We start from the raw sequence: 72,089 nt of genomic DNA on the forward strand, positions 1-72,089 counted from the left end.
TGAAATGTTAAAACTGGCATGTTGGCATTCAAATTGAAAGTGCCATGAAATGTGTATTTCCTAGGATCAGGTTCAGGGGAGGGGAGGAAGGGGTTGCAATAATTGGCGTTCACCAAAATTTCAACAATGATAGAATACAGAAACAAGAATGGTTTAGATTTTTTTTCATTAAAGAAAAAATGATTCTGTATGAATCTTGAACTTGACCATAGTCAAGTCATGTAACCTCCATACATCTCGATTTCCCCATCTCTAACACTTACTTTCCTTTGCTAAGTGCTTGGAGATCTATGATGAAACAGCAACCCATAAGGGTCAAGTAATAATGTTATTTAGTATTTGCTTGCTTTATACTGAATACAGTTTTTGACTGGTTTAATTAGATATAAAAAACATAGGTGCCACCCCATTCATTCAGAAACTGGTATGGCCCCTATATTTTTCCCAATGACCAGAGAGACCTAATGAATTCAACAACATGTGGGCCAACCAAAAGTTAGAGATCTAAATCCTTTTAATAGCAACTTTGTTAGACTTTACTGCGCTGAGGGCCCCTCTATACACGCAGGTAAAGGTGCAATTGGATCTAATATTCAATACACACAATTACACCTACCGCCATAGCACATGTACAGGGCAGGAGGTGTAATTGTGGGATTCTGAATAAGATCCCACAATGTCTTATTCTCAGTGCAGGGGACCCTGGGATTGGACTCCCCCTGCACTAGCAAGAAGCAAGCTCCTGCAGCTGGGAGCCCCCTCAGCTGACGGGGCTCCCAACAATGGGGGTGTCCATGCACCCCAGCTGCTGGGAGATCACAGCAGGTGGTCTCCCAGCTGCAGGGATTTGTGGGATACCCACGTGGCTGGGAGCCCTATCAGTTGGGAGTGTGTATGTGTATGTGATCACGGCATCCTGGGCAGACATCCACAGCATCCATCCCTAAGGATGGCTCTGCTGTCATTCACAATATGAAGGCATGTACAGAATGGATATGGTTTGGAAAGATTTGAAATAACAAGCCATGTCCAAAAAGGGCACATTAAAAGGGCTTTCCCCAGTTGGGAGCTTCTGGGGCTCCCAGTCACAGGGTCCACTGGTCGTACATTCAATTAATAGTGTGATAGGAAGCAGCTACAAAACTATGACACATTTTGTGGAATAACTTTGTTGGGCTTTTTCCCTTTTCTTTTCATGCCAGTAATTGAAAATGTGGCCAGGTGACCACTTAAGGTGTGTTTAAGTATTTAATCACGCCTTAAGTCTAACATGTATATAGGGCCTGAAGAACATATTTGTAGGAATTGCTAAACAACTCTTGTAATACAAATCCTTATCTAAGGGGAGAAGAAAAACAGTATTTCATAAAGTTCACTAACATCTGGTCCAGGAGAGGGTTTTAAGTTTTACTAGAAAACAAGATATGTATTTTAAAAGATGATATTGCAATACTGGAAGAGATTTGCAGGGGGGCTGGGGTGGGCCTCCACTACTGAATGTAGCATCTGAAGACGGAGTTGGAAACAATAGCATATCAAAAAATGTCTGCAAATACCCACAGCCATTTTTGAGCTTTAATATATTTGTCTTATAAGGAATACTTGCTTTCCATTTGCCTTTTTCTTTTAATGAGTCACCATAATTTCCAGCTTTCTCTTGGGAATGGTCATCATCAATTTTCCAACAGAATTCTTCATCTCATCAAAGTGAAGTTGTTTCACTGAAGGAATCATGGAGATTGTCAGGCTTAACAAGAGGTGCTTCTGTGCTGTTTGCAGAGCTACACAACATAATTAGTGCTAACTCTGCCTGTAGCAGAGATGTCACTTTCCGTTCTACTTTATTAGCAATCACAGCTTGGGACTATACAAAAACGGAAAGCGAAGAAGCTGTCAGAAGTCTGACTTCTTACTGCTGTACCCACTGTAGCAAGGTTGTGGTTATAGGAATTAGTCCTGAAGAACTTGTCTTTTGGGTATACAGACAGTGAAGTAGTTTGGGAATGTAAATTTCCCTCTTCATTGTCCAGATTCCCTACCATCTTTGGATAGTTATAAACCTTAAAGTTCAGAACAGGACTTTTCTGAAGTCTGGAGATATGGTTAAATGTGGTTTAACAGTTGAAGACATTAAAAAGGCAGTGAAGGAGCAGTAAAGTCTAACAGAATTGTATTAAAAGGATTTAGATCTCTAACTTTAGGTTGGCCCACATGTTGTTGAATTCATTAGGTCTCTCTGGTCATTGGGCAAAAGATAGGGGCCATACCAGTTTCTGTAGGAAGCACACATGGAGCAGGAGAATATTACTGTTAGTCACAAAACCTCAAAATGGCTCAGTCCTCATGAATTGTGGAAATGAATGTAGGAAGAACACCACATTGAATTTGAGGTGACCAATATGAGGAGAATTCATTCCTTTGTACCATATCTTTCCTTCAGTTCTGTGTTTAGGTCCTTTAAGTTGAAGTGATGTGATCAAAGGAAAGAGAATAAAACTGAAACTGATCCTATACACTGAGACTGAGAATTAAATGGTTATACCATGTAGCGATTAAATCATTTGAAGAAAATTAAGGAATGGATAAATTTCAGATCTGTCCTCTGGCCATAGTGGAAAGGAACACCCTTCTCAAAATGGCAATGCACACCCACAGAGTTTCACTGTTTGCAGAGCTATGGATTATAGCAATAATGCTGTTTTAACTAGCCTTTAGCTTTTACATACACAGGGATGGATTCTGAGCATAGCTCTCCAGGGATAAATACAAAGTAACTCCAGTGACCTTAGTGAATATACTCCAGATTCACATCAGCATGAAATGAGGATCTGGCCTATTGCCTTGAAGAGGTAGGAAGTCCTGTTGGGATTTGTCATTTACTACAGCACTTACTCATCTCCAGCTGGAAACGAGATTTTAGTTTCTAAATGTGAAAAACCCAATAATTTGTTATATTAAAAGGAACATTAGGAAGAACACTACCCTTCCCACCATGAAGCATGTTTAATTAATTGACCTATTTCAACACCATTAAACACCTCTCTTGCAGCAAGCAATGCTTATTTTATGTCTTAAGTGGCCACTAATATGCCTTTCTGGGACATGGTATGTTATTTCAAGTCTTTCCAAATCATATCCATTCTGTACATGCTTTCATATTGTGAATGACAGCAGAGCCATCCTTAGAGGTGGACAATGTGAGCGGCTGCCCAGGGTGCTGTGATCAGGGGGCGCTACACACACATGCATACACACGGGAGCAGTTCACAACCATAATAGCACTCTCCCCCCTCCCTGCCACACCCCATTGATCCCTGCCCTAGGCAGGAAAGGCAGTGTCAAGCCCAGCCTCCCCTCTGTCCCAAGCCACTGCTCAGGAGGAGTTGGACCAGCCAATGTGGATGGCAGCAGCAGAGTCTGCCCACTTGCTTGTTTGGTGCACCATGCCATTCTTTCTCTATCAGATTGCACCCTGTGCCCCCACCTGGCTATGCCTTCAGCAGTTCTACTGACTTGGGGGGGTAGAGGGAGGTGCTAGCAGGGAAGCTGGGGTCAAAGGGTGGGAGCACCAAAATACAAGTTCACCCAGGGCACCATTTTCCATAAATCTGGCTCTGAATGATATAGTACATTGTAGCACCTCTTTTTGGAGTATTTCTTTGCAGCATCTGAAAAACTATAAGCTAAAGGGAGGAAGAACCAGCAGCATACCTACAGGCTGAGGAACTCTCTTCTCATCAGCACAGAGGCAGAAAAGGATCTTGGAGTCACTACTGATTCCAGGATGGACATGGGCCACCAGTGTGGGGGTGTGGCCAGGAAGGGTAACCGCACCTTGTCATGCATACATAGATTCATCACAAGCAGGTCCAAGGAGGTAATCCTCTCCCTCTATGTGACATTGGTCAGGCCACAGTTGGAGTACTGCATTCAGTTCTGGGCACCACACTTCAGGAGGGATGTGGACAACATGGAGAGGGTCCAGAGGAGGGCCACTCACATGATCAGGGGGCAGCAGGGCAGGCCCTATGAGGAGAGGCTACAGGACCTGAACCTTTTCAGCCTCCACAAGCGGAGGCTGAGAGGGGATCTGGTGGCCATCTATAAACTGACCAAGGGGGACCAGCAGGCAATGGGAGAGTCCCTGTTCCCCCCAAGCACTACCAGAAGTAACAAGGAATAATGGCCATAAGTTGACCGAGAGTAGATTCAGGCTAGACATCAGGAGGCACTACTTTACAGTCAGGGCGGCTAGGAGCTGGAACCAAGTTCCAAAGGAAGTGGTGCTTGCCCCTACCCTGGGGGTCTTCAAAAGGAGGCTAGACAGCCACCTAGCCGGGGTCATTTGACCCCAGCATTCTCTCCTGCCCATGGCAGAGGGTCGGACGCGGTGATCTGCTTAGGTTCCTTCCGACCTTACGAACTATGAAACTATAAAGCACCATTTTGAAGGCTTTCGCATTTTTCCTGCTTCTTATCATGCCCTTCTTCCCCTCCCTTCTGCCATACAGTGTTCTTATCTTACCCATCATGTCAATGGGCTCTGAATCAAGTCCCATTTCTGCTTTTCTTTTGTCCTCTTGCACAAATTTTCTTTCCGATTTAATTCTCCTTTCTGTGTTCCACTCATATGTAGACAATGAAAACATAATTTTTACTTTAAATCAGATAATGGAAAAGGGGAAAAGAATAATCATATTCACCTCTGTAAATACTTTTCCTTCTTTCACCCTCCTCTAATTATTCACAAGCAAAGAACTGGCAGATGGATAAGGAGATCCTAAGTTTTAGTCTTGAAATCAGAATGTTCAAAGCAGCAAGGGAGTTATTCACCCATAATTCAACAGAAGTTGGATGCGAGTTTCCCTCTAGGCTCCTTGGTTAGTCAATCTTTAAAAAACAGCCAGGGATGAAAAAAGTCTTAGCAACTCAAATAATGATAATAAAAGAAATACAATGGGGTGTTAAGGTAACAATATGAATTTTGGGAGTACTGAGTGTGCAGCTGAATGAAGGTATTTTCCTGCGTCTCAGCAAAAGCCTCTAGTCACAAGGCTGCTGATATATTAAAAGCAACTAACTTGACTAATACTTAAGTAAGTGGATTCTTAACAAGAGGGCAGGGTGCAAAGTGCATGATGTGTGGAGTAAAAATAGAATAGCCCACCAACTACTGACAGGAGACAAAAGCATAAATATGGCCTTGGAGATGGTGCTGAAGTCAGCACGAAAACCAGCAAGAACCGGCGAGAAACTGTAAGTTACTGAAAGAAGATGGGGGTCAAAGTCTTACGCATGCACTCTTAGCAGAGAGGCATGTAAATGAATGAAATGCACAGGCAATACCATGCTAAGGAAGCAAATAGTAAACAGAGGTGGAGCTTGTGATAGGAGGAGAAATGGGTGGAACCAGAGGAGGGATATAGGCAGGATAAATGTTAGTATGTATGAACATTTATAATATTATATAAATATTGGAAAGAACTGTTGTTCAGGGCAGCTCCCTGGTTTGTTGTTTTTTAGGAGCTAGTCTGAAGCTGTCTCCATTCTGAATAAAGCTGTTGTGAGCAATGTGTGCTAGTGTTTGCTCCCTGCTTGCTCTGGCTAATGAGTAACAGGACTGGCAATTAGCCTGTCATCTCCCTGGTCATTAAGTGCCACATGGAGTCTGGGTCTAACAACTGGGACATATTTTTCTTAGCAATATATGGTTGCCTTTGGATGTGAATTAAATCTAGACTCCAAGTTAGGACACAGCTACATGAACAAGTTAGCATGAGGTAAAGAAAGGGCATGGTTCCACTATGAATCAGCTGCTCCACAGCAGCTGCCTATGTTCATACACCTGCCCCATTATAAAAAAAACCCCACAGACTCGCAACAGGTTAGCAGAGATGGATGCTGTTTTCATGAGATTTCACAAACCTCAAAGTAACTTGTTCCATTTTGCCATCCAACCTGGAGACAGGCCCAGGGGAAAGATTCTCATTCAGGGATAAGCATTCAAAGGCTGCTTAAATTAAAATAAAATAAGAGATTCCAGGTTCCATCCTTCACTAGCTTTTAAGACTCAATGAGTCTATGCCTACACTGCCTCCCTGCTGAGTTCAGGGTTGCCTCAGAAACAAGTCCCACCCATTTGCTCCTATCCTGCTCATGACTGTGGGTAGGACTTGTTTCTCCCTGGGCATGGCAGGAAGATGGCACAAACATTGCTTTAAAGAAGGATCAAAGAAACATCTTTAAACTAAAATACATGTGTAGTGGGTTGTTTCTCCTCCAGTCCAGGACAAAAGCCAGTCTTTCCCCTTGCCTACCTCAAACTGAACAGAAAAAACAAAATAACACTAAAATCCCCACCCTGTCTTTCCTATCCAGGGCAAGGGCTTCACCTTAATGTTACACTATTGCTTTTCTTTTTAGCTTCCCTTCTCCCTAGTGTCATCTCCCTGGGAGTTTTTAACTTCCTTGAGGGCTAAATGATCATCCCCATCAGCTGGCCCAGTGCTCCTAGGCAGGCAGGCTATTACCCTCTAACCCTTTGCAGTTGGGCTCCTATCCCTGAGCCATGCATCTTGTTACATCTTTTTTTATTTTGGACAGCAGTATGAATACTATTAAAATGCTAAAGCAATATGTGACTAAACAACAAAGAATAGATGCAAAGTAAATTAAAATAATGGGGACAGTTAAAGAAAGTTTTCTTTCAAAAAGATATAACCCACACGATGTGAAAAAGATGTGCGTATGGAGCTGCAGTAAGTATTAAGTTTCATAAGCATAAGGATGGAGATTTCTCGAGATAGTAGTACAGCAGTGGTTTTGTTAACTGAACAAGCACATAGTCTATGGCTTCTAGAAATTGATACCTTATGCTCTTCATGTCATTTCATTGCTATTTGAATGCTATTAGCAATGTAATCAATTCAATACATTGAGTTATTATGAAAATATACACTTTTGATTTCTTGCTATCCCATGGGAAGTAAAAAAAAAAAGAGAGAATAGTTTCGCATATGGATGACCCTTTATTACTTTTCTCTTGCATCAATCTTATAGTGGAGCACAGGCTAAATATTCCAGTGCAAACTTTTCCAAGTTTATTAAATGGCTGCCTAGCACAGTTTCCAGCTTACTTTTAGACCTTACAGTGTTTAGCTCAATTAATCACTGTAGCAAAACCCCCAGTTTTTCTTTTTTTTTTAATTTTAAAATGCATTCCCTCCTCTTCCCCAACCATTTCTGACTTTCTCTATCTCTCTATTCCCTATAGATAAGTATAAGTGAGCTCAGCCTTAGGGTAAGTTTAACATTTTTATTTTGGTAGCAAATTTTTGGTTTTGGATATCCACAGCTTTATATTGTATTGTTATTAGGTTTGTATAGATTTTTACTGTTGTATATTGTATTATTATCATTTTCATATTGATTTTTATTGTTTCAAATGGATATTGTATGGTTTAGGCCTGTGTTTGTAAGTGAACCAAAGTCATGTCAAATTTCCATTTTGTATGTCAAGCCTTCATCTTCTGTCCTCTGCCTGGGCATCCTATGTTGCAACTGCATGAGTCACATACCCCTCCAATGTAAATTGGTTCCCCGATGAATGAGAATGATTGGGAATGACTGAAATACAATGTTAGCAGGCCTCTACTGAATGGCCTGTAATGACTGGGCTATCACCTCGCATTGATTCATCCAGGAACCACCGAACACACACAGGAACAGAGACAAGAACCCAGCATTTGAAAGACAAAAGACCCTGCAGAACCAGCAACTCTATCATTGTACCCTGCCATTACAGACACCCGAAACTGCACATTCCTGCATGGAGCACACATGCTCAGTATGCCAGGGGCTGACTCTTGCCTGGGCATGCCTCCTGTCACTAGGGTCACACAAGGTCTGCCCCTATAAAAAGGGGCAGTGAAGACAGACCCAGTGGGATGCCCTCTCCATTGAACCAGCATCATGCCACACCACCTATCCACCCAGAGGCCCTGCCAGCGACCCCACCTCTGGAGAACACCTACTGGACAGGTGGATAGGTATATATTCCAGCCTGGATAGGTGTATATTACCTGCATACCTCCTCCTACAATTTGGACTCTCTCTGTCTCTCTCTCTCTCCTCCTGGACTTCAGTCTCTGCACCAAGCCTCTCTAACCCCTGCTGCCATTGTATGTGTGTGTGTGTGTATGCACCTAATTGATTTGTGTTTGTATATTGTATATTGATTTGTGCAGTTGTACAACACACCCTCCTGTCTAACAGCACAATATTGAGAGCCTGACCCCTCAGGGCAACATCACCAATAGTATAAAAAAAAGAAGTAAACATTCAGTCTGTCAGGCTAGTCTAATAAATTAAGCTTTGTTGTGGAATGCAATAGTCTTTCCTGTTGGCAGAAGAGACTGGTGGCTGAACAAGCATTTTCTTGAATACTAGAGCAGAAAAGGGCATGAAAACATGGGTTTTCATGGCAGAGAGTGACTTAACTCATGGTTATTCAGCAATAACAGAAGCCCTGCAAAAATATGTTATGACAGTGCCAAAACCAGCAACGCCAACAAATAGCTAAGCCTTTCATCTGTTTCAAGAACACTGAAGCTTGTATAGAACAATTCCATACTTCAGCAACATATCAATCTCAGTGATATAGTGTTTGATGATAATTTTCAGCCAACTAATATGTAGTTATAAGGTACCTCCACAGCAATGATCTGGGACTATGACTGTACTATTCTATGCTCCAGTCACACTCCCATAACAAACAAACTACAATGCTCCATATTTTTCACATGATCCTAACACACTGTTATCTTTAAAGAAAGGCTATTAAATAGATCCCCTTTGTACAATTGGGCTCTTTGGCTTTTTTCATCTTCCTGAAAGTTCAAAAACTGTCTTGTTTCTGAAAAGGATACCTGCTTTTCAGGTATTCAGAACTGTACCATCTTAAGTTTTATAGATGAAAAAATTTCCAAATAAATCCAATTGAAATGGTAACACATCAGGCATAGTTTTTGTTAAGATGAAATGTTTATGAATCAGTTTTTATTGTTTTAATTAGAGGTGAGTAAATAATTTTCAATGAATATTTTATTTGGTCCATTTCACTCTTTGTCTTGCTGCAATTATCTGTGAATGTATCAGTTATTCAAAACTATTCATCACATAATTTCAAAGAAAACTTTTATCTACTGCTCATTTGGGGATTTTTAGTTGAGACTATTAAATATTCTAATCTGAACGAGGTTGACTGGACACAGGTTATGTCTCTCTTTCTTCAGTGGATTAGCTTTAGTTGTTCATATCTAGTTGTGATTATGAGTTTGGAACGTTTTCCCATAAATTTTGCTGTCGTAAATGTTTCTACAGTTTGAGTTTCTAAATAGGCAAGCACAAATGTATCACAAGCATGGTTCAGATGCATTAGCTTGTATTTAGGCTAGTACTTAGGTGTTCATCCCTCCCCTCAAATTCGGTAACAGTTATAATTAAAAATTTAAATACAACATCAATATTTATTTTAATTAAAATAATATAAATTAGAAATTTGACTTACAAACGTTCATAGACGTGTACAAAAAGTAATTATACTGGACATTCCTACTGCTCCTAACAGTTGTGGTGCTACAAACTTTAGTAGATCAATTGAATCACCAGTTTTACATTGCTGTAAACCAAACCTTAGAGGGGAAAAATAAAAATATGATAAAGAGGTGCAGCAATCTAAAACTAGCAAAACAAAGCCATAAGGATAATTCCAACAGAATCAGGGTGGGAATTATAAAAGCGCACAGTATTAGCATATCTCAACACACTAATCACTTCCATTTCACAGCTGAGCTAGAACCAATGCACTATGTAGCATAGTTGAAACACTGTTTCAAATAGGTACACTCTGCCCAGTACACACCTAGGCAGGATGCACCTGCTCTGCTAAAGGAGTGAGGCACTTTGAAAAGAAACCACGATTCATTCACAATCGACTTCCTGGTACCAGGGCACTGCAAAATATGCTGTCTCAGACATGTTTCATAGTTTCATAGTTGGTAGGGTCAGAAGGGACCTGAGCAGATCATGTAGTCCAACCCCCTGCCATGGCAGGAAAAAGTACTGGGGTCAAATGATGCCACCAAGGTGTTTGTCTAGCCTCTTCTTAAAGACCCCCGGGGCAGAAGCCACCACCACTTCGCTTGGAAGCTGGATCCAGATCCTAGCCACCCTGACAGTAAAATAGTGCCTTGTGTCTAGTCTGAATCTACCTGTTGCCAGCTTGTGACCATTATTTCTAGTCACTCCTGGTAGTGCTCGAGGGAACACGTGACCCACACTGTTGGCCCATGTTCATTTTTGCATCAATAATGATTCCAAGATCCTTTTCTGCCTCTGCACTGATGAGAAGGGAGTTTCCCAGCCTGTAGGTATGCTGCTGGTTCTTCCCCCCCAGGTGCATCACCTTGCACTTGTCAGTGTTGAAACCCATCCTGTTCTCATCTGCCCACCCCTGTAACCTGTCTAGGTCCAATTGCAGCCTGGCGTGCCCAAATCCCCCTACATCTTAGTGTCATCAGCAAATTTGAACAGGGTGCTTTTTACCCCCTCATCCAAGTCACTGATGAAGATGTTGAACAGTGTGGGCCTGAAGACCGAGCCCTGCAGAACCCCACTTCCCACATCCCTCCATGTCAAAAATGACCTATCCACTACCACTCTCTGGCCAATTAGAGACCCATCTGACTGTGTAGGAGTCAGTGCCACAATCCCCTAGTTTTTTAATGAGAATGGGGTGAGAGACAGTGTTGAAGGCCTTCCTAAAGTCCAGAAAGGCTACATCCACTGCTACCCCTGTGTCTAAGGATTTTGTGACCTGGTCATAGAAGACCACCAGGTTGGTCTGACAGGACTTGCCTCTAATGTACCCATGTTGGTTGCCCCAAGCATAACCTCTGCTGCTCGACCCTCATGGACATGTGCTAAGATAATTCTCTCAAAAAGCATTCCTAGGATTGAGGTAAGACTAACTGGCCTATAGTTCCCCGGGTCCTCCTTCCTCCCTTTTTTGAAGATGGGAACCATGTTGGCCCTCTTCCAGTCCTCTGGCACCACACCAGAGCACCACAAATGCTCATAAAGCTGTGCCAGGGGTCCCACAATGACTTCAGCTAATCCCCTCAGCACTCTGGGGTGGAGATCATCAGGACCTGATGATTTTAATATGTCCAGTCCCTCCAGAAGTTCCCTGACTAGATCCTCACTGACCCTTTTACTGGGTGCACCTCCCCTGGGGCCTGAGAGGGTCCCAGTGCGGGGGCTGATCTGGTCCCTGCTCAGGAACATGGAGGCAAAGAAATTGTTAAATAAGTTAGCTTTGTCAACCCCTGTTGGATTAAGGCAAAAATGTAAAGGTGTAATTCTAAGAACATTAGGCTGCAAGTCACTTGTATAACATAACATGGGGAACGAGCAAGAGGAACTTAAATTCCTGCTTGCAAATAAATAATTTGACCTAGTTGGGCTAACAGAAACTTGGTGGGATCCTACCCACAACTGGGCAGTGGAAATTGAGGGTTACAGGCTGTACAGACAGGTCTTCAGGCTGTGGAAGCAGGGGGCTGCCACCAAGGAGGAATATATTTGCTTGGCTCAAGCTTGCAGGGAAACAGGAGGAGAGCCAAAGTGGAAATGGAGCTTAGGCTGCCAGCAAAAGTTAACGATAACAAAAAGTCATTCTTTAAGAATACAGGAAGCAAAAAGAAGGTGCAGGATAACTTAGGGCCTCTTCAGTATGAACTAGGGCAACTGGTAGCAGATAGGATGACCAAAGCAGAGCTTCTAAATGATTTATTTGTATCCATGTTCCTGGACATGAATACAAATACGTATCGTATTGGGACTTTAGGTAAGCCTGGTAAGGCTCTCTCCCGGAACTGGTACTATTCAATATCCTCATTAGTGACCTGGACGAGGGAGTAGAAAGCACCCTGTCCAAGTTTGCTAATGACACCAAACTATGGGGAGAGGTACACAAACTAGACGGCAGGGAGCAAATCCAGGCTAATTTGGACAGGCTGGGGAAATGGGATGAACAGAATAGGAAGTAGTTTAACCCGGATAAATGTGACGTGTTGCACCTGGGGAGAAACAATCATCAATACTCCTATAGCCTGGGAGATACCACTCTAAGTAGCACAACTGTGGAAAGGGATCTCAGAATAGTATTTGGCTCCAAAATGAACATGAGTCACCAGTATGATGAAGTAATAAGTAAAGCTAACTGCTCTCTTTTTTGCATAAGTAGGTGCATCACAAACAAGTCTAGGCAGGTGATACTTCCCCTCTATGAGGCATTGGTCAGGCCACAGCTAGAATACTGCATCCAGTTTTGGGTACTGCACTTCAGGAGGCATGTGGATGGCTTGGAGACAGCTCAGAGGAGGGCCACTTGTCTGGTTAAAGACCTACAGAAAAACCTTATGTGGACCATTTGGGAGACTTGAACTTCTTCAGCGTCTGTAAGAGGAGGTTGAGAGGTGATCTCATGGCCACCTACAAACTCACTGGGGGGGGGCCAGCAAAAAATAGGGGATACAATTTTTACCAGGGTGCCCATCAGGTTAACAAGAAATAATGGCCACAAACTGGAAGAGAGCACATTCAGATTGGCCATAAGGAAAAAAGTCTTTACAGGGAGGGTTGCCAAAATATGGAATATGCTTCCAAGGGAGGTGGTGCTGTCCACTTCCTTGGAGGTATTTAAAAGGAGACTGGATAGATACCTGGCTGGGGTCATCTGAACCCAGCACTCATTCCTGCCCAAGGTAGGGGGTTGGACTCGATAATCTAATAGGTCCCTTCTGATCCTAACATCTATAAAACTATGAAACTATAACTAGTACCAACAAAAGGACGATAGCCCCATATACACTCTATTTTGAAGGACTGTGTGGTGCACGGGCCTTAAACTGGCCCCCACTAAAATTTCACCTTCAGTTTTGTTGCTTTCTGCAGGTTATTAGGATATCTACACTCCCTTTCCTACCAGTTTGCTCCATGTGCTAATTAGACTGAGTTATTTTGTGAGGCTAACCCTAAACAGTATTTAAGAAGCTAATGTTGTATGAATAAAAGTAATCACAGTGTTTAATACAGTGTAAAATTTCTCCTATGTAAGGTTTAATAATGTAATTTTACACAGTGTTCTTAAATAACTCATTTTTAAACTCAATGATTTTAGGAATGGGGTAGCCTCATCTATCTCGGGTCATTTTACAGCCTATGTTATCTGAAGTGTCAAAATATCAGGTGATTCAACGTTTCTATAAGGTTAAACTCTGACTTCTAAAGCAGGATACTCCCCAAGGTAAATTGTGCAAGTTGCCCTGTTGCAAAAGGATCATGTATACAAAGATGAATAAGTCTACTCAATAGTTCTTCTTAGAATGTGATCTGGAAGTCACTGTTGCTTGGAAATAAGCCTCTTGTTAAGACGTTACGTTATAATTTTTGCCATCATGAGTAAAAGATTGGATGCTACTGAGCTTGACTTTTCAAGCTTCCGTACTCAGGCAGAGGTCATCTGGTATGAATGAGCTGTGAATGCCCCTTGGCTCCTCAGCCACCTACCCAAGAACAAATTACTTCAAATTACCCATTCTGTTGACAAATTTCTTTTAAAGGCCTGATCTAATATCCACTAAAGCCAATAGGAGTCTAATGGGTATGAGTTGAGAACCTGAACTTTAGTGCTCTTATTTATTTTTAAGACATTATGTGTTAAGTGAAATAACTTTGGAGAATGGTTATATGGTAAGGAGCTAATTAAAAACCATTGAACATAAAGGAATCTTGCCATTGACTTACAATGTACTTTAGAGTAGGATTTAACTGAACTGACAGAGTAACATTCTGGATCCTTAACATAAATAACACAAATCCCATTGACTTTATTGTGGTTAAGATTTGACCATTAGTGGTGAACTTGTTCATTATGGTTCAGATGGTGATTTAAAATCTGCTTTTACTTGTAATTCTGTTAAATACATTTTTACTCTCCTTTGTAAGACCATTATTTGTACCTTCGTAGTGCATAGGAACTCCAGTTATGGATCAGAATCCTACTATGTAAGGTACTGTACAAGCATACAAGGCCTGACCCACTGCCAACTGAAGTTGGTAGAAAGCTTCTAAAAAAACACCAGGAGGCACCGGATCACCTGTAATGAAAAGAATGTCCCTGTCCCAAAGACTACAGTCTGTGAATTTGCCACATCTAAAAATACAAACATGTTCTTTACTACTATATTTTTTTCCTTTCCTTACTCTCCTATTAGTGTAATTGCTAGAAAAATCAGATTACCTTTCTATTTAAGAACCAGTTAGAGAGGGAACATTTTCTTTGTTCCATTTCAACAGCTTGGTTTCTAACTTTTCTAATTGCACAAATTAACATATGTAAGCTTCCAGTGTTTAAAAGATTTTAAAATAAATACCTCTTGCTCATTTCTAAATTTTCCTACAGAAAGATTGTTCTTTATGTATAAAATGCAAACTGCTGAGGAGAAAAAGACACTGGTGGATTGGGGGTTTCATTACTTCCATTTATTTTTCAAAGGGTTTTTTTGCTTATTAATATCTGAATTATAGAGCTTACAGGGTGTGTCTACACCTGCATTGGATCCAGGAGCAGTTGAATCATGAGTAAAATACTTGAGAGTAAAAGCTTCTCGGCAGGCATCCATACATGCAGGGAAGTGGAAGCAGATTTGCTGCTAACGGGCGTGTGTAGACGGAACAAAGGATCTAAATTGAAGCAGTGAGTTTTTAAAAAAACTGCTTCAATTTAGGGTGAAGTAAACCCCCGTGTCATGCCCATACCCCACACTTACCTACCTCTCCAGCGTTGGGGGGGGGGGGGTCGAGCTGCCAGTGGGGAGTGTGGTCCCTAGCCTGCGGGGGGGGGGTAAGCTGGTGTTTCCCTCTGTAGCAGTGGCACCCCCCCCAGGTGGCCCCCACCTGCAGGCACCCAGCTTGGGCAGTCCCAAAGGGGTACTGCAACCATGGCGGGAAGCACCAGGCCCCTGCACAGCGCAGGCAGGCAGGCAGGCTCCAGGGGTGAAGAAATACCTACAGCCAAATTTCCTACAGTGGCTAGAATTAATGCACAATATGCTGCCTAGGTGTATAAATACCAACACCATTACAGCGGTGCAAAAGCATTTAGCCCACTTTAAAGTGTCATGCTCACACGCCCCTCATTTAGTCTACACATGGCCAATGGCAGCAAACTGCTTCCACTTCCTAGGGCCCTGCAATGGGCCTTTGCTGCCACCAGGGACAGCTCTAGACTCCCCCCTGGGTGCTAGCTGGATCAGGAGGCAGCTATCTCCTGGCCAGGGCTGAGACATTGCTTCCTGCCCCAGGGGGCTGCCTCCTGCTAGGGTGGGGACAACGTCCCCCTGCCCTGACAGGGAGCTCCTAGCCCTGGCTCCTGAAACAGGAGCAGGGGACTCGGAAAGAGCTGCTGGGGAGAGGAAGTTCCCAGTCCTCTACCCCAATAAGCTAGCAGGGCAGCTAGCAGCTAGCTTGCTGCTAGCTGTCCTACCTGTAGATCGGGGTAGGGGTTGGGATCTATGTGGCCCTGCAGCTCTTTCCAAGCCCTGTGCCTTGATCACCTGACCAGGACAGTTCCCAGCCTCTGCTCTGTTAGAAAGCCTGTTCCCTGCTCAGCTCCATGAGTGCAGACCTGGGTAGGGAGTATACTGGGGAGCCCGTTCCCCATCCAGCTCCATGATCACACTCCTCAGTCCCTGCCAGCAGGGAGCTCCCAGCAGCAGATCCACAATTGTGGGGCCAGCATTAGGTGGTAAGAATTTCCCAGTGCCAGCCCTGGAACCATGGAACTGGCATTGGGAAATAAGAATATCCCATTCTAACCTCTGTGACCATGGAGATGGCACTAGGAGATAAAGATCTCCCAGCCCCGACTCCCTGATCACAATCCTAGAGTGGGGGTCTTGGAGCTCCCTGCTGCCAGGGTAGGGGAACAAGTCCCTGCTTGGGCTCTGGTGACAGAGTCTGCCTTGGCAGCAGGAAGCTCTGGGAGCAAGAAGTAATGTCCCGTCTCCTGGTGGCTGGCTGACCAGGAGTATATTTCCTCCCAGCCGGGCATCTACACAAGCACTACTGTGCAGTTAGTAATCACAAGTAAATTTGTTACTTGTATTTGCAGGTAGAAACTTTACTCATGATTAGTGAGGTTTACTGCACAGTAAGCATAAACATTTGTAAAAGAACATGCTAATTGTCCAGTAAACTATGCTACTGTGCAGTAAAGCATCTTGTGTAGACACACCTACACATACGCAAACAAGTGTTAAGGAGTGGTGTCAACCCTGAAGATTGTGTCCTGGAATAAGGACTTAATCCATAAATCTTAATCATGCTATTTTTAATGGTCCTGAACGGGGTTAGTTGAATTTTTCCAAATTTCATATTTTTCTGAAGGGGCATGAAGGGGAAAAATGTATTTTTCTTTCGTTTTCAGTTAGCTGTAATGTAAACTTAAGCATAGCCCTTGGCTACAATTAAATTATGTTCTACACAATTTCATCTGCACTGAATACTGCTGAAGTTACTTTCAACCATGGATAATTTCTTAAAGGTAGACAAGGGCAAAGTAGGTAGAAAAGGTATAGTTCAATTTGATCCTGAACGCATCTACAGGACACATTTCAGAATTATGCCATTGTTTCATTCTTATATGATCTGAAGTTCTCCAAAATGCCAGTGTTGGTGTTCAGAGACTATTCAAATGCATAAGGCACTTGCTTTTCTCTGTATTCTGTTCCCAGTGCCTGTGTATACCATTACATCCAGAAAAGCTTCACAATAGCCTTTCCTTTGAATCCTTTGATCCTCTGAATACTTGAACATGTATGTAATATTACTCAACAGGATGATAGCCTTGGTTCCTTATGAAATCAAAATCAGGATAACAACTACAATAGCCAATTTGTTTTTTCTTTACCATATCTTAGCCTAGACCTTGGGGTAGATCCTCATTTGATACAGCTTATTGGGATTCCACTAACTCAGATACAAATGCAAGAACGATGATACTTTATACCAGCTGAAACTCTGCCCACTTATTTTTTGGCTGAGGATCAAACATCAGTCAAATAATGCTAAAGAGCATGAATTTAAAACATCATTTTTCTTTCTCCCCCTTTCTTTTCTCTGATTTTTGCCAAAAGTATAGAGAAAAAAGAAATACAAACAAGCAAACAAACAAAAAAGGTGATTTCCCAGAATAATTATTGTTAAACATTTGGACTAACTTTAGTTTACACATGTCAGTTTGTGATAGTCTCAGCAATAGAAAAGTCCTGGACCTGAGAAGCCCATGTACAACTCAGCCCAGCTCAGTTCCTTTTGTTGAACCATCAGGTGTAAGAATCCATCATTAAATGCCCTGGGATTGGCAGTAGCATTAGCAAAACTATGAATGAACTAGAATAAGAAGAAGCCTGACTTAGAGACCCTTGAAACAGCCATACTTGGAAAGGAAAATTAGGCAAAGGTCCACCAGTTATTTATTGTGCATGTATCTTAATTAGGAGTAGGGCAATCTAACTACATACGATGTCCTATCACATATCAACTTCTGATCTTTTAAGACATAAGCACTATTAAAGGGCACAGTGAGATACTCTTTTTTCAGAATTTTGACTAGGACCTCTACTTGCTTTATTGTCAATCCTCACTGTTGCCTCTTGTCCAAGATGTCTTAATACTACTATATTTGATTAATGGAAAAGAAAAAGAACATGTGTAGAGGAAAGTAAAGCAAGAGTGATAGTACAAGTTAAATTCACAGCAGCACAACTCCCTTCCCTCACACTTTGTTAGCCATACAGGTGGTTAAGAATAGATCCATTAAAACAGATGATATATATGAATAATACCGAGGTATAGCTCAGCTACAAACATCTGTAAAGTCCCAGCCTGCGTGTGAATTGTAGCCTTCATTAATCATTTCATGCTAATGATCAAGTTTGTAGTGGCTCATTTACAGTTGGATTAGTATTCATGTCCATGTTTAATCAAAACTCATATGTATTTATTGCTATTCAGAGCAGTGGTAGGGGGTGCCCTTATGTGGCTTAATTCCTCATTCCTAGCTATGGCACATTAAGAGAGGGAGCACGTGTTCCTCAGAAGCTCTCTCATATAATGCTGTGAAAGCAGTATAGATGTACACATTCTTTATAAATACCCCAGAACCTAAGTGACATCCATATATACCTGTGCTGTTGCAACAAGATGAGTTCTACATTTTTCAGCATCTGTCCCATTGAGGATTATTTCTGCTTGCCAGTAAAATATAATGTCCCTTCAGTAATACTACCAGCATCTGTACTCTTACTGGGCTTAAACCATGATGATAGGCTCTAGCCAAGAGCCAGAGCCAAGCTCCTTTCAGTTCACTGCTTTCCACCAAACCTGACTGACAGACTGTATCTGGTTGGAAGCACAGTAATGTTTCACTCTTGTGTTTTAAACAAACACATAATGAAAAGACAATATTCTACTCATTTTAATTAGAATGATTAGCATAGAAAAATTAAAAGAGAATTCACAGGACTGAAGAGAAATGTATAGGGTGCTTTGCAAAATACCTAGGATACACATACAATGGAAATAAGACTGGTTGTATGCACTGCTAACTTTTGGTTAGCATGATGATGACATCTTTCCCTTCCACTGCCTTTTGAGTGTGGGTCATCTTCTCCCTGTAATATCATGGCTGCTAGCCATGTATTGGCCTCTTTCCACATCTTCCCAGATTTAACCTAGAAACTAGGGGCTGGGGTGGTGTGCAAGCTGATGAGTGATAAAGTACTCAGTGAGGAATAATCATAACAATAATCAACAATCAGGTGATTGATATGATTGGAGAGAACTATTCTAGAAAATCTTTGCTAAGGTAAGATCAAAATTCACTATTACCATAAAGATGCTTTAATTCAACTTTGAATTTGAGCATGTAAGGTAAGCAATTAGATTTAAAGAACCCTTCGCAATATTCACTTTTTCTATTAGGGTTTTTCATTATATGAACTATTAACATATTGTACTAAATCATCATAGAGAAACAACAGCAGGGTGCCAGACCACCAAGCATTGGCCCTGAGATAGTGCAGAGTCACTTGGAAGGACTGGATGCATTTAAGTCAGCAGGCCCATATGAGCTCCATCTGAGGGTACTGAAGGCACTGGCTGATGTCATGGCACAGCCACTGGCAAGAATATTTGAGTACTCGTGGTGCACAGGACAGGTCCCAGAGGACTGGAAAAGGGCCAATGTGGTCCCTATTTTCAAGAAGGGGAGGAAAGAGGATCCAAGCAACTACAGGCCAGTCAGTCTCACCTCCATCCTTGATAAAGTCTTTGAAAAGTTTATTAAGGCTCATATATGTGAAAGCCCAGCAGGAAAAGTTATGCTGAGGGGAAACCAGCACAGGTTCCTACACATAGATGATGCCTGACTAATCTAGTCCCTTTTTATGACCAGGTTACAAAACACCTGGACGCAGGAGTAGGGGTAAATATTGTTTACTTAGACTTCAGGAAGGCTTGATACAGTATCCCACCCCATACTGGTGAACAAGTTAAGAGGCTGTGACTTGGATGATTACACAGTCCGGTGGGTGGCAAATAAGCTACAGGGTTGTACCCAGAGAGTGGTGGTGGATGGGTCGGTATCGACCTGGAAGGACGTGGGCAGTGGGGTCCCGCAGGGCTCAGTCCTTGGACCAATACTCTTCAATGTCTTCATCAGTGACTTGGACGAGGGAGTGAAGTGTATTGTGTCCAAGTTTGTGGATGATTCAAAACTGTGGGGAGAAGTGGACACACCAGAGGGCAGGGAATAACTACAGGCAAACCTGGACAAGTTGGAAAAATGGGCAGAGAACAAAGGAATGCAATTTAACAAGGAGAAATGCAAAGTGCTGCACCTAGGGAGAAAAAATGTCCAACACACCTACTGCCTAGGAAATGACCTGCTTAGTAGCACGAAAGCAGAAAGGGATCTTGGAGTCCTAGTGCACTCCAAGATGAACATGAGTCGTCAGTGTGACGAAGTCATCAACAAAACCAACTGCACTTTATCAAGCATCAGCAGATGCATGACAAACAGAACCAAGGAGGTGATACTTCCCCTCTATCAGGCACTGGTCAGACTGCAGTTGGAATGCTGAGGGCAGTTTTGGGCACCACACTTCAAGGGGATGTGGATAACCTGGAGAGGGTCCAGAGAAGGGTTATTCATATGGTTAAGGGCTGGCAAGCCAAGCACTACAAGGAGAGACTATGGCACCTGGACCTCTTCAGCCTCTGCAAGAGAAGGTTGAGAGATGACCTAGTGACTGCCTATAAATTCATCATGGGGCTGCAGAAGGGAATTGGTGAGGCTCTACTCACCAAGGTGCCCCTGGGAGTTACAAGAAGTAATGGCCATAAACTAGCAGAGATTAGATTTAGACTGGACATTAGGAACAACTTCTTCACAGTTAGAGTGGCCAAAATCTGGAATGGGCTCCCAAGGAAGGTGGTGCTCTCCCCTACCCAGGGGATCTTTAAGAGGAGGTTAGATAGGCATCTGGCTGGGGTCATCTGAACCTGCCTATGCAGGGGGTCGGACTTGATGATCTATTGAGGTCCCTTCCGACCCTAACATCTATGAATCTATAAATCCTGTTCATAACAATATCAAATTTTGTCAGATTGCAATGATACAGAATTTGGACCACATAGACCAAAACAAAGTATCCCAATCCTCACCTACTGGTTAAAGTTCATTGACTTCAAAGGATTTATGCTGCCTGAGGACTCAACTCCTTATTGCATATACAACTCTTATGTGCCACTGGAGTTTTAAAAGACTGCATCAGTTCAAAACATGCATACTATGTGCATAGCTCTATTCCCATTCAGGTCGGTGGAAAACCTCCTCAATCACATACCTTGACTGGAAGGTAAAAAATGGACCTTCAAACAAATGTGATACTAAAACACTGAAAGATCAAGTTATTCAGCCTAAGCTACATATTTTTGCTGGCAGAATTCAAGTGCTACCAGTGAAACCATACATGAATCCTCACTTACAGCTGTCCAGTGGAAGCAGAACACCTTCCTCACAACAGATCAACATCAGCTCCCTGAGCATAAGGTTTCTGTTCCCCACCCACCCCAAGCTAACAGAAGGCACATGCCTTCTGCCAGCCGTTGTGACTCCCTGAACAGCTATTTCTACCCAAGGTGCACTACATACCCTGCTGGAACAGCTGATTAAGTGAAACTGAGCGATTCCAGCTGGACCCATGCATTGCTGGCAGAAGCGTAGTGTATGAGTATGTTGGGATTGTCTACTTGTAATGACTTCTGTCTGTCATCAGAAACACTTTAGTGTAGGCAAGGCCTAGGATTCTCTGTGCCTCAGTTGTAGCTGTCAGATGGATAACATCACTGTCCTACATTAGAAGAGTTTTCTGATAAACACATTAAAGACTGTTAGATGCTCATATGGTCCCTATTATCACAGCATTTAAAAAACAAAAGGTAGAAGGAAATAGAGAACAATGAAACAAAGTTTAACCTTTGAGACACTGGCATCTTCTGCCATTCAGGGGACTTGAGACTTAATTGTTCTATGATTAAGAAAGACACATTCTGGAGTAAAGTCTATCCCATTCATTTTAAGAGAAGCTAAACTAGGCTCTGCATTTGCTCATTAGGTTATTAAAACATCCATTTTGAATATCCACTAATTGGGATTTCCTTATAAAGGCATTTATCCTTAACCAGGAATAAGTGAACGCCAAATCCAAGAACAGCAATGCAGCTGAAATGGCTTTGGCTACCGAATCCCTTCCCCCACTTCAAATCTAAGTAACTCAAAAGCAACTTTCCCAAAAACAAAACAAACTTCATAAAAAATGTTCTGAATTAAAACAAACATGGACTATTTGGTCCCCAAATATATGTATTATTATTTTATTCTTCAGGTTACATTGCAGAAATGAAGTGGTGACCAAAACATCTAAGAAACACTTTCTTCTTATCCCATAAATATAATATTTCTGTTTGAATGTTTTAAATAATCTGCTTATCCAAAAGCACATTAGTTAAGCAAGGATCTCTTCTTTGAAAGTGAGCTCTGTCTTTAAGAAGGTCTGAAACATTTGGCTTTTAACTTACTGCTTTTGAAACACTTCAGTATCAGCTTGTCCTTACCTAAGAGACCATGAAAAGCAAAATTAATGAGGTGGATAAATAATGGGTGGACAAAGCTAGATAACCATACTCTCCACAAGAAAAAGAGCAGAAGCTTTGATGAGGAAGATAAATGAGGTCACATAGTTCCAGATTCTTTATCCTGAATATATCCAAGCTAAGCCAGGAGTTGCTATTCTTTGTGTGAATCAGGGGGGGAAGACCCTCTTTATTGCTACCTTCCTCAAATATATCGATTCCTGTCTGCTCTCATCAGACAACAACACAGCAGAGTTGGCCTATGATTTCAGGAAGGAAAAGCACAGCAAAATTTATTGGCAGTACAGGTCAAAGCTAAGTCACTAAGTGATTGTGTATAAAAATGGATGGATAGGTCTAAGTTTTCCACCCTGCCACACAATGTCCCAGATCAGAAAGGAAGCTCAGCTTCTGTCTTTCAAGCCTAGCAATTAGTTTCCATTGATTAATATCAGCTTACATTTTCAAGACTATCCTTTCTCAAAGACTGAGGCTGAAGTTCAACATCTAGTTTCCTAAGTACAGGTGAAACTAAGAACATGCCTGTGCTATTTTAGAAGCCCAAAAAGGACTCTGAATGCCACCCATAGAAGGGATTACACTATCTATCTTAACATTTTTGATAGCCCCTATCACCCTTAGCATCACATCATCCAAAACAGCAGATTTACTATACAAAATATAATCGAGTTCTTCTCTTTCTCTGTATCCTAATGTATGTCACATTATAGTGAAGCTACCATTAACACCTTTGCATGGAACACTTGCAAGTAATTTACATTAATGCAGTAAATAATAGGGTGTGGTATACCTAGGAATGGAAGGAGGAACGAAGGAATTAGGAAAAGGCCTTTATACACTTAAATATCAAATGGACCCACAAAACAGGGCATTAAAGTCTTGCAAAATATCTTGTATCGGCCTTTTGCATAGGACTGAAATCCCACGCAATGTTTTTTATGACAAATATACCGTTTCATCTACACTTGCACAGCATGACCAAGATTTATATATACTTATATCAAACTAATTTTGTAAAAATGTCTGAATTTCAGAACCTATGTCTATCTCAGGGCTGCAAAGATCTAGTTATGAGTATATCTAGGAGAATTATTTGCAGTGAACAATGTATTCAATGAATCTATTACCTTTCTGTAATTGTTAATTAATTGCAATTTTAATGAACTTGTTTGTCATGCAAAATGATTCCACAAATGTCTTAGGCAAATATCATTCAGACTATGGATATCCCTTCCCACCTCCCCCCCCCAGTTATGTTTTAGTCATCATTTGCTATGTGCATCATTGATGGGCCACCAAGGTCAGATAAGATTTTCTGCTCCTGAAATGGATGACAAGACAAAGCTTTCAAGATTCATGACCATTTGTGGTACACATAATTATAGATACATGGATATTGGCAAATCTCCCTTTATTCCTGGCCATTCTGACAAACAAAGTTTTGTTCGTTCCAGTGTTGAGAAAAGGAATCATATGAATACCACTAGTTACAAGCTTCCCTCAAAGTATTTTTCTGATATAGGGCTCCCCCGCCACACTACACACACAGTATTCACTTAGCTCTGGTTTTGAGCTGATATACCACAAAGATGGTGCACATATTTTAATTTGGAAACTAGGTTTATGTCAACAAAATGCAGCCACCATTCACAATTTTAAGTGAAATTACGTATTGGATTCCATCTGAGCAATGTGAAGCAACACACACACATACACACACACACACACACACACGTGTTATAGTAAAATGTATCAATTCGTGTAAAAGATGCAGCAAAACAGATATTTTTCAATAAATTCAGTGCTACCTAGGAACTATACAGCTGCCACTATAGTTCACACTGTGACCATTCTTTAGTTTGCAGCAACAGTGGAGACAGGACAAATTCCTTGGGCTGCATAAACCAAGGCACGCTTGAACCAGGGGAAGAATCTGTTAAGCCCCATTCTCAAGGTTGCTTCCTTGGACACAGAGCTCTGCACCTACCTGGATCTCTACTGAAGAGAGCCAGGTCTGTGCATCTGCCCACAGATAGTTTATTGTAGGATCTTATCAGATGTTAGGTTACCTTTGTAGGACCAGATACGGGATTCATGACATTAGTTACGGAATGTTGCTCCCTTCAGTAGGTTGAAGCTGACAATGTTTTAGATTGGGAATTAGTGTTGAGGTCTCTGGTCTCTGTCAAATGAAGTAGCAAATACTGAATTGCCAAATGGGTATTTTGCTCTGCTCAACTTTAAGCCTTCTTTGTACTTTCATTTTGAGATGCTGTCATGTATTAACAAATCACATGGATATTTGACCTGTTTTATAAATAAAACCGCTTCCTGATACTGTGTGCATGCTCATGATTTAGGGCACTGTGTGAGTAGATCTGGTTCTGAGTTACATATCCCAATATTATTGTGTATATCTATGGTTTCCTGCTGGAAAGAATATCCACAGATTCTCCCTAATTTGTTTTAATTTGTTTTAATTTTTTAACTGTGTAACCAAATATATGTGTGTATATATATATATATATATATATATATAAAAACTGTGTTGGGGAAGCTGCCAGGTAACCTAGATTGTTACTGTATTCAATCACTAATGATTGAAGACATGCTTATTCAACCAGAGAACATTTACATGCAGACTGCAGCAAATAAGCAAGACTTTGTCACTTCCGTGATTAAAGGAATTGATTTGACTTTAGGAAGAGTGACTTTAATTAGCTGTGCAAATGCCATTAATTCCAATTAATCTTCTCACACTGTCAAGACCAAAATCCAGGGAGAAGATAAATTGCAGCAAATCAATATAACTCTTGTTTCTACCAGGAACAGGTGCTTATGGAAAGAAGAATGTCATTTATAGGTGTCTGCATCAAGAAGTATTTGAACAAGACAGTAATTCAATGTACCTAACCTCTAGATGATTCGTTATAGCCTATTTATATATCTGTTTAATTGCTTTGCATTTGATGGAAAGTATTTAACCTAGTGGTTTTGAGAAGTATTCTAATAAGAAATTTGTTTAAAAACAATCACAATACAGTCCAGCTCTCTCTTTCACCTAGAAGGCATGAGATACATATTTGTAAAGACAATTGATTATATTTTGCAAACCTCATATATGCATTAAGTTGTATGAGATTAGGTAAAAAAAAAAACTAATACAAGAACCCTTCCCTTATTGCTCAATAAGCAAATGAAATGATCTATAAAAGGCAAACTATGGTGAAATTCCCATTTTTTAAAACATGTGGTAGAGTTCTGGAAATGAAGATGTCCAGGAAGAAAGGGGGGTATTTTGGGGAGAAGAGCATGAAAATAAAACAGAACAGATCCCAAAGTGCCTGGTAACACAAAACAAGCATAACTATTGTAGGCAAAATACACATGATAACAAATGTTTCTTCATTTCACCCTCTTCCATGAAAGTCATGTTCCAAGTGGATCATACTCTCCTAAATAATGCTACCTTGTGAATGAGAAACATGCAAAATTTCACAAGATGCATCAAGGCCAATATTCTACAGATTTTCAGCAGTGGTGGCAGCAATCCTTCATTTCAAGGATGATTTCTACCATGGCTCATTGATGAGCCTCAAGGTGACTTGAGAGTCCAATCCCTGATTCACAAATCCATCCACAGAAATTGTAGGCCTTTCCACAGGGGAGAATAGGCTGTAGGCTGAGATTTCTCTCCTTTTCCGTCCTCCACTCTCTCTTCTCTACTTTGAGCAATACACAACCTCAAAATGGGCTGCCACTTGATTGAGGTTGTGGCACATTTGGAGTCAGCTGGCAGCCAGTTCTTCCTATTGATGTCAGCCCCCATATTTTTAAGATATGCCTTCAAAGTGTCCTTGTAGCATTTTCTCTGGCCACTGGAATATCTCAGGCTGCTCCTAAGCTGGGTAAAGAGCACTTGTTGTGGGAGTCAAGAATCAGGCATCGACACACATCTGGTCTAGTGAAGCTGGTTCTTGGGGATCACCAACTCAATGCTCATAACATTGGCTTCTGCAAAGATGCTGGCATTTATGCATTTGTGACCTTCTCATCTGATGTGGTGGATTTTCTGGAGGCATCATTGGTGGTACCTCTGCAGGCTCATGAGGTGACCATGGTAGGTCACCTGCATTTCAGATCCCTCGAGGAGCGTGAGGATGATGACTGCATTGTAGCCCTGGATCTTGGTGTTTTTCTGGAGACTGTGATGAATAAAGAGACATGGAAGCAATTTCCCAGGGAAGGCACTTGCACACCCAATTTTCTGCTAGAGCTCCTCCTCAATGTTCACTTTCTATGGGAGGTAGCTACTGAGGTAGGGAAAGTGCTCTACTACCTCTAAGGTCTTTGATGGTAATTTGAGGAAAGTAGTCATATTCATGGCCCAGGGCAGGATGATAGAGCACTTCAGTCTTCTAGATGTTGAGAGAGAGATCCGAAGTTCAGTAAGCTTCTCCAAAGAAATCCAGTAAGTTCTGGAGGTTTTCCTCAATGTATACAAGGATGGTGTAGTCATAAGCATATTGAAGGTCAAGGATGGTTGTTGTGAGTACTTTGGTCTTCAAGTGAAAATGTCCCAGATTGAAGAGCCCTCTATCCACTCAGTATTCAACAGCAAATCCAGAAGGAAGGCCGTCCTTAATAAAAACCAGGATAATTATCAAATAAACGGACAACAGAGTTAGGGCAATGGCTTGACCTCAGCTTGGATGACAAATGGATCTGTTTCCAATCTTCTACAAAGAATGGACATAGTCATTTGGTCACTGAGAAGCCTCAGAACCTTGAGATACTTTTCAGAACATCCAAATCTGGCTGGCCATTTCCATAAGGCTTTGCAACTGAAGGACTTAAAATCTTTAGTGAAGTCAGTGAAGGCCATATACAGGCCATATACTGATGTTCTTCCTGACACTTTTGTTGGACCTGGCAGACAACAACTATCATGTCAATGGCCCCATGGGATGGTGTGAAACTACACCAAGATTCCAGCAGGAATTCCTCAGCAAGAACCAGAAACTGTTTGGGAGAATGCATGCAAGGATTTCGGGTAATAGTCAGAGGACCAGATGAGCCTCAGTAATCCCTCTATGACATCTTGGATCTGGGCTCTGGACAAGCAACAGATTTCCCGAAACAGCAGGTCAGGTTGGCAGATGGATCCCTTCATCCGCCACAGAAAGGAGTCTCCAACCACCACCACCTGTCGCTTCTTCTTGGTGGTGGTCATCTCTATCCTTCCCACCTTGTAGAGGCAAGGCCTGTCCTGTCCTCCTCCACCATTTAAGCACAGACTGTGTGGACAGTGGTGTTAAATGCCTTCCAGAGTCCCTCAATGTTGCCTTCAATTGTAGACAAAGCAGAAATCATTTCATGGAGACATTGTTGGAGATCTTTACAGACCTTCAGGTCTTGAAAAGATTTGGTGTTGAGAATCCTTTGCATTGCTTTTGGCTGTTTCTGTTTTTTTAGAGAAACCCAGTGGTTCCAAATGGATCTGAGTGGAGATATGTAGATTTTGCTGATGCCAACTCACATAGGTGTCAATGTATACTGATTGGAGTAAGGACAGGGCACTAATCAGTGTAAACATTTTCAATGAATGCCATCTGTGGATTCCCACTACTGCTTGTCACCTGAGCATCTCTGACATAAAATCAATTATCATTAGCCAAATCCACACAGGACTTTATGGAGCCTCTGAATATTTCCCCCTTTAGGGGATAAAGGGCTACATGGATTCCTTTGAATTTCTGCCAGTTGAAAGTAAACCCCGCTCACTACCACATTAAAGTTCCTTTGGTGCATTAGATATAAGCCAGAAATCTCACTAGGCATATAGGTATCTTCCTGGGCTCCCAAGAGTGCCCAGGAAACTGAGCGTGTACTACTGTTTAGATTGACAGTTGAGGTTCTTTCTATTTCACCAAGGCTCTTTAAATTGCCTTTTCAAGTGAGCTAGTCTTTGGCCTCATTTTGTTTAAGCTCCAGAGTTTACTATACCCCCACAGTAAGGCTTAGTCACATACAGGACAGGAGTTCTAGTATCTATGCTCGGCCTGCAGGCTAACCCACTTCTTTAATTAAGTTTGGAGATGAGTCACTGCACACCTCAACTTATTTCCATGAAATCACAGCAGTATAAAACCAGTGTAATGGCATAGAGAGCTAAAACCCTGCAGTCAAACATCAAAGCAGATAAAAATGGGTAACAAATAAAAATATATACCATATGTCAAATCCCCACCTCTGAGGTAAAAAAGATGAACGTTTCACATATTTTGTTATATGTGCAGTGCTCTGGCCAACTATCAGAAGAAAAACTACCATAGTTGGGAATGCCCCTTCTGAGATTATGAGATTAGGGTGCTTAGCTTCTCTGTAGGGCAAAAGAGTTATCTGACAAACACAGCTCTGATAAGAACTGTAGCCTCTCAGCTGATTTGGTAGAAGCTGAAAACGACCCAGTGCTCTAGATAACAACTCTGTATTTCTATCTAGATACAAATATAAAATTTACCAAGCTTATATGTCAGAGTCTCAGGGGTCATGTACTGAATACCAACATGGGATCTTAGGGTGGAAATAGATAATGCTTGACATGTCACTTCCCTCTGTCCTGTCACGTGAAATAAAAATCAGTGGTGCAACAAAAGGTAGTAATAAACTGCCGCTCTATTGAGGTGGACATTTACTACCCCCGTGGTGCTTTACCTGCACAGTAAGACCCATGCTCCAGGTCTGGCTGAGCAGGGAAAGTAGGGAGACATTACCTCTTGTCCCACCATTGATACTGCAGGACAGGGGGCCATGTGTGAAGTGGATCAGCTGTGCCATGACACACTGCAGCACAGCTAATCCACTTCATCCAGCAACATCCAGCTGCTGCAGTAAGCAAAAATTGGTCTAGAACTATGGGACTTCCCAAGCTGTGAGAATGAACAGCTGTTGGGTTGGGGAGGGTAGAGGAGGGAGGTGGTATTCTAACTCATGGTGCTTTATGTAAAGTGCCATGAGTAGGGACCTACCAAATTCATGGCAAAAGTGGGGTGCACTGTGGCTCCTTTAATGTTGCAGGTTCCCCTGCAGCCCCTGCCCTGCCCCCCACTCCGCACTGTCCATGGAGTGCAAAGTGGTGGATTCCAGCCCTGACTGATCAGCCAGGAATTCCTTCTGCATAAGAAACTTCAGTTGACAGAGTGACATTACTAGCTGCGTACACCATATCCATCTGGCACAGGATGTGGTATACGCCTGTACATTACCAATCCACAACAGGTGCATAATCCCCATGCTGATCCTAAGGCATGGAGCAAGTTGGACCAATCCCTGTGCTAGCTCCTAGCCATGGACCAAATCTTTTCTGTAAAACCAAAAGCAGAAATGGGACAATGATGCCAACATGGGGGGGATCCATTCATATCATTCACAAACAGACTGGATAAAGAGAACTTTAGAGTACTAGGGCATGAGGGTTATGTTCCTATAGCAGCATTTAAGAGTAAGAGAACCCATGATTTCAAGGCTCAATGAATTTTGAGTGGGAGCAGGGGTATAGGGCATACTTTGAGATGGTACTTTCAAAAGCCCCACCACGGCAGTATAGAAATTATCTAAGGAATCTGTTCAGGATCATACTAGAAAGCATAAGGAAATAAGGAAATTGCTGATCACCTAAGGAGAAAAAGGGATAGAATATTCTGGAAGATGGGAATTTGAAGAGTTCGAATGTATTTGAATTAAGAGCTGGCCAGAAATCAAGGCTATGATTTTTGAAACATTTGGAATTTGGATCCAATCTGTGTCAAAACAAGAATGATGCTTTGAAATATCCATGAAAAATAATATATTCAAAATTTGAGAGAATGACCCAACACAGAACAAGCCAATAGCCACATGGTTAAAGCATTTAGTTGGGATGTAAGAATCTATAAAATGCTCGCTCTCTCTTTCTGGATGCTTCACATTGCAGCAAAACATGGCCCAGTTTGTGCTGCACTGGACCATCAATGAAGCATTCTACAAGGTAGAAGATGGACAGATGGTCCAAGATGTGTAACCACATCTGGGGCCATAAGGGAGGAGATTTCAATCTCCAGTAACGTGGTGTTTTCTCTCACTGACAAGCATTCCATGCTCAACACCTTGGAGGACCACATACCGTTGTATTATCACCATTTGTTTTTAACATATGTACAATAAAGGTTTTTAAAAAGTCTCTCTCTCTCCCTCTCTCCCCTTCCTCTTTTTTAAGTTCACTTAGCATCATTCATTTAGAATTTAGTGCGGCCACATTTATCATAATCCTGAATTGTACTTTAAGGAATTATATGGACCTGGACTCCCATCTCCTGTGCTGTCCCATGGCAAGATCTCCTTGTCTGGTGGGGAAGAATGTTGGAGGTAACACAACTGAGGCATTCCCTCCCTGCTGCTGCCCTAGTTGTCCACCATAGGGTTACTTTTCCTGAAGCTTTTGATTCAACATATCCAGAGCTACTTCTTATTTTCTAATCGCATAGCTATGCTACTACCCTCTCTTGCTTGGGCTTGCCTTCTGCTCTAGTATTTACTGGCTGCAATATACATTACTTCTGCTGTCCTTCTGTTTCCTCTAGAATTCCCAACCCAGACCTCCCTTTTGACTGTTCAGATATATGTATTCGCTGGTGAAGAGTGAGCTTCATCCTTTATTGGCTACTTGGCTATTTGCCACAGCGACCTAATTATTTTAGTATTTTCTTCTGTGTGGACACAGAGATCCTGGAAAATTCCTTCTTCCACATCAGGGATGCATAGACTTGACCCTAGTCTCAGGTGGTCCCAGATGTTTATTCAGCTTGGTTATTCTGGGCTGGGTTACTACCTCCACATTTTACAATGGAAAGTTCCCAACCAGTTTTATTTTAAAGTAAAATTTATATTGGACTCTGTTGTGCTACTGAATGTTCATTTTAGCACAGAAGTAAATAACCTGTCATTTATTTCAACCAATTTTCCATTATCATTAATTTTAGTTCTCTCTGGCAAAGAGGTACCAATAGAGGTACAGTATTCAACAGCACAATGAACCAAAAATCACTGCACAATGATACCTGAAATTACTGGTTTTCCCTATATTTAGAATATAAGTTCTCTTTTTATTATCTACTTGTACATTACTTTTATTGAAAAGGCATTGCTGAATGCAGCAGCATTGGAATTTTTGTGCATGGAAGTTTCGGTTCCATCCAACAACTATAATTACAGAGATAAGAGAACTGAGGCCCTAATCTATGCATTTTTTGAAACACAAAGAATTCATCTGACTGAAAATCTACTGCTTTTAATGTGTTGTTAATGATTTCCTAATCCAAAGGATTTTTCTGTGGGTGTTTGTTTTCTCCCTAGTTTCTCTCTAGTTTTCCTTGCCTTTCTTTCCCAGAAAACAGGAGACAAAGAAATGCAGATGTGCTGAACAGATGCATGCTATGGGACTATAATAGTTCTTTTCCAGGGTCAGCAAATGCGACAGCTCTGAGACCATACATCTTTTATTCAACTACTTTTATCAAACCCTGGATAGCATATACAATTAAAGTGAATACAAAGCAGAAAGGAAGAGAAATACAGGAGAAACTCAGATTCATGCTTCTAAAATATACTGTACTTATCAGGTTTCTGGCAGAGATGCTTATTTGGACGGAAACAACAACCAAAAGAAAGCATTCATTATCCAAGTTAGATTTACCTCCACAATTTGCAATGAGTGCCCATATATTGACTATTATATATGCACATATTTAAAAAAAAAGCACATATTTAAGCATCAGAAATCATATCAGAATATTCAGCTCAATGGCCACACATGCAAACATTTCTCAGCAATGGATTCAGTAAAAACTGCATCTAGTTTCTGCTCTATGGAAACTTGCCCATGGCTATAAAAGATCAGAAAAATCAATTTCCTTAAATGATTATAAATCTGTGTCTTTGCAGCGAACATTTCACAAATCAAAATCTGGTGGTTTTGCAAAGCTCTAGCTCTGACCTTCACAACGCTATAAAGTTTGTTACTTCTATAAGGACATTTAGTACAGACCCAATGACATGGCTTCCTTCTGCTAGGACAACTTATTTTTACCTTTTGTCATCTTCTCTAGGGATGTCTAGGTAATAAAAAAACCTTTTTTCCACAATGGTTCATCTTCTGGTTTGACAAATAAAAGCCTGGGAAACTCTGCTGCCATGGACAAGCTGTGGCAAACCAACTGTATTTCAGAAAGTGTAGTGATGTTTATACTCATGCTTTATGGGACAGCTATTTCTTTTTAGCAATTATTACACTATACAACTTGTGTAAACAATGACATGTAACATTTCCAAACAGTAGTTAGAAGTTGTACTCCCTGATTGGCCCCTTCTAATTCAGTGCCACTATTTGGAAACCATGAGAGTTGGTTGGAAATTTTCAAAAAATGTAATTTCACTATGCCTTGCTTTTTAATCATTATAAAAGAAGATGGTAGTCAGAACACACTGCAACTATTCTGTTGTATTGAGTTTCTGATGGAAAAACCTATTTTTTAAAAATCAAAATTTCCAACAAAAAGTTATCATTGGTTGAATTTTTGTTTAATTTTCCAACAAAAAAATTTAAACAACATATTTTATTTCAGGTTGTTTCTAACCCATTAAGAAAATTTTGGCTTCTTGACTTGAACAGAAATATTTAATTTGGTGTTAATCAGATATTAAACCATACCCAAGAAATGGTTCACGTGGTATATATGAAATGATACCACTGAAGGGAAGTAAGAGATGTGTGTAAAAATCTTGGGAGATTGATCAAATAATTTGGAGAATTTCTGAGACACAAATAAGGGAAGTTCAGCTGGCACTGTGGAAGACTAGGAAAAAAGATCCAAATTATGGGACTCACTGCACAATTCTAAATCTCACACGTATTGCAGTGTCTCAGAGGAAATGTCATTTGGGTCCTCGAGGCCCCAGTTCACTATTTTAAGCTGAACTTCTTTCTCAGACTGTAATTCTCATGATGCACTGTAATGCATAGTTATCATGAGGGTTGTGCTACAACTAATGTGCCCAACACTAAAGGAAGAACGGTAGCACATGGCATACAAACTTCAAGTGTCAGAAGTCATTCTGTCACCAAAAGAAGACGTACATTATTATTGTCAACTGATTCCATATAATCATGTTTTGACACTTCTCAACTTAAAATGTTGAGAACTTTTCATTATGTAAAAGCTTTGGGTATTGCACTTTGACTTTTCATTCTGCTCCTGGATGAAATCAAATGTTTTATGATCAAAATTTTCAAATCTCGAAAGCTAAACAGAGGCACCTATGTAGAAGTGATGAGATATTCATAGAAATTCATTAGACATCACATACTCATCTTGGAAACCATGTGTGGCACTTTTAATAATAAGTGATGGCATCTGAGCCAGGCTTAGGGGTGGGTAACTGCCCAGGGTGCCATGGTCAGGGGGGTGCCATGCACATATGTGCGCACACAAACATGAGCAGACTGCGCTTACAGTAGCACTCTCCCCCTATCTTGCCCCAGCGAATCCCCACACCAGTGAGAGGAATGATACCTAGCCCAGCCTGCCCCCTGCTTCCAGCCACTGCTCAGGAGGAGCTGGGTCAGGCAGTGTGAGTGGCAGCAGTGATGCTTGCTGACCTGCCTTTCCTGCCTGGCGCACCATGCTACTCTGCCTTCCTGCTGGACTGTGCTCTGCACCCATGACTAACTGCCTGAGCCTGTAGCAGTGCCACTGACTTGGGGAGAGGACTCGGAGGGGTGGAGGGCACCAAAATACAAGTTTGCCCAAGGTGCCGTTTTACCTAAGACTGGCTCTGGATGACTTGACAAATCCATTGCAAGAAATGTATTTCTGCCCATTTATACTCAGACTTTCATAGTAGCAAGTAGATTACACACCTTTCAGAGAACACTATATTGTTCCTGCCACCTAAAGCAGATCAAATAAAGTTTCCCATTAAGTCCTTCAGAGCTAAAAATACGAAAAAAATAAATGTATGGCATAATTGGTAGGAATATTATGGCAAAGGTATCATTTATAATATCTCAACTATAGAGACAGAGAAATATAGCATTTTGTTATTCAATACATTTATGAAGACTTATAAAAATAGTTAGTGTAAATACTGCCACAGGCCTTGACTCTAGGTTGTCTTTTCTCCAAGAAATAACACCCATCATATGAGCCTTACAAATGAAATGAAAGGCTGAAAAGATTGAAAAAATCATCTGTAAATGTTTTCTGGCAAGTTTCTTATTGTATTTAGTAGTTTGTACTTGTAGGAGATCATCTTCTAAGAACAAAAGTCAAGTAGTCCTTTATCTTATCATAATGCCCAGGTTAAAAAAAAATAGTACAAGCCACCCTACAGAAAATAACTATGGAATATCAATGTCTGCCAAGGAAGATTCTTCTTTTCCCTATCTATTCAAGTTTGGTTTATGCTTTGAAGAAGGGACAGTTCATACATTAATCTTTTATATAATATTCAGAAGTATCTATTTAATATTACTATAGTCTTATTATTTATGTACATAGTCTGCCCTTTCTTACATCTAGTAAGATTTTGGCCTGAATATGTGTTGTATCTGATGGTAGTGAATTACTCAAGTTAAATAAAATTCCCCTTTCAGTTTTAAAATGTGTTACTTTCAATTTAATTGATGTCCTTTTGTTCTCATATTAGAGCAAAAGGTAGAATCTCTCTACCTGATTTACAATCTCAATCAGTCATTATTGTGTATAGTCATATTACACCCACTCTTTTTCCATTTCCTATCTGAACAAAACAGGCCCAGGAATTTAAATTTCTTCATAAAGCAAAGCTTTCCACCCCTCAATTATTTTTCCCTATCTCTTGATCCTTTCAGTTGTAGTCATTTTTTGAGACAGTGATCAGAATTGAACACAATCTGCAAGTTTGTTTTTGTAACAACAGTATCATATTTTTGTCATTACTTTCTAACCCAATCTTTATACTGGCTAACATATAGATTACTGCTTTGATGACTTTTCTGTTGCATGCTCCCCCTTGTTTACTAAAGGGAAACACACACATGCATGTGCATGCACACACACACACACACACACACAAATATTATTATATTGATTTTGCCTAGTGTCTTTTTTATAATTATTCTGTGTTTTGCCTAAGAATTGACTTTAACACCATGCTTACCTTGAGAAGTGAGAAAACTCATATCAAACACAATTCAGTTGGACAGTTATCTTCTCTGTTCCCTACACTATGCTTTTTGGGATGGATTATGATTCAGACTTTGTAATTGAAGATTTAAGCACCACGCCTTGCTCAAGGCTATGCCTAAAGACACAGTCTAGCTCTCTCATGTATGTGCAAATACAGTGGGCATGCACCTTTCTCCTTGCATGGCTACAACGAAATCTACCGTGTTAAATGGGAAATCACATGCTCCTGAATAGGTGTAAAGTTATTGGCTATTTAGCCTGCACTTACACTTTATCCATATCCTGTTCTGGCATCCTGCTGTCAGATTTCCTTCTTTGTACCAGTAACAGTAGCAGCTCCTTCCCACCTTCTCCGCCCCCCCAAAAAAGACAAATCTGATATTTGCTTTAAATTAGCCAGTTAGAACAATAATTGAACTCCTCTGAGATCCCTTAACATAAGGATGCAGGAAGTTCTATCATGTAAATCTCTCTCAAACAAATCTCTTGTCCATCTAGTAGCAGAATTCTCAGTAAATAAAGAATCCTATTAAAGTGGAAGATGATGATCTTTTAGCAGCAACCTGTATCTGAATCATTAGCAGCTATGGAGAACACAGAGTCTGTTTTAGCATTAGAAAATCCTTAGGTTTTTTTTGACAAACACTCAATAGATACTTGCAAATGTTTGGCCTTGTCCTTTTCAGGCAATGCTACATTGAACTGCACATAGAAAAAGAAAAAAAAAAACAACTTTTGGATTCCCATTGTCTACATAGCTCTCCTGGGAAAGCGTTATGTAAAAAGGTTTTGTTTTCACAGTCTAACTTGCACCAATGTGTTCCATGTCATACAGACTGGTCAGCCCCAAAATAAGAATATGGCAACATAATATACACTGAAATTGGGTACAGAGCAATTTTGTGATAAAACTCAATGAAATATAAAATGCCTCAAAAGTCAAGACAACAAAGAAATAGTCTAATAAGATGCTATTACAAAGAACAAGTTACCCTTTTTCATTAACAAGGGCTAGCTTTCAAATCAATAGCATGCAAAAGGTGTATATTTCTCCAACTTCTTCCAAAAGTGACCTTTTTGTGTTAATACAGTTAATGAAATAAAAATCTGGGCAGCAGGGGGTATACATATGGTTAGAATGAAACATATGAAGTGTTTTTCATAACTAAAAACTGTGACTTCCACAATGACCTAGTCAGTTCAGATAAACAAGAAAAATGTGTCTAGTTTCCTAAAGTTTATTTGAACCTCTGGAGTTTTTAGGTGATTGTTAGCTCTAACTTTGTTCCTTCTTTACAACTATCTTCAAGTAAAAAAAAAAAAACACTGGAGGAATGGCATTGCTTTTTATGCCCCAGTGGTAACAGCAGGAATCTGTAGAGGCCAGGGCTTTGATTTAACATCCTTCATTTAATGCTATTGAACTATAATGGAATCCCAAATGTACAGCAGTGGGTAACACAGATGTATTTTATAGGTGAAAGTAGAAGTAGGAATGATAGCTAGACATGTGTATAGGATAGGGGAAAAAATAACTCTCCCTGCAAAAAAAAAAATAAAGGTTGTGAACTACAAACTTAAAAAGAAAGAAGAAAAGAAAGATTTTTTATGAAGGTTTATTAAGAGGAAAAGGGGATAACAACCCAACAAAGTAATAAAACACTGCCCCTGCATGGGCCCAGGCAGAACACACAGAGCCTAGGGCTTTGGCCTGCAAGCCCTGCCCTCACAGTCTAAAAAAATGTATATCTAATGCAACATCAGCCTGCTGAGACCCCTGCTGGTACCCCAGGAAGGGGGCTAGCAATCTCACAGTGCAAGGACTAAATGGCCACCCTTAACACTGCAGAGCACCCCCTGAATTGCCCAACGTGACTGGAAGGCAGGCACTGTCTGCTGGCAGACAGCGTGCTCAAACTCCAGTGACAGGCATGCCTGCACCAAAAACTGGAAGAGCTGCAGGGCACCATCTGAGCCAGCCCGCAAGCTGGTTCCTGTGACTCCTGAGGATAGCCATCTTAGCCTGGCTAACTAAGAAGCTGGCCAGACAGATGATACTCCACTTGGCTGCCCGGTAGGGGCGGGAGAACAAGTAAGTTGCCTCTGAGAAGGTCAAACCTAGTGCCTCAAGCAAAGCACTGAGGGCAGCAAACATATGCGACAGCTGGGGGCATCCGAAGAAGGCATAGTTAAGATCTTCCTCCACTCCCCCTGGACAAAAGGGATAGGCCGCTGATGTAGCCGGGTCCATGTGGTGGACGAGAGTGCCAGTGGCCAGTATCCCATGTAGCAACCGCCACTGGATGTCACCAGTATTTTTGGAGATGGGGGGACTTATAAAGCGTTCACCATGTGGGGCGGGCTGGCATGAGTGCCAGTGCTGCTACATGCCTCCATCAAGCTGAGTGGCAAGGATGCAGGCGTGGTAGACCCAAACCACCCACAGATACAGGGCCTTCCGGGGAAGCACATTTAAGCGGGTCCTGGTACCACTGTCAGGAGACATGGGGAGAGCCAGTAAGGTGGCAGGCTCACCACGCAGGTTACTATCCATAACCGGGACAATGGGTAGTGATGGAAAGGGCTCACCCAGGACACCCCCAGCAGGAAGGGCTCTCCATGCTTGGAGGTGCTCCTCCAGGGTGGCTGCCACAAACTCCAGGAGAATGGCCCACACATCCCTTAGGAAGTGGGAAGCACAGTGGACTGAGCACATGCCAAGCGGGCTGCCAGAGCCTCAGCTGACAACCAGTCAGACTGGATCACGTTGAGGAGGTGTCTCAGCCGGACGGTATGTGATCATCTGGGGGAGTTGACAAAACTGCTAGAAGCGAGGTGAGGCTTGGCAGACTGTGCTGCAGGGCTGGGTTATGGACCAGAGGCTCCTGCAGTAACTGCAGAAACCACAGATGCCTGGCTTGGGTCAGGAGGCAGAAGGCAGCTCTCCAGGACCATGCCATGCTTCAACAGAAGGGCAGGAGGACACCCCAGTCCAGGAGAGCGGGTTCCAGAAGGAACAGCTCCCAGTCAAAACTGAGGCCCCCCACCCACTGCAAAAACAAATTAGATAGCTGCTGCTGGGGGTGTAGTCCTCACAGTAGAGGAGCCTTTGGAAAGCCTGTAGATGGAAGAGTGCCATCCTGCCCACCAGGTCAACCAAGCCCTGGCCTCCCTTAGCCACCAGCAAATAAAGAACAGCTTAGGGGAGCCAGTGATGCCTATCCCAAAAAAAGTCCACAAGCAGTCACTGGAACTTTTCAAGAAGGTCTGGTGGGGCGTCCAAGACAGCGCAACTGTGCCACTATGCCGCAGCTGCCAGGTTGTTGACAATAAGGACCCGCCCATGGTTGGAGATGCTGGGTAGACACCAGTGCCATTACTGCAGGCATGCCTCCACCGCAGCACCAAGGTCCTCCCAGTTTTGTGCTGAGAACACCAACAGCCCGAGGAACACTCCCAGGGCCTTGAGGCCCTCCCGATGCCAGGTAAGACCCCCGGGCAAGTCAGGGGGGAGGGGGTTGACTCAGGGACTGAAAAAGAGGTTATTGCTCTTGGTCCTGTTCATGGGAGCTGAACAGGCATGCTCATAGGCTTCTTGACAGGTGACCAAAGACTGGATGTCATCCTGGGTGCTGATAAGTCAGGCATCAACTGCGGTAACAGAAGGATCGCTACCCTTGCGCTGAGGGAGGTGCCTTGGCTCAAGAAACTTTGGCCCTTCCAGGCAGCATACCAGTCAGCTTGGCTGGCTGTATCTGTATGTATTTCCTGGAGAAAGGCAATGTCCAGCCTTTTCTGGCATAGGAAATCAAGGACTGCCATCCACTTTACAGAGTCTCTGCAGCCATTGGCATTAAGAGAGCCAAAGGTTGTGGCAGCCATGTGTGAAGGCATAGAAGACAGACAAGGCCAAAACAACAGAAGGAAAGCCAACAGAGAGAAAAAACATGCAGGACAGGGAAAGACCGGGCCTACAACTCCCCAACTGGTGCTTCTCGTAACAAGCGCCCAACATCACCCTCAAGCTTGCTAAGGTGAAAGCTATAATGCTGCATCCCTGGATTGGAGTGCAACACTGATGCTGCAGTCTTAGTGGACACCACAAATGTCTCAGGGTCTGGGAACCATTTCTGTATGCATTGTGCAACCCTCTGGTGGTGCTTGGTCTGGTCTATGAGGTTTTCAACAGCACAGAGAGGTCCCTCAGAAGCAGGAAGAGGTTCTGCCTCTGGTGTGGGGATGCTCCCTATTGAGGGGGGCACCTTAGCTGACTCAGGTGGCACTACTTCCTGAGAGAGGACTTCTGTCGATTCATCCTCAAAGGCAGAATTAAAGTCCGACTCTGAGGAGGAGGCGCTGTTTATGTCAGGCACTGAGAGCCACCGAGTCCCAGGAGGAACGCTTATCCCCTCACCAGGATCCTCAGAAGCAGGCCCGGTGGGAGCAGTTGTTGCACAAGGGGCCGTTCGAGCTCCTGGAGGCTAAGTTCCAATTTGGTTCCCAGAAGTGAGTCACACCACAAGCCACAGAGACAAAGCCTTTATTGCTTGCAAGCAGGTCGGCCTGGAGTCATGAGACTCAGATCAAAGCCGACCCCGAGTGCCTATTCTCCATTGCTTATATACTCGATTACAAGGTATTGGAAAATTCCATTAGCCCAGGCATACTTCGGGTTACATAGCTGTGAAATTGGTTGCAAAGTTTGGGACTCTAGCCGTTAGCTTGTGGTTTGCATTCTCACACAACAGGGCGGAAAGACAAATTTCAGGTCCTGGGTACATTCTTGTGAAAGCATAAAGCATTAAAGCAAACAGTTTTTAGCCCCTGCTTGTCCCACACAGTGTCACCCGAGAGGTCCTGGGGGGGTGACATCAGTCCCTGATCTCTTGGGCAGGATGCTGTCCTGGGCCAGGCACTCTTGCTCCTGGAGCCACTTGCAGCTCCCAGAGGGTCTAACCTCCATAAGAACCTCATCAGGCTCAAGGATCTGAGAGATGGGAGAGGGCCATTGGACTCCACCACCACCTCCCCTACCCTCCCCCCGCTCACCCCCAGCCACTAGAGGGTCTGGGTGAGATGCCAAGAAGGCAGGTAGAGAGGGGGGGCTCTGCTCAATAACCTCATCTCCCCTTGAAGTAGTGAAGAGGTCTTGGGGGATAAGTAGGCCTTTTTAGAAGACTTTTTTTCTGGGACTTGCCCTTTCCAGCAGGAGGGGCCAAATCTTCCCCTGAGTGGGGAGGGAAAGGGGGGGCCAAGTCCACTGCCACAGAGCCATCTGACTCCAGTGAAACGGGGGGTGACTGGGAGGAAGGTCCTCCCCCACTACTCAACAGAGCTACTACACTAAAGGTGGATGAGCCACTATCAGGCGCAGCTGCAGGAGGCTCTGCTGCGGCCGGCTTCTTGTTTGGGCACTGGGTAACCAGGTGGGACCTGCTACCACAGCAAAAACATGAGGTATACCCAGCAGTGTGGTAGACCTTGTACTGCTGTCCATCAATCATGAGGGACATGAACTGAGGTAAACCCGGACCCTTCCTGTTGAGCAGTATGAAAAGCTACTTTTAAAGGACACGATGTGCCGGAGCTCAGGCACCTTCTTGCCAAGCAGCAGTCTATGGTCTGGCCCTGTAACCATGCCATAAGGGCACAGGTGGTTAGTGAAATCCTCGTCCGAGAGAAATGGAGGCATGTTTGAGGCTACCACATAAACGGCCAGTGTGTCTAGAGGCATTGCAAGGCAAAAAACCACCCCTGACTGACACCCCTGCTACCACAACCGCATTCACTAAAGCAGGGGAGCTCAGGAAAATGACAGGGACTGAATTCACCCAGGCAGCACACAGGACACGCTTGCAGCCTGTGAGTGCCTCCACAGCAGCAGCACACTTTTCCTCTCCAATGGAGGGAGAGGCATGAAGCCGGAGACTAAAGCTCTGGTCCAGACGGCCTGAGGCCCCAGCAGTGAACTGCTGGGAGCTGCCTCCAGCCATTCCAGCAGAAAAGGGGTTACCCCTACAAGGAAACGGGGGGTGGGGGCACATGGGCAGCCCTTTGCAGGCAGGAAACAAACAAATAAATAAGCAAACCCCAGGGGAGAGAGAGGGTAAGCAATGTGGCAGGGAGGGGAAGGGAGAACCCTTAAACAGCAGCAGAAAAGCTGCGGGGGGGAATGAGGGAGAAGGTGACTGCAGGAGAAACGGCTGGGAAACGTGGAAAAAAGGCAGGGAAAAGTTATAAAAAGTGGGGGACTACAGTGGGAAAAGGGTCAGACTGTCTAGAGGAGGGAAAACAAAATGAGAAGGAGAAAGCCTCACAAAGCAGGGAGAAGCCCTCAGAGCTCTAAGCACACAGTCCTGTCAGTGGCCATCTTGAAAGAAAGAAAGAAGGATTAAAAAAAAATTATAGCCAACTTGTCATAATAGTAACTAGTAACAACTAGTATGTAGCATATTCTGATACCTCAGAAAGTTAGCTTCCTGTTGAAAAGGATTTTTTTTCACCTCCAGACAGGCTAATAGTGTCAGCCAGTAGTCAACATGTCAAATGTTTAGGGTCCAAATTCTGAAACTCATTAATGTCAAACAGTGCTATTGTGCTTTGAATAGTTGCAGAGATGTACTAGTCATGGCTGAGGACTTGGTTAGGTTCTGATTCTGCCACTGTTTCCATGTAGTTGCTCCCTTCAATGAAGCCTTTCTTTGGAGGTCTAGAGTTTTCTCCTGGGAGCAGTTATTGTACGATTAGGGTCTTTGAGACCAATATAATTTATTCTTATGAGGCCATGTAATAAACACAAGCAAGGTGGTAAAATCAGGCACCATGAGGATGGTAAGCACAGGTGAGTGGTGAATGGAAACAGAAGAGTATGATAAATAGAATTTCAGTGAGGACTGTCTTTGACTGGTGGCATATATCTGTAAATTCACTACAGGGTACTTGCATTACTCATGTTATTTAGACAGAAGGCACAGCAAGGTGGCATCTTAGGGGCTAACTCATGAAGAAGGGCATAAGCTTCCATAGGTGATAGCTTATAAAAATGTATCATATAATATTACTTGCATACCAGGCTCAATATAAATTAGAACAGCAAATAGAAAGTGAGAAGCCATCAAATAATTTTAGAGAAGTATTGGAATTGGCTCCTTGTAATAATATCATTCTAACTGTACAGAGTTACACTGTTTTATATTCTTGTACAAGAACACAAAGATCAGATGGCAGAATTACAGCCTTAAAACAAACCAACTCTCTACCTAGCATCTCTGTTTCCTTCAATGATTTATTTCTAATGTTATGGTGTATTTCTTTTTTCTGATAATTTTTTTGGAATAAAATGAAACAGAAAATACTCAGAAAAATCCCATATAAATGGCACCTGTCATTAAGATGTTTCTGTAGCATTCATTTGAAATAAAAATTAAAATTGTTAACATTGAAATGCATATTGAATTTTTTATATAGAAAGAATGACTATTTATGTGGAATGTAAGCTATAACAGTTGCCGTGGTTACACTGATCAGTCATGCATGGATTTCTTTATATAGGAAAAGAATTAAAGAAACAGATATTTTGAATGTCAAACTTTTTTTTAACTTCAGCTAATTGCATAGCAGAAAATTAGGCACATATAAATTATAAATGGATGGGCTTCTTTTTGGTTTATTCAATAAGTTTCATTCAAAATAAGTTCTGTTTGAAAACATAAATCTAATATATTAAAGTGAACCATCTTTACTAACTTGAGACTGAACTAGATGATTTAAAGATGTGTTCCATTTTTAATCTCTAGAACAGTACAATAAAGGAAGTCATAAAAAGATTCCCTGTGAAGAATCTCAGGTATATATCCTATATTACTATAGGTAGCCCATAAATAATATGCATCATCCCTGGAGGCCTTACAAAATCAAATTCTGAACTAGGTTTTAGATAGATAGATAGATAGATAGATAGATAGATAGATAGATAGATAGATCATAATCTAGCCCAAAATCTGATTATATACATGGAGTCAAACTCATCCTTGATGTAGCCCCACTGAAGTCAGTAGAATTATGAATGTATCCCCATGTATTCCTCCTTCCCCTCAACACATGTCCTTATCTAATTAGATGGATAACAAAAATATGAAAGCACATAAACAGAGAACAGCAAACAAATGAAAAGGTATACCAAGATTCTGGTTTGAAAGCTCTCCTGTTTTCCTGAATACCTCCCCACTTCTTCCTGACCCATCAGAGTAATCAGCATGGGATTGTTACAAACCTACTGGGCACATCTATATGTACTCTTTCATCACATTAGCCTATTTTAATGCGCATTTAAGCATCATAAAAAACCATGCGTTTTCACTAATGTGCATTAAAATAAGCTTTTTTAGTATCTCATAAGGGAAGTACTACATTTAAGCACATTAGCAAAAATGCATTAATGAATGTGGAGACACCCCCACTGAGGAGGAGGAGTGCTTCCCCATGCTGGCTTGTGATCTAACTAACTGTGAACTATGAATAATGCTTAGGAAGGCATTAGTTTGGTATTTCCCCTCTTCAACAAATAAGATACCAGTACACCAAGATATGCACTGCCCAGTGGTGCATCCCAGCTGTTTAAGTGACAAATCATGCACAATGATGCAAGAGTTCACAGATACTGAACACAACTGCAAGAATCATATATTCCTTTTTTCCAAAAACCTCAGCTTCTTCAGCTTGCCTATGTTCTACACACCACATGGAAACAGCCAACATAGCCAACCATGTACCTTCTACATTGAAAAGGAATTCTCCTAAGGTCACCGTAAGAAACAGACAAAAACTTTCCCCTATGGTATCTCAGGCACAATCAAATAAGCAGCATTTTTAATAATTTCTAGCAAATGCAGGTTTTATTTTAAATAGGCACTTTGGATTATGTAAATTTAATAAACTATAGATTTTCTAGGTATGCAGAGCAGACAGGCCTGATTTATTATTCGTATCACAATATCTAGACAGGGTTTATTGACAACATGTCAAGATAAATATTGTTCGTAGCTTAACCAATAATAAACAAATGTATAGTTTAACCACCCCTCTATCAAATTGTAAATGGAAAGCTAAGCACCTCTGCATTATTTACCAACGTATGTCACAGTACTCTGTACTGTACATCAGGGTTGAGACTTCAAATCAATACAAAAGTTTAAACAATGAAAAAAACAAATGCAGATAAAGAAAAAAATCTTACAGCTTTTAAGGAAGCTGTTTAGAGGCACAAACTTCTTCTCTTTTTCATTCCTGAGAATACCCTTTAAAAGAAAGAAAAGAAGAATGTGTTATTTGGAAATGCAACTTACACATCTTTATCCCCTTTCTCGAAATGTTAAATATTCTAGGTGAAAAGCATTCCTCAAAGTTAAAAATGATGCTTTAATACTCTGTTTTCTGATCTCATGGAAAGGGGCTGGGGAAGGGGAAGGGAGTTCTACACCAAAGATTACTACTCTAGTAATTTATGAATTCTATATGTAACATATACATGGCCAACTGTTGAAAGGGGATTTATTGTATACCAGGGACAGAATACAGGGGTCTTATTCAAAAAGAGGTTCTGTATACACAAACAAGGAAGAATGCAAATAATTTCAGAAAGGCCTTCATCTACCAACACAGGAACAACATAGAAGCCATTGACTTCAAAGTTCTACTTCCAAAACTCTGTGGGACTTCCACTTTGGAGAGCAGTGATAAATGGTGTGGGAAATTAAAGCAAAGGATGTCTCGAAGGATAAAAGAAACTTGCTCTCTAGAAATGGGGATGTTGTTTAGGGAAGGTATGTCATGAATCTCCCAAAAGAGCACTTTCTTGGGACCTCTAGCTTTACACAGTCTTTTGGAGTAGTCCTGGTGGCAAGCTCAAGTTTAGCTTATAGAGCAGGTAGCTGCAGGTGGAAACAAAGCAGCAGTTGTGTGGGAGCATGGGGCCTGTGCCGGTGTTGGTGGGGACCAAGGGCAAGGTGGCAAAAGCACAGAGCACAGGCTGGTGGGGGCAGACACTCTGCATAATTCCACTGGGTGGGGCTTACTTGCCCAAGATGCTCGACTCCTGAGGGAGCTCTGGGTAATGGAGCCAGCAGCCTGGCCCCACTCACTGCTACGTACAGGTCATGGGGAAGGGCAGGGAGCTATATGTTATTGAGCTTGGCCAACTCCACCCCTCTCCCTGCCACTCTGGCCAACCCCATGACCTGCACACTTGGCTTCATCACATGGAGCTCCCCCTGGTGGCACAGGGCTTGGGCATGTGAGCCCTGCATGATGGAGCCAGCGTCCTGGCCATGTGCAGTCCTGGGGCTTTCCAGGACCATGTGCTGCTGCGGAGCCTCCTGGTGCTGGTGCCGCCTGCTGCTGGTGGTGGTGGTAAGAGCTGTGCACAATGGGGGGGCCGTGTTTGTTGGGGGGGCAACACATCCCACCATACTCACACACACACACACCTCCCTCACACCCTCCCCAACCACCCTCCCCCCACCCACCTCAGAACCCCTACAAATCCCATAGCTACCCACACACATACCCACACATCCCTACAAACCCCCACAAACCCCCCATACCCACCCACACCCTACATACACTCGTACACACACACACACACACACACAGAGTCCCCCACAAACCATATATCCACTCACCCACACACAAACCACATACCTGCCACCCACACACCCCACAAAGCCCACACTCACACTCACACCCTCCCCTACATCCCACATACACACACACTCACACACATACACCCACAGGCCTCCACAAAGCCCATACCTACCCACCCATACCTCCTACACCCCTCCCACAATATAGACAAAAGTAATCTGGTTTTCATCTATTATGCAATCACCTCTATATACACAATGCAAATACACATATAACAAGACTTTTGTTCCCCCTTGAATAAAATTGAAATATGTTATTGTAGATGTTACATTTCCAGTATATAATTTGAGTATTTTTCCAGCTTCAAGGTGACAAGCCCCCTTTTCAAAAGGATTACTTCCTGCGGCAAGGGAAAGAACTTCCAGTGGCAAAGATCAGGGGTTAGGAGTGGGGATTCTACTCCCAAGATGGTGATCGGGGGTGGGGCACCTGTCAAGAGCCACGGCTACCCTTGTGGCCCTCAACAGCTCACCAAAACTGAGCCATTAATTGGCTCTCCGACTGAAATAATTGCCCACCCCTGCACAAAGGAGTAGCTACACTGGGCTAGTGTTTTCTCTAGCACCATAGGGTAAACACCCCTGCCCCCCCCACACACACCCTACCCATTACCCCACATTCCTGCTCACTGTCCCCTAGCCTCCCCCTTAGTTGTAGTTGCCCCCAATGTCTATTCTGGGGAAGCAGGCAAGGGAAGAGTTAACCTGCCTGCCTGCTGCTCTCTAAGTTAGAAAAGCAGCAACCCAGCATCAGTGGTGGTTGGGTGGGCAGGTTAACCTTCTCTGATGGCTCCCCTGGGACAGACAATGCAGGCAGCACAAGTAAGTAATGCCTTGAGAGGCAGAGAAAAAAATTGTTGGGGTGCAGGGGTGGGGTTCTTACCTTTCAATCTTCCAGGTCCCTGCTGGCCTGAAGTGTGAATGCTCCGAACTTGAGCCAACATTTATGCAGCTCACAGTGTAAGGTATAACTAGGTCCTAAAGATATGAGGTCTAACATGCCAGGGAACATACTTAGAAACCATAAAGGGAACAGAGTTGCAGTTCTCCATGGAACTCTGACATCTGATTCGTGATTTATGAAAATAGCTTCTGGTACTCTTTTAAAGGAGAAAAGGCAAAAAAATTCCAGCAACCAGTCTAGACTCTTAACAAAACAGAAATTCAGCCCACACAGACTGATTTTAAAATTGTGGAACCCGTTCTAAGATTTGCATCCCTTCCCCCCCCTTAAAAAAGGAGAATGTGTGTTCTCTTCATTACTATCTAAACTATGCCATTTAGAGAAAACCACATAACTTAGATTGACTTTGGCTTCCTGTATGTCTGTACCAAGTGTACAAAAAATATACAAGTCCTTTTCTGAGATCTTCTTACTGGCCAGAAAAGAGAATAGTTCTGTCCTATCAATTTAACAAGACTCCTGATCCCAGACATGTAAAAACAGTACAACTGTTATTCAGCTATTCCATCGCCACTCCCATAGGCTAGGGATAGACATTCAAAAAGCCAGAGCCTGAATTGATTCAACCTTTACAGGTTAGTCTAACCTGCCTAGGCTGAACCAGTCTGTAACAAAACAAAGATTCTCTCTGGACTGAGAAAACGCAGGCACATGCCTGCAGTTGCTCAGTCCAGGAGCCGGGGATGCCAGAGTACACCCTCAGCTGCAGAGAAGCTATGCTGGGGCAGGGTCATGCCCAGTCTGGGCTGAACTGTCCAGGGAAGGGTTTAATTCCCCCCTCTCTATCCCATCATCAGAGACCCAAGTCGGGTCTGTGGGGAACTCCCCACTTGCTTCTGCAGCAGCAGGGCACCATGGCCCCTGAGGCAGAGGGGAGCAGGGAGGAGAATTAGTCTCCCCTCTACTCCCACTGGCAGCCGGGTCTGCCTGCCATCACCATTTCAAACACTCCCTGTGGCATAATAGGCCCCCTGCTATCCCCTTCATCAGATGCTGGAGGGAGGAGGAATGACCCCTGTCCTTGCCCCTCAACCCCCCCTGCTGCAGCCAGAAGGGGCAGGGCCATTGTTGGGGACAGCAGCCCCTGTCATAATGTTCGGGAGTGTGAGCCCTTTACTGATGGGGGCACTGTGTAGTGACCATCACCCAAGTACTGACATGCTTTGCAGCAGCTCTACAGGCTCTGCAGTGCAGCCCCCACTGCCAGGAAGAAGCTTGCACTTGGGGAAACAGGGATGGGGGCTGCTGCCCCCATCACATTAGCTTCCCCCTCACTGCTTCAGCAGCTGGGCAGGGGCAGGGGTAGGGCTGGATGCCACCTGCAGGGCCTCTGGGGGGCAAGGAACAGGTTTTCCCGCTCTGCCCCCAGGGCACTGCAGCCGTTACTTGGTATGCTCTTGGGTAGTATCCGGTGGATAAGCTTCTACTGGGAGGAGGCTGACTGGAGTGCAGACCGAGTGATGGCTGCAGACTCAGAAGCAGGCAGATTCAGTCTGTGCTCAGGGCCAGCCCCTTCCCAGCAGGAGGGGGCGTATTCTGCCAGATGCTATCCCAAGCACAGACAGAATACACTCAGCAGAATACAACCTCCAGCAGAATACATGGGCCCTGCCAACAAAGTCCCTGTCCCCTGCTGCTGCTACAGTAGCAAGGGTGGAGCATCTGGAAGACCTGGCTCAGGTCCCCGGTGGGGGGATAGAGAGTGGGGAATCAAATCCTTTCATGGCCAGATCGCCACCCCTTCCTGTCCCTGCTCAGGCTGGGGAGCAGACAGGCATGGCTAGCCTGGCTGGGTTGGAGCAGAGAGCTCAGCCCAGAGAGCATGCTGGGATGCAAGGGGAGTCTGGTTTAACTTAAACCAGGAAGGGGTCTGGGGCAGACATTGCATAAACCAGTTTGAGCAATATCAGTTTAGTCTGATACTACATTCAACCGGTTTCAGCCATTTTAAAACTGGCTCATGTGCACTGAATGTCTGTTCTGTTACAAGTTTAAATCAGTTTCTGATCACTTAAGCCAGTTCACGTGTAATGCTTGTCCTTAGGTCTAAGCATTACTATTATCTAGAATCACTCCTCCCCCTTGTGATCTGCTGTCCCTTCATGCTTCATTTCTATCCAAACTTTCAAGAGCCACAGCAGAGAGCAGAACTTTGGATCCTAATGCCCTGAAGAAGCCAGCCACCCTGTTAAAATAACAATTCCATTCAATTGCAAAAGAAGTTTTAGGGGATTTTAAAACCCCTGCAGTAAAGAAAAAAGAAAAAATATATATCCATCCAATAGAAAGACAGCAGTTGGCCATCACACTGGGCAGTTTAAAACTGAGAAGTTTCAGGCCTCATTAGAAACCAATAGAACTCAGACAATTTCATGTTGTTTTAAGATAAATTATTAAGGTTAATGACCTGCATAAAATATTCATATTTTAATGTATTAATAATTCTTTGGATGGCATATTTGAACAACCCATTTATGGTTCTTATTGGATTCTGAACTTATAATGTATAAGAGTAATAACTATAATTATAGTGTAGGAAGCATTCTTTCTCTTTTTGTTGTATTATTGATTTTTTTAAGTTAGCAAAAATGTTTTCATTTAACAGCTGGTTAATTTAAAACAATGAAAGCATTTTAAAAAAATATAATAGAGTGTCTTAAATCAGCAAAGAAACACTCTGAATCCCAAAGGGCTGGCCTGCAAACTCTGGCAAAAAGAGTGTATAGTTTAGAGAATATAAAACCCTCTAATAATTATCCACTAACAAACAAGAAATAAAAATTACCAGATCTCTGACTGCCATGCTGCAAATGGGTGAGCAAAGAGATGGTAGTATGTATACAGGAGGGAAACAATTTCCAGTATAGGGTGTCTCCTGGAAAGCTTCTTGTCATTGAAATCAAAGAGGTCCCAGCTCCAGCTTAATATCAACAGGAGTGGGATGTTGTTGGAAGTGAAGTGATCAAATGCTATTCTTGAAAATCAAAAAAAGAAATACATTTTGATTTCCAGCAGCTTCAAGTTGTTTCCACTTCCCCTCCCCCCATTATAAAATTTCATTTTTTGACATTTTAGTGTTTGTTAATGATGAGATGACAGTATTGTTTCCTTTACAGAAGAAATATTCCACATAAGTTGGAAACTGGAAGTTTGTTAGCAGAAGTTCTACATTGAAGAAGAAACGGAAAATAGCTATAGATTTAATAGCATTTTCCTCATTGTAATAAAATTCTTATTAGAAGTAACTCTGTCTATAGTTTGGTCTGGACTGGGGAGAGGCATCTTACTAACCCAGCATAACTATGGATGGAAGAAATTCTAAGGTTCTCCCTTTCCAAACCTCCGAGTTTGATGAATCCATAGAAAATAATATGCCTGGAAGGCACATTTCAGCAGATTCTAAACTTCAAATGCTGCCTAAAAGCATACAAACGGTGCTTAAAATCCAATTAATTTGTTTATGCAAGAGAGAGTGTCACTAAAGAAATACTGAATTAATTTCCCTTCCATGGAGGAAGGAGATGTGCAGAAGCTACACACAAGAAAGGAGAGCATTGTAAGCTTTTCTATTGACATGGAAGAAATGTGAAAATTGCCAAGAAAGGGCAAATTACTCCTGGGATCTGTGCTGAAACACAGCATCCAGGAACAGCCCTTGGCCATGAATCTCAAAATGGTCTATAGTGTTCAATTTAACTTCAGTTAAGTAGCAGGAATATATATGATTTGTGTAGGGACTTAAAGAGCTATACCTTAGCCCTAAGCTAAAATACCCAGGATAATGCTCAGTTAAAAAAAGAAAAAATTAATCCATAAACTTAAGTTAGGGGAGATTGAGGTAGCCTACCTAGGGTTTGCACAGGGCATTTAAGATGTTGGTTTGAATTGGTCTAAAAAGTCTAAATGATTTGTTTCTACTAAAGAGGGATAGCTTGTTTCCTAGGAGCATGGTTGCCATTAGCAGAGGCACTAGACTAGTTTTCCCCCCGATTTATAAATGTGTGCATAGATGCCCTTGCACCCATTAACATTATTGTGCCATTAGATCCAAGGAATTTTATGCCCAATCCCAAAAATTGCATGACTTGTCATGCAAAACATGCAGAGCTGCAGAGCAAAGCCTTAAGTGCTAGGGCACAGGGCTGCAGGTCAATGCAGTAATCGTGCCAAGCACATGGGGAAGCAGATCCCAGACCTTGGACTGCCTCCAGAAACTGCATGGGATATAACACTAGTAGGGGATAGACACTAGGGACTGGCCAGGGGAGTCTGTGTTCTCAGAGTCTAGTGCAACCCTGTGCCCTATCTTGAGGCTTAGCTGAGTGTTGGGATGTATCATTGCCCACGGCGGTCCCTGGCAGATTAAGATAATCAGTTGACCACTATAATAGGCTGAGGAGCCCCAACCTGATGCAGACAATCAGCCCATGAAGCCCCTAGTGACTGCCAGCATAGGCCTTAGATCTGGAGGTTCATGCACACACCAAATGTTCAATTTAAGGTGCCACACAAAATAACCACAAAGATATTCTACATTATAGGTGGGGCATCTTTGTGGATGGCTTGCCATTTTATGGGCAGGGTCCTAGAGGCCAGGGGGAGGAGGGAGAACTAGAGACAGAAATCTTCCCTCTGTATCTACTGCTCTACCCAGTTGGAGTAACCATGGTCTACTGATCTTCAGCCCATCTATTGGTATGGGCTGTTGTGGAGGGAAGGGAATTTTGTTTAGCTGGATGAGTTCTGTTGTCCCTGCATGTATAATTTTTTTTTCCTCCTTTCAAATTGTGGAAGGTGATTATAGATTTGGACTGGTGCCCAATTTTTATTTTTATATAAACCTACATTAACTAAAAAAGACTACCTGGGTCATTCTAATACCCATATAAGCTTTGAAAGGCTATTTTTAATAATAAAAGTGATATTTTAAAGCATATAATCATATTATCATGAATACTAACTCAAAGGTTAAATTTAACTTCGGATCACAGTCAACTGATTCTCTATAGAAGTGCCAGAAGATATATTTTAGAAAATAATTCAGTCATCCCTTGGGGCACTCTGGTGAACAAACATTCTCCCAGACCCTGATGAGCACCCCTGATAAATTTATAGGTGGCCACCAGATCACCCCTGAGCCTCCGCTTTTCCAGCCTGAAAAGTCCCATGGTTCTCAGCTTCTCATCATAAGGTCTGTTTTCCTGACGTCTGATCATGCACATGGCTCTTCTTTAGATTCTCTCAAGCTTCTCTATGTCCTTTTTTTAATTGAGGAGCCCAGAACTGGACGCAGTACTCCAGGTGTGGCCTCAACAAGGCCGAGTACAATGGGAGAATGACGTCCTGGGATTTGCTTGAGAAACATCTATGGATGCGAGCCAGTGTTTTGCTCGCTTTACTAGCTGCAGCATCACACTGAAGGCTCATGTTCATTTTGTGGTCAATCATGACCCCCAAGTCTCTTTCATCTGTAGCGCTAACCAATATAGCACTGCTGAACCTATAAGCATGCTGCAGGTTTTTCCTCCCAAGGTGGAAAACTTTGCATTTTTGCAGTGTTGAACACCACCAGGTTCTCATCCGCCCATTTCATGAGCCTATCAAGATCTGCCTGGATCACCCTCCTGTCCTCAGGTGTGGATGCTTTATCCTAGAGTTTGGTGTCATTGGCAAACTTGGCCAGTCTGCTTCTTACACCAATGTCCACATCATTGATGAAGATGTTAAATAGTATAGGCACTAGGACAGAGCCTTGAGGGACCCCACTGGTGGCCGCGCACCAAGATGATTGGCTCCCGTCAACCACCACCCTCTGGATCCTACCATGGAACCAATTCCCCAGCCAGCCAATCGTGGTTGAGGCCACAGTTAGCCAGTTTAGCCAAGAGGTGATCATGGAATACCGTATCAAAGGCTTTTTTAAAGACAAGTTATATAACGTCAATCTCTTCCTCCTTGTCCAGGTGACACGTCACCTGTTCATAAAAGGAAATGAGCTTGGTCAAGCAAGACCTACCCGCAACAAACCTGTGCTGGTTAATCCTCAGGATGTTGCTGTCAGCCAGTCTGTTAAGGATAGCCTTTTTGATAATCTTTTCCAAGACCTTCCCCAGGATAGAGGTCAGGCTGATGGACCTGTCGTTTCTACTTTCCTCCATTTCTTTAAGATAGGTACAACATTGGCCCTCTTCCAGTCTTTGGGCACTTCACGAGAGTGCCAAGAGTTCTCAAAGATCCATGCGAGGGGCTGAGCTATGATGCTTGCCATCTCCTTGAGTACCCTTGGGTGTAACCCACCAGGGCCAGTTGACTTGAAGGTATCCAGCCTGTCAAGGTGTTCCTTTATGAGGTCAACTTCGATGGAAGGCACGGACTCTCCCTCACTTGGGCCTCCCTAACCCACAGAAGGCAGGGGTGTCCCATGGGACTGGTGAAAAAGTGACACAAAACACCCATTTAGCAAGTTTGCTTTTTCCTGGGCATCAGTTGTCAGTTGTCCCATCTGGTTAGAAGAGGTCCAATGCTGCCCTTGCTTTTCCTCTAGCTCCCCACATATCTAAAAAAGGACTTTTTATTGTTCTTGATATTTGTAGCTAGCGGGAGTTCCATTGCAGCCTTGGCTTTCCTGGTTCGCTCCCTTCAGGTCCAGACCAGAGCAGAGTCCTTGGTGGTGGTTCCAGTCCTCCATCTCTCTTTCTTTTAAGATGCAGAAGGTCTGCCAGTTCCCTGGAGAGCCAAGAGGGTACTGTGCTCTTTTGCTGCCTTTCCTCCGAGATGGGATGGACTTTGCTTGCATATCCAGGATATCCCTTAAGGAACAACCACTCATCCTGAACTCCCCTCTCCTTTTGGTTGTGGCCCTTTAGGGCCTCTCTGACAAGCCTTCTTAGCTTGTCAAAGTCCTCTTTTCTGAAATCAAGGACTTCTGTATTACTGACTTGCCAGCTTTATGGGAGATGGTGAAGGTGATCAGCTCATGGTCAATGTCACCCACCTTCCCTTTGATCATTAGGTCACTGATTAGGTAATTCCTGGTTACCAGTATGCAGTCAAGCAGCTCTTTACCTCTCGTCAGCCCATAGACTTCCTGCGTTAGATAGAGGTCATCCACGCATGAGAGAAAGCTTAGCGACCATTTGGATTTGGCTCAGCGCTCCTCCCATGAGATGTCTGTGTAGTTAAAGTCTCCCATGACAACCATACACTGGGAGTGTACGGCCTCAACTAATTCCCTGGTGAACTCTTGGTCAAGGTCTTGAGCCTGGGTAGGGGGTCTCTAGTAGACTCCCGCCATAGAATCCCCTGTGCCATGTTCCTCACAGATTTTAACCCAGAAGGTCTCAAGTCATCCAGCATGCGTGCCAAAATTGGCTTGCAGGGACTCGTAGCTTTCCTTGAGATAGAGAGCTATGCCCCCACACCTTTTGTTCACTTGATCCCTCCTGTACAGGATATAGCCATCTATACCTGTGGCCCAGTCATGGGTGGAGTCCCAACAGGTCTCCATTATCCCAATGACATCATAGTTATTTGCTTTTAGCAGGAGAACAAGTTCCTCCTGTTTATTCCCCAAGCTCCTAGCATTTGTGTATAGGCACGCAAGTGTCCCCTTGGGGGCCCTTGCCCTGCCTACATTTTGTTCCAGGGCTGGGACTGGGGTGGGATCCCTTGGCCTGCTGGCTTTGCAATGGTTTCTCTTTGGGCCATCAGTGGCAGTAGTCCCGTCATCCAGTGGTGGGCTTAGTTTAAAGCCTGGTGGAGCAGGCCAGCCAGTCTGGCTGAGAAGAGCCTCCTCCCCAATGGAAAGAGGTGGGGGCTGTCCCTTCCCAGCAGCTCACTGCCTCTCTCTCCAAAGAGTGGACTATGGTCATGGAAGCCAAAGCCTTCCCGATGACACCAGTGCCGCAGTTGTTGGTTGACTACCTGGATCCTCCTCTCCCTCCTCAGCCCATAGCCCAACACTAGGAAGATCGAAGAAAACACCACTTGCACCCCCAGACCCTTAATCCCCGCACCCAAATCCTTATAGTACCTCATGGCCTGGCTGAGAGCACTCTGAGCCATGTCATTGGTGCCCACATGGATGAGGGGCATAGGGTAGTGGTCAGTTGGCTGGAGGAGTTTACGGATCTTCTCCACAATGGCTTGGATTCTGGCTCCTGGGAAGCAGCAAAGTTCCCAGGCTAAGTGGTCAGGGTGGCAGATTACCCCGCCATTTTCCCTCAGGATGGAGTCTCACACAACAAACACTTTGCGTTTGGCCTTGGGTAGAGCAGGGGCAGTAGCTACAGTGTTGTCTGTGTTGCCTGTGGGAGCTACCAACTCAGCAGGCTCTGCAGGGTCTTCAAGAGGTTCATACCTGTTGCAAAGCTCCAGTAGGGCAGGGGTCTTGGTGTTGTGGGCCTTGGGGCCCTTTGCCACCTTAGTCCAAGCCCTGGGCTGGACAGTAATGGAGGTCCCTGAGTGGTCCCTTGTCCTGGAGGGAGACCGTGGTCTACCCTCCACCTCCCGGGGGAGAAGGGCCTGGCAGTAGGAGTCTATCTCCTGCTCATAGTCCCTGATGGCACGCAGTCCCTGGACTGCGGCCTGGAGCTCCTCGAGCTGGTGAGCCAGAGACCCCAGTAGGGAGAAGACCCCACAAGGTGAGGTGGCCCTGTTCCCAGACCCAAGAGCCTGAAAATGTGACAGGCAGCCCCCCTGCAGCCAAGAGCCAGAGACTGCATGGAGCTTGGCTCCATCTGGGTGGCAGTCTCTGAGGCGCCGGGGGGGGGGGCCACAAGCCCCTCAGGGAGCCTCAGGGTGTGGCACGTGCCCATCCACATCATGGCACTGGTGGGCTAACTACATCTGGGACTGTCTACCCTGGGGGGCTCACAGGCAGGATCTCGGGCCCTCCCACTCACCCTCTTGTGCAAACTCCTGTGCTAACTCATGCACTGGGCCTAGAAGCATGCCTGTTTGTGCAGCATGTTCATAAGGCTCTGGTCGCATGGCCCCCTGGGGGGCTGGGTGAAGTAGGAGTCAGGGGGGCATGACCCTCCTCAGCCCACTTAGCCCTCTCTCAGCTGACTAGGTTCCTCCCTCTACAGGCCCCTGCTTACCTGCAGGCAGGCTGGGGCTCATCGGGGGTCTTGGGATCACTGCTGGGGTCCCTAGGCTCATGGGGGTGCAGCGGGCTTACACCCACATGTCTTGCACCAAAGCCAGGACTCTAATGAGGCTTATGCCATTGTCAGGCCCTTTTAAAACTGCATGCATGCACAGAAGGGCTTACACCCACATATCTTGCACCAGAGCCAGGACTCTAGGCAGTGGAGTTGATTTATTCATTCAGTTACAGCATGCAGAAATCATGTTACCCAGTTTTTCTCAGTTGAAGATGCTCATCACATATTCTCTGTTCATACTGTCAAGAATTTCAGTGTCTGTAGACCTCTACATTTCAGAGTCAATATTTTTCCCAGCCATCCCCATCCTCAAATTCTATGACACAAGCAATCTCCATTAAAATCAACTATGGATTTCACAGAATCATAGAAAAGCAGGTTTGGAAGGGACCTCATCTCATTCAGCCACCTGCTCAAAGCAGGACTACCTCTAACTAGATCACCCCAGCTAATGCTTTTTCTACCCAGGTCTTAAAAACCTCTAAGGATGGAGATTTCACAACTTTTCTGTGTAACCTATTCCAGTGCTTCACTACCCTCCAAGTAAGAAAGTTCTTCCTAGCATCTAACTTCTAATTCCCTTGCTGCAACTTAAGATCATTGTTCCTTGTTCTGTCATCTGTCACCATTGAGAATAGTCTAACTTCATTCTCTTTGTAACCACCCTTCAGATAGCTGAAGACTGATATTAAGTCCCCCCACCCTGCCTTCTCTTCTTCAAACTAAATAAACCCAGTTCCTTCAGCCTCATCTCATAAGTCATGTTGCCCAATGCTCTAACCATTTTTGTTACCCTCCACTGGACTCTCTTCAATTTCTCCACATCCTTTCTGTAGGGGCGGTGGGGAAACTAGACACACTACTCCAGATGTCACCTCACCAGTGCCACAATCTGCTGGCAATGGTCCTACTAAAGCAGCCCAGTATGCTTTTAACCTTCTTCACAACAAGGGCACACTGGTGGCTCATATTCAGCTTACTAGCCACTGTAACCCCTAGGTCCTTTTCTGTAGAGCTTCTATTTTGCCAGTCATCCCCCAACCTGTCCCAGTGCATGGAATTGTTCCATCCTAAATGTGTGAATTTGCACTTGTCCTTATTTAACTTCATGAGATTTCAGTTAGTTCAATACTCCAATTTATCTAGGTATCTCTGAATCCTAGCCTTACACTCCAGTGTGTCTAGTACTCCATCCAGCTTGATGTCATCCACAAACTTGCTGAGGGTGCACTCTTCACCTTCTCCACTGCAAATTGAGAATCTATAACACTACAGAAAATATTAATACTTCCTTTTTTTCCTTCCCCAGAGAAACAAAATGTTTTTACAAATTTGTCCTTTCCCTGTATCATATTGGAGGTTGTATTGAATATGTCTTTAAAAAGCAGCATTAAAAATAATTTTACTAGAGTATTTCCACCTTTACTCTCACAATTAGTACTTGCTCTCTGTAACTTACATGGATCATAAAAAAATTCAGAACTGATAACATTAAACAGTGGCTCTTCAGTTAGTTGAAAGCTTATACTGATAAGGAAGTCTTTTCTGCTGGAGCTAGCTGAATTTTTGATCAACATCTTTCAAGTTTTTGGACAGTTTTGCTATTCAGTAATAACTAAGCATTCTTTACCATTCTTATCTGAAAGGAAGTGTAAGCCCAGAGATAATGTGCGTGTTATAACTTGATTACTGCTACTGATACAATATTAAAGAGAGATGTAGGATAGTTCTCAACAGAGCTCTTATTAATGATCCAAGTTGAGTCCTAGCAGAATAGGAATGCAAATAAAAAAGAATCTGAGTACTATTAACCATGAGGTAAATGCTGCATGCCATACAACATAGGCCTTGCAAACTCTGTAAGATTTTTCACAGATCAAGGTGCTATTCAGAGGCAGAAAAAGAAGCAAAATTGGTCCCATCATGATTAAATTACTGAGAGAAGTTGCAGAGCTAAGCTAGGGCTCATGTCCAATCAGACATTAATAAGTTTATTCCCATAGCACATAGTGTTGATTTCTGTGCAGGAATGTGTATTAGCCATGAAATTTCTTTAGGATTAAATGGCGTCTTTTAGGATAAGGATAACCATTAAGTCAATCAGAATGTGGGCTTTAAAATTCTGAGAAAAGAAATGATGGAACAGTAAAACTAAATGGCAGCAAATGAGTTAACTAATCACATAATGAAAATGGATTAAAAAGAAGGCTATGTTCTGAAGGAAGGAATATGATTATAACACTCATAAAAATAAATACAAGGCCTTTGTATATATAATTCTCTTCACAGAAGAAATTCAAAGTGCTGTGCAAGTATCTGGTTTAGCCTGAAGGAAACTTACTTCCAGTCTACCTCTCAACAGTGTTCTTACTCCTTTCTCAGAAGCATTCTACATCAGACACTGTCAGAGAGAGGACAGAGGAAGAGAGGATCCTTTGGCCTTCTTGACTATGCCAATTCTTGTACTCCTATTTCAGTAAACGTTAGGGCTGTGCGAAGCTTTGGTAGCTGATTTGGTTTGGAGGAGATCTGGCCCAATTCGGCAACCAAATCTCCAAATACAAATAGAATCAGGAGGTCAATTAAAAGGTCCAAATCAAATCGGAAGCCTCTGAATCAATTTGGAAAAGATTCAGTGCCACTTTGGAGATTCAGCCATAGACTAAATAGGCAGCAGTCCTCACCACGCTGGACACAGCTGCCTACACCTGGTAAGTCTGTTGTGGTAGATGGAGGGGGAAGGGAAGGGAAGGCAAGGGAAGGGGCATGGGGGAGGGAGGGATTGGGGCTGGGGCTGGGGCTGGGCTGGGACAAGCTGCCCAGCTGGGGTGCGGGGTTGCAGGACTCAGGGACGGGAGTGGGGAGATGTTCGATGTGGGTGCGGCAGTGCTGGGAGTGGGGGCTATGCCCTGCTGCTGCTTGCCCAGGTGGGGCAGGGGAGGGATGTGATGCAGGCATGGCTCACTCTGGGCAGAAGGGGGCAAGTGGCATCAGGGCATAGCCCACACATTGCTCAGCCGGGGTGGGGGGTGTGGAGCATGGGATGCAGGTGTGGCAGTGCTGGAAGCAGGGACTCTGCCCTGCTGACGCTGCTGGGGCAGGTGGACACAGGATAGGGTGCTGCCATGACTTGCCCAGCTGGGGTGTGGGGTAGATGAGGGCACGGCTCACTCTGGATGGAAGGGGGCAAGTGGCAGCAAGGCATAGTCCCCCATCCCAGCACTGCCACACCTGTATCCTGCCCCTCCTACCCCGGCTGGGCAAGTGGTGGCAGCGCCCATATCCCACCCCCCGCCTTAGTTGGGCAAGTGGCAGCAGAGCATAGGCCCTGCTCCGAGCACTGTCGTGCCCACATCCTGCGCCTTCCCCCACCGTCCCATGGCCCCTGCCCTGGCTGGGCAGCATGGCCCAGTCCCAGCTCCAATCCCTCCCTCCCCCAGGCTCCTTTCTTCCCTCCTCCACCCATCACAATAGATTTACCAGCTGGAGGCCAGTGTGGTGAGGACTGATGCCTGTTTAGTCTATGTCCACATCTCCAAAGTGGCATTGAATCTTTGGATCCAATTCAGCTGAATCGAACTGGGACAGTTATTTGAAATATCCAGATCAAACTATTGTCCCTCCGAGTCAGCTGAATCCGAATCCAAAGCAAATACTTGCCGCTTTGCACAGGCCTAATAAATAGCTGTGTTTAGCAGGTAAAAACCATTAAAATTCGTTCAGAGGGCTGAATGAAGGCCAAACATGATGACACATTTGGTGGATGTCAATGCTGAAAACACAGGCCCTTAAATGTCATGTATAGTATAACAGAAAGGAATTAAGTTTGCAAAATACTCAATATCCCCAGACCTCATTTGTTTCAGCGTGAGTTCAGAGTGTTCAGTACTTTTCTAGATGGACCCCAATATCAATAGCAAAGTTACCTAAATTCATCAAAGCTAATGGGCAATTCTGTGCCTAATGTTCTTTAGTGGACATAGGATCTGTCCATAAAAGTATAGGGCTAAACTATAACAATGTAATAAGCCTTGAGTAAGGAAAAGGACATAACTATATCGTCCAGGAACAGAGTAGGAAACAAATTGTGACTCTAAGGCCCCTGCTACATGTTACATATCTTATGCAATAAAACTGGCTAATTGCACAATAAACATAAACTGGTCACATGTGCAAAACAATTATCATATGATAACAATGACTATAAAAAGCCAACCGGCTATAAAGTTAGTGCTTGAAAATGTGTAAGAACTTCACAGCTGATTTCTATTCAGATTTAATTTGAATGTGTAGTAGAGCCCTGGCAATCTTTGTTTTCCTTCATGCCCCCAGGAAGAAATAATCTATGTCAGCCCCCTCACAGATAACCACCCTCTTTATACTAGTTCATTTGTGGTAAGCAGCACGTTCAGGTCCTCACATTTCCTGACCTGCCTAAATGTCTCTATAATAGGGACCACCTTTAAAATACATGATCAGAGGTCGGGAAAACAGACCTTATGACGACAGACTAAGAGCTGTTGTGCTCTTTAGACTGGAAAAGCGCAGGCTCAGGGGTGATCTGATGGCAACCTATAAGTTTATCAGGGGTGACCACAAGTATCTGGGGGAACATCTATTCACCAGAGCGCCCCAAGGGATGATGAGGTTGAATGGTTATAAACTACTGCAAGACCATTTCAAACTGGACATAAGGAAGATCTTCTTTACTGTCCGAGCCCCTGAGGTCTGGAATAGCCTGCCATTGGAGGTAGTTCAAGCACCTACATTGAACACCTTCAAGAAAAAAATAGGATAATTATCTTGCTGGGATCCTATGAACCCAGCTGACTTCCTGTCTTCAGGTGTGGGGCTGGACTGGACGATCTTCCAAGGTCCCTTCCAGCCCTAATGTCTATGAAATCTATGAAATATCCAATAATACTTCCCATGTTAAAGGGATTCTGGCACCCCAAATTGTTTCACCATTGGTTAGCTAATGGTAGTAGCTACAGTATTCCTGCACTGCCAACTTCTTAACCAATTAACTTGTTGTCCACATATCATGCGTTAAACATTAACCATAACTGTATGTAGACTTTCTCACCTGACTAAATTAATATAAGGTCTTATTCTGCTTCCTGAAGACTGTCGTGGACATTTGAACTGCTAATTTGTGGGAGGAATTTCTCACTACCTTTCATGCTGCATTTAAACTTGTGCAGAAAGAGCATACAGCAAATGCTACATGTCACTTTCTTTTCCCCTTTTCACTGCATAGAAATCTAGTCAAGGGGAAAATAAAATGAGAATCATGCCTGAGCTATGTGTGCAGAAGTGAGGGCTTATACATTAGCTAAAGATTTAAAGACTTGTAGGCGTGGGCTAGAACCATACATTTGTAAAGAGGTAAAAGAGTGGTTTTTGAAAATATATCTTAGAGAATGAACCAGAAGGCACAGAGAGAACTCAAATCAGGATGTAAGCAGAGGAGAAAAATAGAGCTGCATAAAGGAAAGGAGATCAGAAATTTGTTCTGTTTTGCATGTCAAGACCATGACCCTCTTCTTCAGCTAATTCTATCAGGGAGAAGCAATTAGCAAGGGAGGGGCAAAGAAATGAATAGAAAATGTCTCAGTCCCAGACAGACACTGCCCCTGTCATAAGGTTCCAGACAGTAGTACTGCCTTTTATAATATTTTTCTTAAACAAAAGATTTTTTATTTCTGCAATATATGCAATAGCATTTCTTTTCCTTGTTAATCATTTACTCTCTTTGGTGGATTTTTTGTTTGTTTTTCTTAAGGAAAAAGTGCCATATCCAGAAGTTTGTTTTCTGGAAACGGTCAACTCAAAGGGTCTAACTGGTCACTAGAACCAAAATGTCACTGCTAAAACTGCATAGACTAAAAAAGCTAGATTATCAAGTAGCATAAATTGGCCTAGCTCTACTAACATAAATTGGCCTGTCTCTACTACTGGTATAACGGAATTATACCAGTTTACACCTATTGATGAAGTGAACCTATATGAATGTAGGTGGTATGCTCAATTAGAGAAAACAGAGAGAGAAGGGAAAAGTATCTGTATTAAAAAGTATAGTGTGAGCCTCTCAGGTACAGGATGATATCTTGATCCTACTAAAGTCAATGGGTTTGATTTTAGTGTGCAGTTGTAGTTTCCTCCAGCATACATCTCTCTTTGCACAAATACAGGAAGAGTCCTCACATTTAAAATTAGTGTACAGTATATGGTATCTCCATTTATTTCATACACTACAGACCAAGATTCAAATCCTAGGATGACATAAAGGAAAGGATGTCATTCCTGCAAGGTTTGAATACTAGCAAGAAGAAAAAAGGCCTTTGTTCAAACAGCATTTTCCCCCTACAACTAAGTTGCCCAGCTATCTATAGTTCAGAAAATACTACTACAGCTACACTGCAGCTAAGTCAAAGGGAACTAATTCAGCTTCACTGTGCAGGTTGTTTACTTGGGTAGGACCTGAAACTCATTGATATTCTCTGCTTAGCAAAGACTATGGTGGATGGAGGGGCACAAAGGAACTAGTTGCAGCTCTCAAATTGTCAACATCCTACATGCTAAGCCCATTCTCCAGAACCCACAGAGCTGTTGTAAACATCATCCACTGATAACAACTTTTAGTGGGTCACCTGCCAGATTGAGAGCATCCAGTAATCCATTAACCTCTGGTATGCATATACTTCCATGCCAAAACTAGTGGCAATGTGCAGGTCTTCTCTTCTTAAATAACTCTTGTATGTCAAGGGAATGCTATATTCTTCTTCATGTGATCAGAGAAATTTAGATCTTACAAGATCAGGGTTTACACATTAGCTGAAGTACAACTTTCAAACAAAAAATCATGTTGCATGGAGCCCATTTTCTGATTATTTTGCTAATTTTTTCCATTGTGTCCATAAAAGGGGCATCTCACGATCAGGAGATACAGGGAAAACACCAGTCTCCTGATCCTGAAATTGGAGTTGTTCTGTGAAACTGATGCACTGGCTGCATGCACACGGTTCAGATCTTCTAGGAGAACTCTCCCAGGTTTGTTTTTCTGAGAGAGAAACTTACCTGTACAGAAGTTCAAGCAGAGAAACAAACAGGCTGTAGTCCATGCAACCCAAAAAGCTCTGCAGGCTTCTTTTTCTTCCTGGCAGGTGACATTAGCAAAGGCACAGGTCAGCACTGATTGTCTCACTGCCTCAGAGGACCATGCCCCTGAGCAACTCTGGCTCAAAATCTTCCATCTTTCTTTACCTCCAGTGAGGCTTTGACAGAAGAAGAGATTCTCTTCCTCATCTCCTCTCATGCCAGGGAGCTGTGCTTCCTAGAACAAACTGCTACAGTCCCAGCAGGTGTCTGCCAGGTCAGAGAAGCAGGCCAAGGGGTTGCCACATTAGGGAGGGGAGTGGGAAGGTCTGCGTTCAGCCCATGCACAAAGCTCTCCACCCTGGGACCATGTTCTTCTCTGTGCTTTGCTGGGACTGACACACACCCTCCCTGGCCCTGGGGGAGGAAGGAAAAAAGGGAGCAAAGCTCACTGGGATTTCAGAGAATGGGTCTGCAGCTTCTTTTGAATCCCTGTCTGTACAGACATTTAGTCTCCTGAGAGACATTCTCCTGGGAGCCACTTCACTTAGGTTGTTCCCAGAATGGCCACTTTAATCTGGGAGAAAAAATTATGGATGTCTGTACACTGGTGGCTTATCCTGAGAGATCAGGGACTCTCCCTGGGGAAACTGGACATCTATTTATAGTCACTGGAGGTGAAAAATATTTGTTTTAAATGGCTCCCCCCCCACACCATGCAGATTTATCAAAACAAGATTTTGCCACAAATGTGTCAGGTGGGGGGGGGTTGTTTTGAGATTAAAAAGGAAAAATGGTTTTCTGAGGTCCTTGATGAAATTTCACCTCAGAGGGAGCAAAAACATCTCCCTCAGAATAGCCAATAGACTGTAAGATAAGTTAGACAACACACTCAGGTGGAAGACCCAGGTTAAAGACCTTGCTTTGAATGGGACAGAGCAGGGACTTAAACTATGGGTATGTGCTGTACGCACTGGACTCATCACAATTCTGGGATGCAGGCAGCTGGTGAGGAAGGTTTACTGTCAGTTTTGTTATGAAACAAAAATCAAAAGGTTTCAATATACATTCCAATTCAAAACATGACATTTCAAAACCTTGACATTTTTCAAGAAATGGTATACTTGTTCTCCAGTCACTCTAATCCCCAAGATCAGGCCAGACTGTTACACCTGTCTGAAATTATTTATTTTTTACACAGGAGAGGGAAAGCAAAGAGACAGATTAAGAAAATTAAGTGAAATTGTGGCAGCTAGGAAATAGTGGTTTCAGATGGATTTTGCAAGCGTCTTAGCTAGAAAACTGCATCAAAACCCATGCATGACAGAGTTCTTTCAATTCCTGAAGGACTACACTGAATCTGAGTTTTACACCATGGAAAATTCAGCTTTTCTTTACCTTATCTTTACCATGCAATATTACTCTTGAATGCTCTTTTAACAGGTGTGAGGGGGAGCAGTATTGGGGGGGAGGTGTTGTTTTTGTTGTTTTTTTAATTGGAGACCCCGGACAGGTATTTCTCATGAATACATCTCCTACTTTCTACAGACACTTCTTTTGTATCATAAGGAACATTATCCCTGATGAGGACCCTGTTTCTGTTTCCATTACCCTTCCACATTGTAATCATACACAACTAGTTCAGGTTTAGGGATTCCCTATATCTACAAATGAATGGCTCTGTCACATGCATATAGATGTCCCCCCCGGTATACCAACATATTTATGACAGGCTGGAAACCAGCCATCTGCCACAGCTACCTTCATGCCACCAGCTTTCACCCTAAGCATACCACTAGATACATCATCCACAGCTGAGCTCTGTCTTACAACTGTATCTGCTCTGCTCCCACAAAAAAGCAGGAATTCCTACAGTTACAATACAGTCCCCAAACTACAGCCACTCAAATTAACAAGCAAAACTTGCACCCTATGCCAACCTGCTACAATGCCAACCCCAAGACAAGAACACTGAGTCACCTGCAGCTCCCAGCTTGAACACCTTAGACATATCATCAGTAACCTTCAACCCCCTTCTCAATTTCACCAGGGGGGACAAATCTGGCCTGGCCTTCAGGCAGACCTCCAACCTTAAATGATATCTCTCAAGGTACTAGGCCTTGCAACAGACCAAGATGCCAGCTATGCCTCAGTATCAATATAAACCACATAATCACTGAACCAGATAACACAGATGATAACATCTGGGGTTCATTTACCTGCAACTTTACCAACAGCATATGCCAGGATTCATTATAGTGCCTCTTTACTGTCTATATTGGAGAGCTGGGATGATCTCTAAAAAACTGTCTATATTGGAGAGATGGGATGATCTCTAAAAAAAATTTTTTAAATCTGACAGCAGCTCTAGAAAGACATGCAGCTCTGTGGCAGAACACTTTAACCTCCCTGGATACTCCATCACTGATTTCCGGGTAGCTGTTCTGAGGCAGGAAACCTTTGAAAACAATTTGAATGCAATTTGAAAATGTACAACAAGAAGTTATCTACAGACTGGATTGTGTTAAGTATGGTTTAAACAGGAACTACAAATTCTTATCCTATTATCTGGATTAGCTTTTCTGATCCCTTTTTTCCTATGGGTTCTTTGCTTGTACGTATCTTCCAGCATTTCCCTCTTCCCCCTCCTCTGCTCTCCTCCCTTCCTACCTTTTGTATTCAAATCACTCTCTTCTTTCTATACACTGGTCTGTGCACATCTTTTCACAGCATCTGATGAGCAGCTCACAAAAGCTCCAACTCACAAAAGCACATGCTACAGATACCTCTAACTTATTCTATAAGGTGCAAATGTTCCCCAGCCTTCTAATCAGAACATACATCATTGGGTGTCTCCAGCTGTTCAGAAGGAGAAGAATAAAAAGCATTTCCAAAATGGGAACCACATTGTATATCCTAATCTATTTTCCATTGTGTAAGTTGTGTGCCTACTGTTTGCATTTTATTCAGTTTGGACAGAACTAAACTGATCAGTTTCAGTTTAGTTTTGTAAATAGTCCTACAAAATTTAAGGAGGATAAAACAAAATAGGGAACACAGAAAGGTAATGATGTTCACTAGAAATTACTCTGAGAATTATTTTAGAGTTTAATGGAGAGTGATATAATTTCTCTTTATAGGTTTTCTGAACAAACTTACAGGATTCTACACCAAAGCTATAATCGTCTGCTATATTACACATTTATTATTTTAAACCTAGTAATTCTATAATATTAGGCACCTATTACATAAACACATCATTATGGAAGTCTATATCAGGAGTGTAATTATCTGTTATATTCTGTATTTATTTTTATCACAGTAACTCTGCCAGATTAGGCCCCCATTATACAGACAAACTGTAAGAGATGGTAGAAGCATTATAGAGCTTTCATATAAAGACAGACAAAGAATGGGAGGCGACATGGAAGCACCGAGAAGTAAAGCAACTTTCGCAAGATTGCTCAGATCTGTCACAAAGCAGATGACAGAAATCAGACCTGATTTACAGGTCATTTCTTTATCTACTAGGCTACTCTGCATACAGTTACAAGGAAACATACAGATAAGTTATCATATCATCTTGTGTACACTTCCGGACTTTCTGGTTTTCCATTCATACCCTAGTTAGATTGCTGTAATTGGGGCCTACAGTATTGTAGATGGATGTTTGCACTAAAACTTTAAAATGTAAAATCACAGTGTTTTTTCAATCCTAGGACTATATTTTTTCTGATCCTGGTAGTTAGGATATGCAAAGGGGACTGGTTTACCCTTCCTTTAGAGTGATGCAAATCACAGGCAGCTCCACTATCTGCGGTCTTACACCAGTGTAAAGTGGTTGTAAAATAAGAGTCAGGGCCCTCATTATATGGTTCCATAACGTGAAGGAATTTTCCCTTGGTCCCATCTGGTAATTAGTTTATGTCCTGAACAATGAGGGTTAATAATCCTTATTATTTTATCCTTATTAATGGATTTGCAAATGCTACCCATAGTATCACATAATTTCCACATAAGTGTGAGGACTTACTATGAGAACTATTTACCGAAAGGAAGTACATACATCATTCTGTGCTTCAGGATATCACTGTTATTTTTTAAGAAAAAACAACTCAGTTTTCCTTTTATTAATAACGCATGCTTCTCTAGAAGTGGAAGCCAAGCTGCTCTAGAAGTTGTCATAATCTGCAGAAATAGGTAAAGACTTAAGGAGTCAGGTCATTTTGGGCACATCTACACAAGATATATACTGCAGTTAATTAACTTTCCAGGAAACATCTCAATGGGTGCATCGACACACTAATTTGATCAAAATAAACTACTTGCAAGTAAACACTCCTGGGTGGACAGCTACACATGCAGAGACATGGTAGCAGATTTGCTGCTTCTAGCAGCAAACTGGTGCCACTTCCTTCAGCCCTGCAATGAGCCCTAGCTGCTCGAGGCTTCAGCTGAAGCTACCAGCAGCAGGCAGCCATCTTGAAAAGCTACCCCAACTCTCTGCTACCTGGGCATTCACTTCCCTGGCCAGGAGCATTGTGCACAGCACATGGGCAGCATGTGACAGCTCTCTCCTCACTGCCTATGCCTCCCTGTGCTATGGAGGCTCCAGCCTCTGCCTTTGGCAGCAACGACCAGCCCCTCAGACTCCCGCTGGCCACTCCACTAGCCCTGCTGACCATCCACTCCAACTGCTAGCTGACCCACATTCACCTGGGCCCTCCCAACTCCCCTACATGCAGAGACCACCTGCCCAATCACAGCATACCATCCCAGGGCTGCTGCTGCCATGCAGCTACTGCCTGGACCCCATCAGGGATGCTGACAATGAGCTGCTAAACACCACTGCTGGGGCCACCCTCACCCTCCTGTACCTCCTGCCACCTCCAGGACTACGCCACTGAGCCATCCAGAACTGGTGGCTGCACATCATCCAGCAGACCTGGGACAATGAGCAGTGACTGGATCTGAGCCACCTTCTGGGACTTCCTGGGGTAGCTCCAGCCACACCTGGAGTGCCAGAACACCACCATGCAGCTCCTTTCCCCACTGACACCTGGCTGGCCCTTGCTCTGCTCAAGCTGTCCATACCTACCAGCCTCCACTATGTGGGCTATTTCTTTGGGGAGGCTGTTGTGTGTGGTGTATGGTGCTCTCCAGGACATGCCGGGGCATGCAGTGCTCCACATATATGACCCCCTAGTGGGGGATCCAGGGTGGGGCCAGAGGAAGGGCTACTGGCTGGTGGAGGTGGCATTGAAACTCTGCCCAGGCCCAGGGTGTGGCTTGCTGCTGGGAGGTGGGTGATTGCCAGGGGATAGGCAGGGCTAGGGCATGGGGCCAGGCAGCACAAAAGTGACAACTAGAGCCAGGAAGGTGTCCAGCACTTGTTGGTCATGGTCCATGCCTGCCCAGGACCAGGCCCTGCCCTGCCCAGGACCAGGGTCTGCTCCTGCAGGGCCTCCTTGTACCCCAGGGCAGGAACTGTGCTCAGAGCTCCCAGTCCACCTGGTCCTGTGACTCCTTTCACCCGCCCTACACATGCTTTAGGCCATGCCCTCAGCCCGCCAGGCCTGTGTGTCCACCAGACAGTCATCCAATGCTGTCAGCAGCCAGTCCAGAAGGATGGTGAGTTCCAGGGTCCTCCTGTGGCAGAGCCAGTGCATCCCCAGGGCCCCAGCTCTGGATGGCAGTGACCCTGAGCATGCATCCTAGCTGCCAATTGCAGCCTCTCCCCCATGTGTTGCAGGGCCTGTAGAGCCATGAGAAAGAAGCTGTTTGTGAGAGTTTGCAACATTTCTGAGATAAGATGTTCTGTATTTTGTGATGCCATACCTCAGATTGGTGGTTGGGCACACATGAATGTCCAGGTATAATAGCAAGCTGGCTGTGCATGCCTGGGCACCAGCAGCCACTGATTGAGGCTCGCCCCCATCCCTGATCATGCCTCTGGGGCAGAGAGACCACTGGGTGCTGGCTTTGGACATCCTGCCTCCCCCACCACATTCCCAAGCCAGGACAGACCAGGTTCCTGGCAGCATGTGCTGCCATGGCTACAGACTCTGCTGCCCTCCCTTCTCCTCCTACAGGCCAGCCTGTCTCCTGTGCTGCCACCAAACCCGCAGCACCAGGGCTCAGGATGCATGTAGCTCCCAGATGCCTAAGATGAGGAGCTGCATGCACGCCCATCCTCCCCACAGGGGGCCTCTCCAGGGAGACTCCCTGGGCCAGCTCCCTCCCCACCCCCATGGTTCTGCTGCACCCTGATCATGCCCCTGCTGTGAGTGTCCCAGGCACTGCATTCATATATTTCATAGCTATTATGGGTGGAAGGGGCCTTGAAAATCATCAAGTTCAGCCCCCTGCCCCAGGGGCAGGAAGTCAATTAAGGTCAAAGGATCCCAGCAAGATAAGCATCCAAAGATTTCTTGAATGAGTCTAGAGTAGGTGCCTACAACACTACTGGAGGGAGTCTATTCCAGGCCTTGGTGGCTCGGACAGTAAAACGTCTGGCCTAAAATGGTGATGGAGGAGTCCTTGTTATCCCTTGGGGCACTCTGGTGAACAGACATTCCCCCAGATCCTGATGCACACCCCTTATACAGTTATAGGCAGCCACCAGGTCACCCCTGAGCCTGGGCTTTGCCAGGCTGAAGAGTCCCATGGCTCTCAGCCTCTCATCATAAAATCTATTCTCTTGCCCTCTGATCATGTGTGCGGCTCTCCTCTGGACTCTCTCAAGCTTCTTCACATCCTTCTTGAATTGTGGAGCCCAGAATCAGATGCAGTATTCCAGCTGCAGCCTCACCAAGGCCAAGTATAGTGGGAGGATGACATCCTGAGATTTACTTGAGAAGAATCTATGGATGCAAGCCAGAGTTTTGTTTGCTTTGCCAGCTGTGACAGCACATTGGTGGCTCATGTTCATCCTGTGGTCAGTCATGACCCCCCCAAGTCTCTTTCAGCCATAGTGCTAGTGAGTGTAGCACTGCTGAGTCTATAAGTGTGCTGCAGGTTTTTGGTCATGTACCTTGCATTTTTCAGTATTCAATGGCATCAGGTTTATATCCGCCCATTTACTAACTTATCCAAGTCAGCCTGGATCACTAGCCTGTCCTCAGGTGTGGACACTATGCCCCAAAGTTTAGTGTGCTTGGCCAGTGTGCTTCAGACACCAATGTCCACATTGATGATAAAGATATTAAGGAGAACCAGTCCAAGGACAGAGCCTTGAGGGACACCACTGGTCATGGATCACCATAATGATTCACTTCCATCGACTACTACTCTCTGGGTCCAATCTTGAAGCTAATTTCCCAGTCACTGTGGTGTAGCTGAGGCCACAGTTGGCCAATTTTTTCCATGAGGAGATCATGGGACACCAGATCAAAGGCTTTTTAAAGTTCAGATATATGATGTCAATCTCTTCTCCCCTGTCCGGGTGATATGTCACCTGGTCATAGAAGGAGATGAGATTGGTCAGGCAAGACCTACCTGAAACAAACCCATGCCAGCTGTCCCTCAGGATGTTGCCATCAGCCAGCTTATCAAGAAGGGTCTCCTTGATAATTTTCTCCAGAATCTTACTAGGGATGGAGGTTAAGCTGATTGGCCTGTAATTCCCAGGATCTACCTTCTGCCTTTTCTTGAAGATGGTCTTCTTCCAGTCTTCAGGTACTTCACCTGGGTACCATGAGTTTTCAAATATTTTTTTAAATGGTTAAGCTATAACACCTGCCAGCTTCTTAAGTTCTCTAGGGTGTAATCTGTCAGGACCAGATGACTTGAAGATGTCCAGCCTCTCAAGGTGTTCCTTTACAAGGTCTACACCAATGCTGGGCATACATACGCCCCACTCTGGCTGTCCCATGTAATGCTAGGCAGAGTGGTCCCTTTGGGCTGATGAAAGACCAATGCAAAGTACCCATTAAGCAGGTTGGCTTTTTCCTTGGTATCAGTTATCAGTTGTCCCATTTGGTTTAGCAGTAGCCAGTAACTTGTTGGTTATGCAGTAGTTGCCTAGTGGGCTTGCATTGGCAGGTATCCACCCACCCCCCGGTGGGCTTAATTTAAAGCCTGGTTGAGCAGGTCAGCCATTCTGGCTGAGAACAGCCTCCTCCCCAGCAGAGTGAGGTGGAGGCCATCTCTTCCCAGCACACCACTGCCTCTCTCACCAAAAAGCGGACTGTGATCATGGAAGCAGAAGCCTTCACGATAACACCAGCACCGCAGTCTCTGGTTGACTACCTTGATCCTCCTCTCCCTTCTCAGCCCATAGCCTGAAACCGGGAGGATCAAGGAAAACAACACCTGTGCCCCCCAACCCCTTAGGCCCTGCTCCCAAAGCCCCTTAGTGCCTCATGACATGGCTGGGATTGCTCCAAGCCGGGTTATTTGTGCCCACATAGATAAGGAGCATAGGGTAGCTGTTGGTGGGCTGGATGAGTTTTGGGATGCTCTTGGTTATGTCCTGGATATGGGCTCCCAGGAAGCAGCAGACCTCCCAGGCTAAGGGGTCAGGGCAGCAGATTGCACCCTCAGTCCCCCT

The sequence above is a fragment of the Crocodylus siamensis genome, chromosome 3 (genome assembly GCF_052110815.1).
Source record: "Crocodylus siamensis isolate JL-2025a chromosome 3, ASM5211081v1, whole genome shotgun sequence".
Taxonomy (NCBI): domain Eukaryota; kingdom Metazoa; phylum Chordata; order Crocodylia; family Crocodylidae; genus Crocodylus; species Crocodylus siamensis.